The sequence below is a fragment of the Microcebus murinus genome, chromosome 13 (assembly GCF_040939455.1).
Source record: "Microcebus murinus isolate Inina chromosome 13, M.murinus_Inina_mat1.0, whole genome shotgun sequence".
Lineage (NCBI taxonomy): Eukaryota > Metazoa > Chordata > Mammalia > Primates > Cheirogaleidae > Microcebus > Microcebus murinus.
The window spans coordinates 82,844,895-82,916,983 of NC_134116.1; the positions used below are offsets into that span (position 1 = coordinate 82,844,895).

Below are 72,089 nucleotides of genomic sequence, written 5' to 3' on the forward strand. Positions count from 1 at the left end.
TTTACTTTATATTCATTTATTTATTTACTTCTCAAAATATTTTTGAGTGCCCTTATTTGTTAAAGATAGTCTAGGTAAGTATCCAATTACAGGTTGAACAATAATTTCTTTCACCACTTTTTCTTTATTTCTGTTTCTTCTCTCTACACAAGCTGTGCAGATTTTGCTTTTAACCTTCTGGCTTCTCTCTGCCCTGTCTCACAGATTTTTATTCTTGATTCTCTTTGGTGTTATGCAGTTTGACTGTTATGGGAATATTTATCTCTTTTGAGACAGTGCTATTATTCTTTTATGGATACATGTCTGGGTTTCAATTTTAGAGGTTAGTAAATCATTTATTTTTTTCCTGTAATCATTGTTTTTTGTACATTAGTGGTACAATTAAATTATTTTCTCTTCTCATTCTATTTTGATAGATCTATAATTATATTGGCATTTTTGTTAGTTTTCTTTGATGATTTTCATACTTCTACTTATTCTACCTCACTAATCCTTCTGTGAGCTCAATATAATTAAATTTTTAACCCAAACATTTTACATTGAATGTCTTTATTTTGGTTGTTTCATTTCTGCTTCTTTTATTTCCAACTATGCTTTTTCAGTTTATACTTCCTCAATTTTTCAAAACCATTTTGATTTTCTATATTTTCTTGTGACAATATCTCACTGTGTTGCCTGGGCTAGATGCTGTGGCATCAGCCTAGCTCACAGGATCTCAAACTCCTGGGCTCAAGTGATCCTCCTGCCTCAGCCTTCCAAGTAGCTGGGACTACAGGTATGTGCCACAATGCCTAACTATGTGGTTTTTAGTTATCCATCTAATTTTTTTCTCTGTTTTTAGTAGAGATGGGGTCTTGCTCTTGCTCATGCTGGTTTCAAGCTCCTGAGCTCAAACAATCTTCCTGTCTCAGCCCCTGAGAGTGCTAGGTTTCAAAACAAATACAGGTGATGTAAAATGTATGTAAACCATGACAGTAGGCATTTCTTCATGCCTCATTAAGCTATCTGACAGTGTTGTAACATCAATTAGAACATAATTGGATACTATATTAAAAATAATAATAATCACACTTTAGATGTCCTTCGTCAAACTTTTTCAAGGAGTGCTTTTTTAAAAAAATTGTCATTTTCCATTCCGGGAGCAAGATGGCGGACGAGAAACACTACCAGATAGAGTGTCTCTGCAGAAAAGACAGATTCTAGCTGAAATTAGAAAAAAGAAGCAAGAAGACGAGCATACAGCGGACGAGGGCCGGAAAGAGGGGTACCTGAGACCCCAGGAGACTCCACGGGAGGAGGCTGCGGAGGAGAACTGGAGGCTGAGACCACCGGAGCAGCCCAGAGACCAGCGGCAAGGGTAGGTGGATTTGCTGTTTCCCCTCCCCTGCATTTGGGACTGCTGGTGGGCTCCCCAGCGGGTGGAGAGACCTGCGGACACCAGACCAGAGACGGCCGCCGCCAGCCAGTGGTGAGCCTGTAGCGGATGTGGCACCAGGTTCCCAACTTCCTCCGGGCACCTCCGTGTGCACAGACCTGAGCTGCACGGCAGATGCCATATTGCCTCCTCCTCCCCTCCGCCTACCTTACCCGCGGCTGCCCAGAGAGACAATACAGCCACCAGCCAGAGGCACCTCCAGGGAATGGGACCTTCCCTTTTGGGACCCTACAGCTGACTCAGGGGAACTCAGACTGTGAGCTCTCTACCCGCCAGCTCTCCCAGGTGCTGCTGGCACGGTGTTCCCAGGAGAATGGTGCCAACTCAGAGGCTGAGAAACATAGACACAGCTTGGGCTCCCTGTGGGTGAATTGGGACCGGAACTCCTCTCCCTGGTGGGGATACAGTTTGAACTCTGGGACCCAGAGGTCGGACCTGCAGACCAGATCCCCTGCACCAAGGGCTAGCATTGCCCGGGGCACAGAAGGGTTATACATGAACAGCCTACTGAGGTGTGTGTGCCTCCAGGGGCAGATCAGCATCCTAGAGGGCAACCCTCCTCCCAGGAGGAGGCCGTGCTCACAGCCCAGGTGGTGTCCTGTGCAGGGAACCTCCCCGCTGGCATCACAGTCCGGGGAGGCCTGGTGGCTTGTGGTCTGGCCTGCTGGCAGAGGCCCAGGAGTAGCTGCGGAGTTGGGGAGGGTGGAAAGAAGCGAGGCCCGCTCCAGACTGCGGGTCTCAGACAGCCCCACCCCCACACACAGACTTTCTGGCTGAGCGGGACCATTCCAGCCCCGCCCTGACAGCTTTTCCTGGAAGCAGAGAACAGAACTTTGACCCCTGCTAACTGCCTGAGGGCAGGCTTACCCAATCCAGCTCCGCCCAGAACAAGAGCTGATAACAGGACACAAAATCAACAGCATAGCCTGTTACTCCAAGCAAATGCCACCTACTGACAGGGACGGAATTTTGCACAGCCTTTCCACGGCACACACTGACTCGATATACAGGGAGTGGTCCAATCTCACCCACAGACACCACCTAACGCCTCAGAAACTAAACAAGGGGTTTGAATACCCAAACAATAACCTAAAGGAAAGAAACAACAACTGATCGACATGGGAAGAAATCAGCGAAAGAACTCAGGAAATATGAAGAACCAAATGGAAAACACACCCCCAAAGAGGAGCACCAGCCCCCTAGAAACGAACACCAACCAAAATCAGGCAACCAATATGACAGAAGAGGAATTTCGTATGTGGATCATAAGAACACTCACCCAGCTGCAACAACAACTCAATAACCAACACAAAGAAACCACAAAAAGCCTCCAGGATATGGAAAAAGAAATAGACACAATGAAGAAAAGTTTAACCGAACTCCTGGAAATGAAGAATCAATTCAAGGAACTACAAAATACTGTGGAAAGTCTCAAGAACAGGGTAGATCAAACAGAAGAAAGAATCTCAGAGCTTGAAGATAACACCCTCCAATTAAATAAATCAGTCACAGAAATAGAGCAGAGAAACAAGAGAAAAGAGCAAAGCCTACAAGAGCTGTGGGATTATGTGAAGAAACCTAATGTGAGGGTCATAGGGTTACCAGAAGGGGAAGAAGACAACACTCAAGGGTTGGACAAGCTGTTTGAAGATATAATAGAGGAAAATTTCCCAGGCCTTGCTCAAAATCTTGATATACAAGTTCAAGAAGCTCAGAGGACCCCTGGGAGATTCAATGCAAACAGGAAAACGTCATGACATGCAGTCATCAGACTGACCAAAGTATCAACTAAAGAGGCCCTTCTAAGAGCTGTAAGACAAAAGAAGCAAGTGACATACAAGGGAAAGCCAATTCGAATAACACCAGACTTCTCTAATGAGACTTTACAAGCAAGGAGAGACTGGGGCCCCATTCTCACACTTTTGAAATAAAACAATGCCCAGCCTAGAATATTATTCCCTGCAAAACTAAGCTTCGTATATGAAGGAGAAATAAAGACAATCTCAGACAAGCAAAGGCTCAGAGAATTCACCAAGACAAGACCAGCCCTACAAGAAGTACTTAAAACAGCGTTATGCACGGAACATCATAATAATAACCCACAAATATAAAAACAACCAAAACCCAAAGATATTAAAGGCCAGACATTACAATGGCTCAAGACAGAAATCAAAGCAACAACATCCAACCCAACAGAATGAACAGTAATCTACCTTACCTATCAGTTCTCTCAATCAATATGAATGGCTAAACTCTCCACTCACGAGACATAGGCTGGCTGAATGGATAAGAAAATACAGGCTAAGTATATGCTGTCTTCAGGAAACACATCTAACCTGCAAGGATGCATATAGACTAAAAATAAAAGGGTGGAGATCAATATTCCAAGCAAATAGAAGCCAAAAGAAGGCTGGTGTGGCAGTTCTCATTTCAGACGATTTAGTTTTTAAACCAACAAAAGTAGTGAAAGACAAATAGGGTCATTATATAATGGTGAAGGGCATACTTCAACAAGAAGAGATAAAAATTTTAAATATATATGCACCCAACTTAGGTGCACCCAGATTCATAAAGCAAACCTTACTGGAGCTAAGAAAATGGATTAATAGCAACTCCATAATCACCGGAGATTTCAACACCCCACTGACGGCACGAGACAGATCCTCCAAACAGAAAATTAATAAAGAAATAATGGACTTAAACAAAACTCTAGAACAATTGGGTCTGACTGACATTTACAGAACATTCTACCCCAAATCCACTGAATATACGTTCTTCTGATCAGCTCACGGGACATTCTCTAAGATTGACCATATCCTAGGACACAAAGTATGTCTCAAGAAATTTAAAAAAATAGAAATCATACCATGTACCTTCTCAGATCACAGTGGAATAAAAGTAGAAATCAACCCTAACAGAAACTCACATTTCTACACAAAAATGTGGAAATTAAACAACCTCCTACTAAATGATTACTTCATAAATGAAGAAATCAAGATGGAAATAAAAAAATTCTATGAAGAAAATGACAATGGAGAGACAAGTTATCAACTCCTCTGGGACACAGCTAAAGCAGTTATGAGAGGAAAGTTTATCTCCATAAATGCCTATAAGCAAAAGACAAGAAGATCACAAATAGACAATCTAATGAAACGATTCAAAGAGCTGGAAAAAGAAGAACAGACCAACCCCAAACCCAGCAGAAGAAGTGAAATCAACAAGATCAACTCAGAACTAAATGAAATTGAAAACAGGGAAGCTATTCAGGAGATTAATAAAACAAAAAGTTGGTTCTTTGAAAAACTAACCAAGAACCTGGGCAAAGTCAGACCAGTGGAACTGGATACTTCTTTTTTTTTTTTTTTATCTTGAGAGCTTAAACCAGTATGGTATTTTAAAGCTGGATTTCTGCAGTTTTTAGTGCAGAGATAGAGAGTAAATTGAAATGAAATCAGTCTTTACATCAGGAAAAATCCACAGCACATATAAGCAAAACAGGTGAAATAATTTGCATACAGGTACATCATTGAAATACGCTGTTGTGTTTGTTTTTACATTTTCACATAAAACAACCCATAAACGCTAAGGTTAAATTTTGTATTAAGCAAGTTCTAGCATTTTAGTTAATTTCCATGATATTTGATAGTGCGATTTGTCAGGGGAGGGACTATGATAGGATGGTTCTGTATTTACCTTGTAATCTTCATGCATCTGGGTCTAAATTAAATGTTTAAAGGTTATCAGAAATTCATTATAATTTAAGACATGTACATCAAGGATTGGGGAAAATACAGCTGTAATAAGGAAAAAAGGTGACCCCTATGGAAAGCACCATGAGGTGTGTGTTGAGCACCTGTGATGACAGGAGGGCAGGCATGAGTCCGCAGTGGTGGCTGACGGCCACGTGACTGTGCACGTGAGTGTGGAGTGGCTGTTCTAAAATATGTCATAGTGTGCATTTTGCTTTTAATTACTAAGAATGTAAAAACATAAAAGTAAAGCAGAGTGTAAAAATAAAATAAAAGAAACCAACTAAGTATTCCTGCTGTCTTTTATAACTACAAGGCTCTTTCTCCCTGATCTTTGTGTTCTCTGTGCTTTCAATTCACTCTCTGGGGTCACTTGCTTTCAAATGGAGGAACTTTACTAACATTTTTGTTAAACAAAAATCTGAGGCACAATAAAGATTTAAACAGTTTATTTGGGTAAATAACACTTCATGGTTTGGGAAACAGCTAAGCAAAAGAGCTTTAGTCCTCTGAAGACAAAAGGTTGGAGATGCCTATTTACTTATTTATTTTTACTTTTCATAGTAACTTTATTTGTAATACCCCAAAACTGGAAACAAGACAAACATCCTCCAGTATTTGAATCATAATTTGTGGGGCGCCCATTCCATGGAATAATATTTAAGTAAAGGAACTACTGATATTTGCAACATGAGTGCGTCTCAGTAACTATGTTGATTAGAAGAGGGCATTCAAAAAGTACATCCTGTATGATTCCATATAGTGACAAATTTGGAAAATACAAACTAATCTTTTGGGAAAATGTGATTGAGGAATTAATGAGATGTAGCTCACAAGACCATTATTTTATTGTATAACGCTATATTACTATATTAAAGACAGAAACAAGGGTTTTCAGGGTTTTGCCCAGAAGGAATATGTGGATTCAATGTTTCACTTAGTAGAGGCTGCTATCATGGGAGAGCTCTCAAATCTCCGGTGGGCATGTTTTCCAAGACAGCTTCCCAATATTTCAAGACCTGTGAGCCTCCCTATGTCTTGAAAGACAAGGCAAATATGGCCCACAGGATGGGAGCCGGAGACAATGAGTGCCCTTTGCCCAGAAATGCACCCCGGTGGTTATAAACAACCTGTTTTATAGAGATGGGCTTCCTGCTCTCTCCTGTCTGTCTGCCTTTAAGTTCACCATAACTAGTCAAAGAAATATATAGAGTCACTATACCTCCTTTGTTATACCTTTGTTAATTGACAACTACCTCTTAGAAATTAGAAGCTAGCCCCTAAAAGAGTTTCTACCTGTTTGTTCACCTGGTTAGATTAGAAGCCTATTGAGAGGACTTTTGTCGCTAACCAACTACTTCTATCCCCTAGCAACTGCATTCCCTGATATGCAAATATGTTACCCTGACAACTAGTAATTGATGTCTGTGATTATAAAAACCTATATGAATCTAACCATATTGCTGGTGGTTGTGGAGATCCAGCAGTCCCCTAGGAACTTCCTGCTGTGTTGTATCTGAGATATATATATATATATATATATATATATATATATATACACACACACTATACCTTAGCCTCTGTGTATTCTTGTATTTCTCTCTGTTGCCTATCAATTTGCTTATCTTCTATGGCGACCCCTATCTTAGGGACTTGGCTCCGTGGGGAGAAGCAGCTGATCTCCTCACTGGCCTGCTTCAAATAATACACTTCTGCACACTAATCTATGGGATGAAAAGCAGATCGATGGTTCCTTGGGGATGGGGCGGGCAGGGAGAGGCAGGAGGCTGGGATTACCAAGAGGTGTGAGGAAACTTCTGGGGTAACGAATACAATCACCATCTTGATTGTGGAGGTGGATTCATGGATGTACACACACTGCACAGCACATCCGATCGCACACTTTAAATGTGAGACTCTTGGTATGTCCACTTCATTGTGCTTCAATTATGCCATAATGAAGGGTTATTTATAAAATATTATTTTCAAAAAATATTAATATAACACACAACTGAGAAAGAAAATACTTTTTAAAATTGGTAACAGACAAGTATGTCTAAGAGGAACAAGCACGTTTTCCTTCCCTCCAAATCCAGAGTGAAACCTCCCTCCTGGGTAACATCAGCAGCGAGGATCAGTCACCTGAGCTTCTGGATTCAGAGTGAAGACTGTGAGCAAAGGCCGAATTTTACTAAAGACTCTTGTCCTAAAGCCCCTTATTTGGGCTCAATCATCCTCCCTTCCAGGACAGAAGAGCAGTTCCCAATGTTGGTCATGGAGGTCCCGTGCACGGCACCTGTCCTGCACATTCCTGTCCCTGTTGTCTTGTTTAGAAATTCCCAAGTCACATAGCCACATGCTGGTGGCTATTTGGGATTGGTTGCGGTTAACTTTTATATTTGTCCAACATAATTATTTACCAGAAATGAACCAAGTTAAATATTTTCGTTTTTTGTGTTTTTCTGAGACAGAGTCTCCCTCTGTTGCCCGGGCTAGAGTGCTGTGGCATCAGCCTAGCTCACAGGAACCTCAAACTCCTGGGCTCAAGCGTCCTCCTGCCTCAGCCTCCCGAGTAGGTGGGACTACAGGCATGCACCACCAAGCCCGGTTAATTTTTCTATATATAGATAGTTGGCTAATTAATTTCTTTCTATTTTTAGTAGAGATGGGGTCTTCCTCTTGCTCAGGTTGGTTTCGAACTCCTGACCTTGAGTGATCTACATTCCTCGGTTCCCACAGTGCAAGGAATACAGGCATGAGCCACTGCGCCCAGCCTAAAATTTTGCTATATTCATAATTTAAGCAAGATGAAGGCAACTCCAGGCCTAGCTGACGTTGCTCCTGCCTTCTGCCCCCCATGGCAGTGCCCTGTGTCCCTGGAGGACCAGGCCCTTTGGCAGAGGTGGTGTCGTCCTTATACTTTCAAAGGTGTTTGTCATCTAGTGTTGACCCTGACAGCCAGAGGTCACTGAGGGCACGTGTGAAGACCACCGGGAATCCCCTGCCCTGGTGGGGACACACTGAGAACTGGGAGGGGCATCTACTCGTGTTTGCATCAGGGTGAGCTGGAGACTCCCAACCCACCAGGCTGGTGATCAGGACAAGGAGCTCACAGGGGAAGTTTGCAGCCCAGCTGTTCCTCACCTGCTGTTTTCCAGGAATTAGGAGTTCAGTTTCCCTGTGGGCTCCCCTTTCCAGCAGTCCCAAGACGAGGGCCGTCCTGACTCCAAAGGTGACATGACAATCGCGGCCTTGGGGGAGAGGAGCTGGTGGCGCCCCTTCCTCATAACCATGTCTTGGCCCGTCTCAGGCACAGACTCCCGCGGCAGACTCACCTGGGTGAGTGTCTGTCTCTCTGCTTCAGTAGCAGTGAGAGCTCAAGACCTGGGGGAGGACGGGGGGGAGGAGGCAGGATTGTCTCAGTGAAGAGCTGGAAGAGTCTCTCCTTGTAATTTCAGTCACATCTCCATGAATTGTGACTGAATCTAATAGACATTTCCAAATGAAAGATCAGCTTTATAGATCTAACAAGGCCATTAAATTACAGAATTTTTAAAGAACTTTCATAGTTTTGTGATGTACTTGAACTGGAATTGTGTTTGAACCTCTTATTTACTAATTTTTACCAGTTGAACTTGCTGCATTTAATTATGTGAAAATTTACCTTTTGTAATGCAGGAAAACTGAACAGATTCAAAGTGACTTACTCATACTTCTTTTTCTTTTAGGTTTAAAGACACCTTACTATACTTATAATATTGGATAAGTGCTTAAAATTATAATATCATAAAAGTAGATGATTTTGCCATTTTGTATTATTTATATTTTATGAGTGTAACAGAAAGATTTTATTTTGTTTTATTCTGTCACAGTGAAATTTTGGGGAGGTTACCAAGAAGCTGTGTACAAATATCACCTTCTGCTATTTATCAAATCTTGGTAGAGTTAATGAATATTTCACATGAAGTAATCTGATAAATTTATGCATGCTTTAAATACTTTCATAAAATAAACTCAGTGTCAGTATTTTATGTCTTTGAAGTAAATTAAATTCTTATACCATTTTTGTATATGGGTTTAGATAAGATTGTTTAGTAATGAGAGAATAATCATTTTTACGTTGTTTTTTTTTCCTATTATCATTCTCTTTATTCTAAAACAGATTAATTACAGATAATTACAGATACATTTTTACTTTTTAAAGACATGGCATCCAATTATTAAAAATATCCTTTAAATTTTTGTTTCTGTTGTTCCCTCTGAAAATTTCAAATTGTAGTTTCTTAAAACTTATATTTACATATTTTAATTTTGGCATTTAGATTCATAAGCAATTTGAGTTCAGTACAAAGATATGAATAGTATATTTTAGCATATACTTTTATGAAGGTAAGGCAGAGAGAATGGAATAAGAAAAGATGAAACAGAAAAAAAAAATAGGTATTTTTCACTTGTGGCACATGAGGATATCAAACCCTGAAGAAACTTGAATGCCAGAAAACCTGTATGTCTCTAAATATCGTAAACATTTAACTTTGTTTGATCCTAAAGCCTCTAGATTTCATATATTCACGGAGGCAAATGTCAGTGGGGACAGAGCACAAATGATCCTAATCTGGATGTGTGAGAACAGAGAACTCTTTCCTCTAAATTCCAAATCGGATTTTTCTCTCCAAATGCAATGTTTGGCACAGTTGAATGAATCTCCTTGCCACGTTACTGTGATGCACAGGAACATGATGGAAAAAAGAAAAAGAAAACAAAACACACAAAGAAAACAAAACAAAGAAATAGAAAACCCCAAAAAATAAAAAGGGAGTGTTATATTTTGCTGATATCTTGTAGGCTATGGTGGTCAGAAAGAAACACAGTACCTATAGGAGGAATTTTAGGATTTCTCCAAATGTCTACACAGGACTCTTTATCAAGCCCTTCCGGTGTTTCTATGTCCCCATACCTGTGATGACACTGTCCCTGCCTCGGCTTTTCTGCAGGGAGCTGAGGGTTGGAGGCCCTGAGCAGTGTGGAGTCAGCAGGGTTGGGCTTCCGGCCTCACCCAGGCTAAGTTCAGCAGCCGGAGAGTAGAGAATGGATCGCTGCTACCCAGTGGGGTCTGATGCTCATCCTACTTACTATTTTGGTAGTCGTACATTGCACAAAGTTTTTTTACAGAGCTATTTTGGTGAAAAAGCTGATCTCTTTTCTTAGGGTTGTCAGCTGTGTTTCTCATGTTGGCAACCACTGCCACTAAACCAGCAGACTCCCTCGCCTTGTCACCTGCAGTTTTCATAGTCACCTTTTGCAGGGTGTGTCTGGTCATAGGATTGACAGTGCTGTTTACAGAGGGTGATGAAATTGATGGAGAAAAGGGCTCCTTAAATTAAGACAACAAACACAGGATTTGCATTACATGGATTATGTTCCTAAATCTGCATGAAGCAAAGTGCAATGGTCTGTCTTCAAATAAAAACATGTGGATGTCACACAACTCTAAAATTTCTTATTAAAAAGATAAAGACAAAAATTTTTACCAAGCTTCACATTATGCAGAACAGTATGTTCATATGTGAAATAGTACTTATGTTCTTATAAAAGTCTTCATTTCAGTTCAATCTTTGTTTTTACCTCAGCTGTGTGACCTAAATCCAGACTTTATGATCAGTCAGTCTCTTGGTCCTGTTGAATTTAATGCCAGTATTTTCTCCTCCCTTACCTATGACTGTGTCGTTGTGTCTATACCTTGGGCTGTGACAGTGAGGACAGTGTAAGGTGAGAGGCAGTGCAGTGAGGCTGCACTTTCTCTGCACCATCTGGTCACTGGCTTCACCCTCAGCCCCAGCAGATCTCTGGTTGCCACTTCTCACAGCGAGTGCTGAGATGTAAATTCTAATTACTAAACTATTAATGTATCAGTGAGGGCCCACTTCTCTTTGGCACTCTGACCCATCTGTAGGTGACCCCTGTGGATTTGCTTCTATTCTCTTGCTCCCAGGATGGCACCGTACCATTGTCAATCCCAGGATTCTTCCATGGTGGGGATTTCAGATTCATGAAGTAAAAATACAGCGCACAGGGCAAAGATTATAATTTGAATCATCAACAAATGCCTTTTCTTGGAGAAGATGTACCTTAGTACCAAATGTCATTTGTTTTATGCTGGCAGTCGAGACAACTTTTGAAAAGTTTTAGTACAGATGATTATACCTCACCTATCAACACAAATGCATGGCAGAGAGTAAGGCATCACTTGACAGCCCAGAAGATCTGTTCTTTTTCAGTATGTGGTGGCCATTTACAGGGTGAGCGGCATAGACTTGGGGGAGAGAGCCAGATATCCCATGCTGTAAAGGAAGAAAATATTAAAATTATTCTCTCTCACATTGTATAAAATTATTTGTCATTTTGGTTCTGACTTATAAAACATGTCGTCTATGAATAACATTTCTCCGATATACAGTTAATACATAATTCTTTATATACTAGTAGTCCACGCACAAATACTGTTTTACATCCACAGGGCAGTGATGCTGAATTCGCAGGTGTATGTTGGTGGTGACTATCGTTTGTTCAGTTGGTTCTGGAGGTTGAGACACATGTGCCATTTTGCTAGTTTCAGCTTTTGGAGAAAGGGTAGCAACTATTAAATCAAGTGAGCAATCTCTCCTTTATAAACTCCTACATATCATGAGTCTTGGAGCAGTGTTCTGCTTCAGTTACGGACATCGAGTCTGAGCCAATAAAACAAACCATCAGCGTTTCTGCCTTGTCATACACATTCACATTTCCGGGCTGCTATGGTTAGAAGTGTCCTTGGAAACATGATGCAACACTCTTCCATGTCCATCCCAGAGGAATCTGACTGATGCTGGTTGTTTCCCACTTTTTCCTCTCATACACTTGAAGTCTTCTGGGCTGTGTATTCAGCTAATTTTATAAAGTAATGATGCCTGCAACCAGGACAAATATCATGAGATAATACTTGCAAAATTATCTAGTGAAATTTTATGAAGTGTTATGATTTTGGTGATATCCTGATAAAAATTTGAAGGAAAGTATCTAATATTGAAAACCTAAATACTTTTCTGGCATGGGAGGCTGCCTGTACAAGAAGTAAAGTTTCAATGAAAGGATGACTATGTGATTATTCTCATCTGTAATTTCAGAATATTATGGGAGCACAAACACTTTGGTTACATATTATGTGACTATTCTGATGCACCTCTATGGATGTCATATAATGGATAAATGTAGTTCTTGTTCTGATAATTGAGAGCTGGATTTTACCAATCCACTCCTAAGATGAAGTGAGTCTACATGTGATATCTCTGCATTGGAAACTGAATGAAGAGAGGGACATCTTGAGGAAATACCATTAAAAGGACTTGTGGTAAGTGAACTAATGTCTCCCCTCAACAATACATCCTAACTCTCCAGTAACTGGGAATATGTTAGATCTTATGGAAAAGAGAAATGAGATTGCAAATAAAATCCACCTTGGTAATAATCTTCTTATACAAAAGAGGAAGATCTTCTGAATTATCATGGGGGAGGGGACAAGCATAGAGTTCCATAGAAATGAAGGAGAGATGAAAATAGAAGTTGTGAAGGTTATATCCTGTAAGATGCAACTGGAATTATTGCTGAATTTATTGTTTGAGTCTTTTCTCATCAGCATAAAATTTCATTCAGTTAAGCTTTATAAATAATATTGAGTAGTCTTACTTGCTCATCAGTCTTCAGGGTCTAAATGTTAAATGACAGAATACGGAAGAATAAAGAAATATTTTCTATACAGGGACCCAAGTGAGATAGAGGGACACATAGTTGGCACTATATTGAGGCAAAATTGGACATGTTGGTGGGATATGTATATAATATATACATGATATATAAATTATATAAACATACACACATGTGTGTGTTATTTTGTATGGAAAATATTACTAAGGCTACATTATCAATAATTTATATGTGACAACCAGGTCTATTAAAAACTCAGGGTTATTAAAACCCCTGAAATTTTTTCATGACATAGAAACTTACAATAAAATAATAATAATAATAATTAGGTGAAGTAAAAATAATAGTAATGTGTAAATATACTACTGAATAAAAACAAATTAATGATATATGTTACTTTTTTCCAGATATGAAAAATATTTTCATGGTGACATTAAAACAATCACTTTTCACTTATGTTAGCATTAAAAAATGCCCTTTTTTTGGCAAGCTGGTATTGGTCTCACAGCCAATACCTTCCTCCTCTTCTCCCGCATCCTCACCCTCTTTCTGGGTCACAGGCCAAAGCCCCACGACCTGCTCACCGGTAACTTGGCCCTCGTCCACATACTGATGCTGCTCACCATGCTGTTTTTCTCTTCAGGCCCGTTTGAGTCACTGCGTTTGCAGAATGACGTCAAGTGTAAGGCTCTGTTCTACGTGACCAGGGTGATGAGGGGCCTCTCCATCTGCACCACCTGCCTCCTGAGCATGCTCCAGGCCGTCACCATCAGCCCCAGCTCCTCCTGGTTGGGCCGGTTCAAACAGAAATCCAGACGCTACGTCATCCATTCCTTACTCTTTTTATGGATTCTCAACTTGTCCTTCAGTAGTAACCTGCTCTTCATTACCGTGGCTGCTTCTAATGTGACCCAGACCCAAGTGCTGAGCTTTGGTAACTACTGCTCACTTTCCTCTGCAAGGTACCTCAGGTGGAGCCTGGTTTTCATGCTGATACAAGTGAGAGACGTCTCCTTTGTAGGCGGCATGCTGTTCTCGAGTGTGTACATGGTGACTCTCTTGTTCAGGCATCAGAGGCGATCCCAGCACCTGCACAACATGTCCCTCTCCCCGAGCATCTCCCCAGAGAAAAGGGCCACCCAGATCATCCTGCTCCTGGTCAGTTTCTATGTGATCATGTACTGGGTGGACCTGGTCATCTCCTTCTGCACGATTGTGTTGCTAGTTTATGGTCCCATCATGCTGGGTGTCCAGAGGCTGGTGGTCAATGCCTATCCCACAGTGAGTCCTTTGGTGATAATCATTTTTGATAAAAGGATAATCAGTACTCTGCAAAATATGCAACAAAAAATTCATAGATTTTTAACAAAATAATAAATTAATTCTCTGAGAAATGGGTTTTTCTGACATTAATTAAACTATTAAAGTAACAGAGAATTTGTTATTTGAGTTACATAACACGTGTAAAATTGCACTTGTATAGCTAAATACTTTGAAACTGATGCCGGCGAAGACTTTGTGGTTTCTTTAGTGTAGTTTCTACCATGACTTTGTGTTCTATGTTTTACAAGTGTGTTGATTTTCCTTTTGATTCTCTGTTCTTCATATAAGAAAACTTTCTATCTTTTTGAGGTGTATACTTAAGAAACTTTTATTGGTTATAAAATCTATCCATGTTTTACTTTATATTTATTTCTTCTTTACTTCTGAAAGTATTTTTGAGTACCCTTATCTGTTAAAGATATTCTACCTAAGTATCCAGTTACACGTTGAACAATAATTTCTTTCAGCACTTTTTGTTTAGTTCTGTTTTCTGTCTCTACACAAGCTGTGCAGATTTTGCTTTCGCCCTTCTTGCTTCTCTTTGTCCTGCCTCACAGATTTTTATTCTTTATTCTCTTTGGTGTTATGCAGTTTGACTGTTACTGGATTATTTATATTGTTTTGAAACAGTGCTATTATAGTTTTATGGATATATGTCTGGGTTTCAATTTGAGAAGTTAGTAAATCATTTATTTTATTATTGTAATCATTGTTCTTTGTACTTTAGTGGCACAATTAAATTATTTTCTCTTCTCATTCTATTTTTATAGATGTATAATTAAATTCACATTTTCATTAGTGTTATTAGAGGATTTTCATCCTTGTCATTCTATCACACTAATCCTGTTCTGAGCACTTCTAATTTAATTTTTAAACCAAATATAGTACTTTTAATTAATTTATTTTTGTTGTTTAATTCCTACTTCATTTGTTAACAAATATGCTTATTCTCTTTATAATTTCTTATTTTTTAAATATCATTTTGATTTTCTATTTTTTCTTATTGACTTTACTGAAACAGTTTTTGTTTTTGTTTTTTTTGAGACAGAGTGTCACTGTTTTGCGTGGGCTAGAGTGCCATAGCATCAGCCTAGCTCACAGCAACTCCAACTCCTAGGCTCAAGCTATCCTTTTGCCTCAGCCTCCCGAATAGCTGGAACTACAGGCATGCCACACTGTACTCAGCTAATATATGTATATATATATATATGTGTATATATATATATGTGTGTATATATATATATATTTCTGTTGTCCAGATAATTTCTATTTTTTTTTAGTATAGTCAGGGTCTCGCTCTTGCTCAGACTGGTTTCAAACTCCTGAGCTCCAACAATCCTTGTGCCTGGGCCTCCCAGAGTGCTAGGATTACTTGCATGAGCCACCACTCCCTGCCTTTGTGATTTTTTAAAAGATAAAATGTGAGCATTCAAAAAGAATTTGTGTTCATTGGAAAATTTAAAATTATACTTGATGCCTTTTCTTTCTTTTCTCCTATAAGGCGTAATTGTGGTACATTCTTGAGAAAGAGTAAACTGAGCCTAGAAATTGGTCATCTGAAGTTGTCTCCCTCATCCTTTCCGTAGTTCACCCTAATTATTGAGTACATCCTCTTCTACATGTGAAAATGCTTAGACAAAGGTTCCCATGATGCAGTCCCGAACCTTATGAAGGTAATTATCCAGCTTAAATTACTGATTCCTTTAAAAAGCGTATTGTACACGCGGTCCCTTATTATTGGAGAGATACAGTCCTGAGAGCATCATCCGATCCTGGATGAGCAGCCCACAGGCGGCGATAACGGCACTCTAAGGGCTCACAGGTGGTGAGAACAGCACAGTGTGATACTGTAATAACAACACCCCTTGACTGTAATAATACGTTACAAATTTATTGTGCTTTAGCTTTAATGGAAAAAAACAACATAAAAACAAACTCATAAAAAAAGTTTAGACAGGAGATCTGAGAAATTTCAAAGAAGAATATTAAAGGTTGACACTCACCTACTGTGGCCTCAACACTAGGTGGGTAGGAATGTCACACCTGTTTGGATCTTCTGACGGAATCAGTAATGCCCTTTCATTTCAATATGAATCCACCATCCTGCTTAGCAGTGAGTGCTGCTTTCCCTGGACTCCTTCACACGTTCCCTCATCCCACTCACTCTTCCTAACTGTTCCCATAGTTGAGCAACTGGAGCCTGATACGTGGCCAGTGAAGGGTGGAGTCCGGCCTCTCTCCAAGTGCTCGACCGTTTCCACTTTTGTTTCCGTCACACTCACCTTCCCTTCGCCGCCGGCTCTCCCGGACGCGCCGCGCACTTCCGCCTGGGAGGCCTGGCTGTGAGGGGGGCGGGCTCACAGAGCCGGAAGGACGTCATCACGGACGTGACCCCGTGCGTGACCCCGCCCCACCGAGCCCAGGGCGCCAGGCCCGGAGCCCAGAGGCCCAGAGCCCCGCACTGGCCGTGGGCCGCGCCCGCTGGGCGGTGCGGGACGTGCGGTGTCCGCGGGTGGAACCGCTGGCCGCGGTCCCAGGCGGCGCGGGGTCGGCCTGTGTCCCGGCCCTCCGGAGGCCGCGGCAGGAGCAGGGCTGGCTCTGCGGCCGAGACCGCGGGCCTGTGTGAGGCCGCCGCACCCTCCGGGGTGACAGGGTGACTCCGTCATGAAAGAGCAGAACAACGACACGCACCCCACAGCAACTGCGGGAAGTGGCTCTGCGTGTTTCCACGGCGAAGACTAGCTTGCATTTCTATTGTTTTACTTAAAACCCGGTAGGGATTATTTATTGATAGTGTGCGGTGTGCCTATGATTCCGTCAGCAAACTTGAGCATGTGAGTAGATTCCGTCAGTGTCACTAGTCCTTTCGTTTGTTTCTGATTTAAGGCTAATTTTAAAGTCTATTTGAAATGACTAACGTAACTTCAGTAAAATTTCAATAAGAGGAGGTGAATGTTCATTTTTAGGGGGAACTGATACCTGGCTAAATATTTGTACCCTTGTGATGGTTTCTAAGTCAGTTATTATATTCGATTTCAATTTCAGTAATATGAAAATCGATTTAAAAATTCCCTTTATTCCTTGGAATAATAAAGGAGATTAGGCGCGGTGGTGGTATACCAATATTTAGAATTCTTAAATGTTCTAATGTTTTCAGTTGATGCCCATACTTAAAACATTTATGTCATAGCAATTCTGTCATTTTAAAATACCATTCTTTACCCTGGAAAGAAGCAATGCACTTATCTTAACCTTAATTAGCAGGGTGGATAGCCAATAAAACACTCTTTGAAGATTACATTTTCATGAAGTAGACAAAGAATACAAAAATAAAGTCCCTTAATTTTTCCTCCACCTTTACAGATCTTACTGGAGGAGTGTTCAGAAATTAAAATTTGTGTTTGTTAAGACTTCATGACCAGACATGGTGGCCCTCGCTTGTAATCCTAGCACTCTTGGAGGCCGAAGCAGAAGGACTGCTGGAAGTCAGGAGTTCGAGAGGAGCCAGAGCAAGAACGTAACCACGTCTCTATTAAAATTAGTAATAAATTAGCTGGAAAACTAAAAAAATATACAACTAATTAATGGGGCATGGTGGGCCTTGCCTGTTACTCGGCTACTCAGAGGCTGAGGCAGGAGGATCACTTGAGCTCAGCAGTTGGAGGTTTCTGTGAGCTAGGCTGATGCCACAGCACTCTAGCCCAGGCAACACACTGAGACTTTTCCTCAAAAAAAAAAAAAAAAATAGCAGAAAAAAGCCTTGATGCTGTTGTGGGTTTTTTTTTTTTTTTTTTTTCAAGTACAAAGCAGAGGTCTGTTGTGGGTTTTAAGAAGTCATATAGGTGATGTAAAATGTATGGAAACCATGGCAGTTGACATTTCTTCATCTCTCACTAAGCTATCTGACATAATTTGCAGAACATAGTTAGATATTATATTCAAAATAATAATAATCACACTTCAGATGTCCTTTATCAAACTTTATTCGGGTAGTACTTTTTAAAAAAATAGTAATTTTCTCACTATAGTTTACTAAAGCTGTTGATTATGAAAAACAACAACAAAAATGCCTTTTTCTGTTGCTATTATTTAATTTTATTTTCTCTATTTTAGCTTAGAAAATGGCCTTCTGTAAATAGATCATTAACAGGGACACTTAACTAATTGGGCTACTTAAACTGCTATGGAGGGGGAAAATGTGATGTGTTTTCCCAAATTGCTGGTTAAGATGCACTATAGCCAACAAACATGAAAAAATGCTCAACCTCTCTAATCATGAGGGAAATGCAAATCAAAACCACAATGAGATATCACTTAACTCCAGTGAGAATGGCCTTTATCAAAAAGTCTTCAAACAATAAATGCTGGCGTGGATGCGGAGAGAGAGGAACACTCCTACACTGCTGGTGGGACTGCAAACTAGTTCAACCTCTGTGGAAAGCAATTTGGAGATACCTTAAAACGATACAAGTGGATCTACCATTTGATCCAGCAATCCCATTGCTGGGCATCTACCCAAAAGATCCATTGACACTCTACAAAAAAGACACCTGCACTCAAATGTTTATAGCAGCATAATTGATAATTGCAAGGCTGTGGAAACAGCCCAAGTGCCCATCAATCCAAGAATGGATTAATAAAATGTGGTACATGTATACCATGGAGTAATATTCAGCTGTAAGGAACAACAGTGATATAGCACATCTTATATTTTCCTGGTTAGAGCTGGAACCCATACTACTAGGTGAAGTATCCCAAGAATGGAAAAACAAGCACCACATATACTCATCAGCAAACTGCTATTAACTGAGCAGCACATAAGTGGACACATAGGAGCTACAGTAATAGGGTATTGGGCAGGGGGAGAGGGGAGGAGGCGGGTATATACATACATAATGAGGAGGATGTGCACCATCTGGTGGATGGTCATGCTGGAAACTCAGACTTGTGGAGGAAAGAATATTTATTGAAACCTTAAAATTTGCACCCCCATAATATGCAGAAATAAAACAAAAAGTTAAAAAAAAATGTGCTTTCTAAAGCCTCACTCTGGCTGGAGTTGTTTTGTACAAATCATGCACAGCCTGCCTGAGCCACCAGCCTTGCTCAGAGAATCACAACCAAGAATGTGGGCAAAGTCAGAGCAGTGGAAGTGGATACTTTTCTTTTTTATCTTGAGAGCTTAATCCAAATTGGTATTTTATAGGTGGATTTCCAAGATTTCAGTACGGAGAAATAAAGTAAATGGAAACTAAATCAGTTTTTTACATCAGGAATACTCCAGAGCACATATAAGCAAAGCAGGTGACATCATTTGCATAAGAAAGAGTACACCATCGAAACACCCTTTTGTGTTTGATTTTATGTTTTCACATAAAACAACCCATAAACGCTAAGGTTAAATTTTGTATTAAGTTGTAGCTTTTTGATTGAGATACATGATATTTGATAGTGTGATTTGTCAGGGGAGGGACTATGATGTGATGGTTCTGTATGTACCTTTTAATCTTCATGTAGCTGGGTCTAAATAAAATGTTTTAAAGGTTATCAGAAATGCATTATAATTTAAAACATATACACTTAGGATTGGGGAAAATGCAGCTATAATAGGCAAAAAATAGTGACCGCTATAGAAAGCATCCCGATGTAGTCTGTTGGGCACCTGTGATTGACAAGGTGCAGACGAGAGTCCACAGTGATGGCTGACGGCTACGTACCTGTCCTCGTGGTTGCTGAGTGGCTGTTCTATATTTTGTGTATGAGAAATTTTCTAGAAACTATCTCTACTAACAGTAAGGATTCTAAATTAAGTGTCATTTCTAGGTCACATGGTTTCTTCTTTGGAAACTTTACCTTTAGAAATTCACTTAAGCCATGAGGCCTGAGAAAAGGGAAAAAAGGAAATATGTAACATGGTTCTTGTGGCCTCTGACCACCAATACACGTGTTTTCCTCTTGTTGATGACAGAGTGATAATTCACTGTTTCCTGCATTAGTCCTTTAAAGCATGCAAAGACAAGAAAGAAAAAAGTTCTATTTGCAAACCGAAAATACAGTAAGCCTTAATATTTTCCTATGTCAGTAACATTACTGGTGTTCTTCATTTTCCCCACGGACTTTCTGTTACTATCTAGAGTCCTTTCCTTTCAGGCTCAGGAACATCATTTAGCATTTCCTGTAGGACAGATGCACTGTCAAGAAATACCATAAAATCTGTTTATCTGAAAATATCAAAATTGCCTCTTGATTTTTTTCAATATTTTATTTTTATGGCAGTTTATTTTATAGTAAACCTGAAAGGAAAGCAAAGAGTTTCCATACACACCCCAGCTCTGTATACTAGAGCACCCCATCCTCACCACCTTCCTTCTAATAAACTGTCACACCAGGGTAGTACAATTTTTTACAATTGATGAACCTGCACAGACACATCACAATCACACAAAGCCTAGTTGACATTAGGGTTCACACCCAATGCTGTGCATTCTCTGTGAATCGACAGTGTCAAACGGGAGGTTGCTGAATTTACTGAGTTCTAAATAGATTCTAGTTATCAACCCTTCAATGGATGTGTAGCTTTCGAAAATTTTGTTCCATTCTGTGGTTGTCTGTTTCCTCTCGTGACTGTTTCTTTGGCTGTGCAGAAGCTTCTAATTTGATCAGGTCCCATTTATTTATTTTTGTTGATGCAGTGATTGCCTTGGGAGTCTTCTTCATAAATTCTTTGCCTAGACCAATGTCTAGAAGAGTATTTCCAACATTTTCCTCTAGAATTCTAATAGTTTCATACCTTAGGTTTAAGTCTGTTTCCCAGCATGAGTTGATTTTTGTGAGAGGTGAAAGGTGTGGATCCTGTTTCAGTATAATACATGTGGCTATCTAGGTTTTCCAACACCATTTATCGAATAAGAATTTTTTCCCCAGTGTATGTTTTTGTCTGCTTTGTTGAAGATTAGATTGCTATGTGAGGCTGGTTTTATATCTGGGTTGTCCGTTCTGTTCCACAGGTCCCTATTCTTGTGCCAATCACGAGCTGATTTATTACTACAACTTGTAGTATAGTTTGGAATCTGACAAATTGATACCTCCCTTTTTTTTTTTATTGCCTAGAATTGCTTTTGCCATACAGGGTCTTCTCTGGTTCCATACAAAGTGTAAAAGTATTTTTTCTTTATCTGTGCAAAATGATGTTGGCATTCTAATAGGTATAGCATTGAATCTATAAATCACTTTGGGTAGTATAGACCTTTTAATAATGTTGATTCTGCCAACCCACAAGGATGGTATGGTTTTCCATCTATGTACGTCCTCTGCTATCATTCCTCAGTGTTTCATAGTTCTCCCTGTAGAGGTCTTTTACCTCCTTAGTTAAATATAGTTCTAGGTTCTTTGTTTTCTTTGTTGCTATTGTGAAGGGTATTGAGTCTTTGATTTTGCTCCCAATTTGACTGTTACTGGTGTATATGAATGCCACTGATTTGTGTGTATTGATTTTGTATCCTGAGACTTTACTGAATTCATTTCTGAATTCAAGGAGTCTTTTGGTTGAATTCTTGGGGTTTTCTAGGTATAATATCATATCATAAGCAAAGAGTGAGTGTTTGATCTCTTCTGTCCCCATTTGGATGCCTTTAATTTCACTTTCATGTCTGATTGCTATAGCCAGGACTTCCAGCATTATGTTGAATAGAAGTGGAGATAGTGGGCAACCTGGCCTTGTTCCAGTTCTACGTGTGAATGCTTTCAATTTTTCCCTATTCAGTGTGAATTTGCCTGCGGATTTGTCATATATAGTTTGTATCATTTTTAGGTAAGCCCCTTCTACGCCTAATTTGTTAAGTGTTCTTATCATAAAAGGGTGTTGAATTTTGTCAAATGCTTTTTCTGCATCTGTTTAAAGGCTCATATTGCCTTTGTTTTTGCTTCTGTTTATGTGGTGACTTACACTCATAGATTTGCATATGGTGAGCCATCCTTGCATCCCTGGGAAGAAGACGGCTTGGTTGTGATGGGATTATTTTCTTAAAGAGCACCTGGATTTGGTTAGCTAGGATTTTGTTGAGAATTTTTGCATCTATATTCATAAAAGTTATTGGTCTATAGTTTTCTTTCTTTGTTGTGTCCTTTTCTGGTTTTGGTTTCAAAGTGATGTTGGCTTCATAAAATGAATTGGGTAGGCTTCCATCCTTCTCAATGTTGTGGAATAATTTCTTCAGGATAGGCACCAGTTCTTCTTTGTAGGTGTGGTAAAATTCGGGTGTGAAACAATCCGGTCCAGGACTTTTCTTTTCAGGAAGGTTTCTAATTGCTGTTTCTATTTCACTATGTGATATTGGTCTGTTCAGGAGTTCTGTTTCTTACTGGTTGAGCCTAGGGAGGCTGTGTGTTTCTAAAAATGTTTCCGTTTCCTCCACATTTTCCAGTTTGTGTGCATAAAGGTATTTGTAGTATTCCTAGATTATATCGTGTACTTCCATGGCGTCAGTTGTAATGTCTCCTTTTTTGTTCCTGACGGAACTTATTAGAGATTTCTGTTTTTTGCTTTTCGTTAGTCTAGTCAAAGGTGTGTCAATATTGTCTCTTTTTCTGTAGAACCAATTGTTGTGTTATGAATCTTCTTTATAGTTTCCCTGTTGTCAATTTCATTTAGTTCTGATTTTATCTTATTAATTTTACTCCTTTTTCTGGGTTTGGATTTGTTCTGTTCTTCTTTTTCCAGCTCTTTGAGTCGATTCATTAGGTTTTCTATCTGTAATCTTTCTGACTTTTGGATATAGGAATTTATGGAAATAAACTTTCCTCCGAGGACTTCTTTAGCTGTGTCTCACAGAATTTGATAACTTGTGTCTCCATTGTCATTAAGTTCAAAGAATTTTTTGATTGATGCAGAAAATGTCGGGTGCCGGGACGTGGCCAATTGCCGCCTCACCGTAGTTCCGCATCTCCGGGGGCCAGTGCTGTGCGTGGCCAGTTAAAGGCATGCAGCTGGGACCGTGGCACCCAGCCGCCCTGGACCCCCACATCACCCAGCCTCCCCGGGACCCCAAGTGCCACCAGGACCCCGCATGCCGGAATGCCCCAGGCCCTTGTGCAGCGGCCTGTTTCCGGCCAGGCTGCTTGCGTGATCCTGATTGGGTAATTTTTGAATCCCCCTGTTTTCGATTGGATGTTAAAGCTTGTTGCTGATTGGATGTTAAAGCTTGTAGTTGATTGGACGCTTCTTGAGCCCTACCAAGGGTATAAAAGCAGGGGCAGAAGGGCACGAAGCGGGAGACCATCAGGAGAACATCGAGGGAACATCGGAAGACACAAAGAGAGCTGTAACACTAGGTGTGCTGAGTCTGCTGTAGAAGAATAAAGGCTGTTCTCCGACTCTTCGTGTGCTGCTCGGTTCTTTCCCCGGTCAAACGAATAAGAGCTGTAACAAGGGCTGCAACACTAGCTGTACACACTGCCGCAACATTTTGGTTCCCTGACCAGGAAAGCCGACCGAGCTGGCTCCTTGAAGTCACCGAATTGGTGAACGGGGCGGACGGTGGACGGCATCGGTGGAGATGGCTCCTTGAAGCCACCGCAATGGTGAACGGCGTGGACAGTGAGCTGCATCAGTGGAGATGGCTCCTTGAAGCCACCAGAACATCTAATGGTGCAGACGGCGTGGACGAGCGGACTGCACCCGGACAGTGGACAGCACTGAACAGCATCTCTCTCCTTCAGCACCAAGAGCTGTTGGCCAAGGGCAATAAGCTTGCCAAGGCCTTGCTGAGGGAGGGGAAGCAGGGACACTGACGCAGCCCACACTGCGACAGCCTCTCGGCAGGTGCTAGCCTCCATGGTGCTGTTGCCCAAGGGCAATAGCAGGAGGCTGAGCTGGTGGGTGCCGGGCTTAGCCAGCTGGAGCGGCAGACCAAGGCCAGGACGTCGGACAAGGTAGGGTCCCTGCGACCCGCCAGAGATCAGCCTATCAGCGGAAGAGGAGCCACATCGGCTCCTAGGGGGTAGGCCTGTCAGTGAGGCAGAATAGGAGCCCAATTGGCTCCTAGGGTTTGGCCCGTCTGTGGGATGGAAGAGGAGCCCCATCAGCTCCTAAGGACAGGGATCTCCCAGGGGAGAGAATGTGTAACCTCTGAGTGAATGTGAGTGGAGGGAGCAGTGACTGCGGTCATTGTGTCTGTAGCCCCACAGCTTCAGCTACGGGGTTTGAGTGGGTCCTAACCTGGGGTTCTATGGCGACGTTGGCATAACGGTGATTGCCAAGATGTGCCTAAGTTCCCTCAAGGGACACAGCTAGGCAGACACCTGAGAGCAGAAAAGGAGTGTTGTCGGGTGGCGTAGGGAATGGGAACGCTGGTTAGGAGCTAGAGCAGGGATCAGAGTCTGGGCAGGGACAAGGTTCAGAAAAGGAGTGTTGGGCGGTGTAGGGGACAGGAGTGCTGGATGAACATGGGAGGGTTCGAATCCAAGCCAACAGTTGCAAGGTGCATGCTGATAAGTTTCATGAGTTCGTTGTGGAGAGTGGTGACTGGGACTGCATCCGACACCCCACCACCATCGGCTTCTCCACTGCTGGCATCTCCACCACTCGTCTGCCGGTTGCAGTTTGCCCCGGCCTTCCAGATGCCTCTGTGTGAAATGCAAGGTCCACCGCAGGTTTGGGATGCCAGAACCCTCCAGCCGGGGCAACCTGCCCTGTATTATCAGCCTTTCTCCACCACCGATCTATTGAGTTGGAAACTCCATACGCTGTCCTACTTGGAGAAACCACAGGCCCTCATCGACCTCCTGGAGTCCATCTTCCAGATTCATCGTCCCACGTGGGAAGATTGCCGGCATCTCCTGCTGACTCTCTTCAATACCAAAGAACGGCATCGGATTATGACTGGAACTCGGAAGTGGCTGCAGGAACGGGCGCCAATGGGCACCCTGGATGTGGAACAGTGGGCATCGCCAGCGGTGCCTGAGACCAACCCAGAGTGGGATTTCAACGCACCAGGAGGACAAGCAGCACTGGAGCCGTACCGAGAGGCTCTTCTCCAAGGAGTGTGAGAAGGGGCCAAAAAGCCGACCAACATGAGCAAGGCTGCCTTCATTACCCAGAAGCCAGAGGAGTCACCGTATGACTTCCATGAGCGCCTCTGTGAGGCATGCCGGATATACACACCTATCAACCCGGAAGGCAGCCGAAAACCAGAGAATGGTGAATGCAGCATTTGTCGGGCAATTGGCCTCCGACATTCGGAGGAAGCTGCAGAAACTCGAAGGATTTGCAGCATGGGTATCATGCACTTAATGGAGTTGGCCCAGAAGGTGTACGTCAGCCGGGACCGGACTGCTCAGAGGGAGGAAGACCAGAGGATGAAGAAAAAGGCCGCCCTCCTGGCTGCTGCCCTCGGTAGATCCAACCCATCCAGGTGGCCCAGACCCCCACAAAAGGGGGGAACCAGAGGATGGGCACCTTTGGCAAGAGACCAGTGCGCCAATTGCAAAAGGTTTGGCCACTGGAAGAATGAATGCCCCCACAAGGGAAGTGGGATAGTGCGGCCTAGATCCCCACGAAAGGGGGGAACCAGATGGGTGCCCCTGGCAGGAGACCAGTGTGCGAATTGCAAAAGGTTTGGCCACTGGAAGAATGAATGCCCCCACAAGGGAAGTCGGATAGTGCGGCCTGGAACCCCACGAAAGGGGGGAACCAGAGGGCAGGTGCCCCTGGCAAGAGACCAGTGTGCCAATTGCAAAAGGTTTGGCCACTGGAAGAATGAATGTCCCCACAAGAGAAGTCACCTGTTGCAAAGGAGGGCCTTGTTCAGGACAACCCAACAGAAACCGGAAGCCCAAGAGCTAGTGGGGCTCGCTGGCATTGAGTCCGAGTTGGGCCAACCAGGTTCCTTCAGCCCTCGGGAACCCATAGTCAAGATGGAAGTAGGGGGCTAACAGATGACATTTGTGGACACTCAGTTGTGATAAGGCCACTGGAAGAATGAATGTCCCCACAAGAGAAGTCACCTGTTGCAAAGGAGGGCCTTGTTCAGGACAACCCAACAGAAACCGGAAGCCCAAGAGCTAGTGGGGCTCGCTGGCATTGAGTCCGAGTTTGGCCAACCAGGTTCCTTCAGCCCTCGGGAACCCACAGTCAAGATGGAAGTAGGGGGCTAACAGATGACATTTGTGGACACTCAGTTGTGATAAGGCACAAGGTCCTCCACATGCCAGACTGTCCGGTGCCTCTCTTGGGACGGGACTTGCTGAGCCAGTATGAGGCAGACGTCAACCAGAGGACCGAGGAGCTGGAGGAGGCCAAGAAGAAGCTGGCAGAGAAAGACAAGGAGCGCGATGACCTGAGGCGCAACCACCAGGGGGCAGTGGAGTCCCTGCAGGCCTCCCTGGGTGCTGAGACCCGGGCCCACAAGGAAGCACTAAGGCTCAAGAAAAAGATGGAAGGTGACCTCAGGGACCTGGAGCTGCAGCTGGGCCACGCTACCCAGCAGGCCACAGAGGCCCAGGCGGCCACATGGCTGCTGCAGGCCCAGCTGAAGGAGGAGCAGGCAGGGCGGGATGAGGAGCAGTGGCTGGCGGCTGAGCTCCGAGAGCAGGCGCAGGCCCTGGAGCGCTGGGCTGCGCTGTTGGCTTCTGAGCTGGAGGAGCTGCGGGCTGCGCTGAAGCAGGGTGAGCACAGCCGGCGGCTGGCGGAACAGGAACTGTTGGAGGCCACCGAGCGCCTCAACCTCCTGCATTCGCAGAACACAGGCCTCCTGTACCAGAAGAAGCAGCTTGGGGTGGATTTGGCCCACCTGAGTGGGGAGGCAGAGAAGGCCAAAAAGGCCATCACCGATGCCAGCATGATGGCTGAGGAACTGAAGAAAGAGCAGGACACAAGTGCACACCTGGGATGGAAGACACTGGAACAGATGGTGTGGGAGCTCCAGGCCCAACTTAAGGCTGAACAAGCTGCCCTCAGAGGTGAGAGGCAGGTACCTATGGGGGTCCTGGTGCAGACTGTGGGCCCTGGCAGAGGCCAGTGGCCTGGCTGTCCAAGCGGCTGGACTCGGTAGTGTTGGGATGGCTGCCTCGTTTGTTGGTCAAGAAGGCGGACTGGCGTGTTTGGGCAGGGTGTCCATGTGCAGACCTTGAGCCCTGCCACCTACCTACCTACCGGGCCAGGGCCCCCGGACCACGACTGTGCTGAGGCCATGGAGGAGGTCTGTGCAAGCCGGCCAGACTTGAGGATGGTCTGTTGCCAGCGCCTGACCTCGAGCTCTACACAGACAGCAGCAGCTACATCCAGGATGGCAAACGGTTGGCTGGCTACGCAGTCACCACAGGGAGCCAAGTCGACACGTCAGCCCCTCTGCCTCAGGAATGTCAGCCAGAGGGCAGAGTTATGGGCGCTCATCCAAGCCCTCAGGTATGCCCACGGCAAAAGGGCCAATGTATATACAGACTCCAAATATGCCTTCGACAAGGAAAGAGGGCTATTGACCGCAAGGGTAAATATTGGTTACCCCCACTGCGGTCAAAGTTATCATTCCCCAGTGAAGCGACCCAAGAAGATCCGGCTCAGACGCTCGTCTACAAGTTGGCCCTCAATATGGCTGGACTGTATGGGACCACTGGTGTGGACTGTCATGGGAATTGGACTTGGGGCCTTTGCCACAAGAGACTGGACTAACTTGCTTTGGTAATCCTTTTCTGGGTTCACATGGGGTGCCTCTGTGTTCTTGGTTGGGGCTCTCTGGGGAAGAATGTAAACGACTCAGGAATTGTAACTACCAAAGTCAAAGGGCTGTGGTAACCATGGGGCCCAATGTAGTTATCAGATTCATAGAGAGGTTGATGCCTCTGTGTATAAGGGCGTCAGAAGGGGGGAATGATGTGGAAAATGTCGACGCCGGGGATGTGGCCCATTGCCACCTCCCCATAGTTCCACATCTCCGGGGGCCAGTGCTGTGCGTGGCCGGTTAGAGGCACGCTGCTGGGGCCGGGCCCCGCTGCCCACAGCCGCCCCTGACGCCTGCGTGCCGCCGGGTCCCTGCGTGGTGGAATGCCCCAGGCCCACGTGCCGAGGCTTGTTTCCGGCCACGCTGCTTGCGTGATCCTGATTGGGTAATTTTTGAATCCCACTGTGTTTGGTTGGATGTTAAAGCTTGTTGCTGATTGGATGTTAAAGCTTGTAGTTGATTGGACGCTTCTTGAGCCCTACCACGGTTATAAAAGCAGGGGCAGAAGGGCAGGAAGAGGGGGAACATGGGAAGACACGAAGAGAGCTGTACACTAGGTGTGCTGAGTCTGCTGTAGAAGAATAAAGGCTGTTCTCTGATTCTTCGTGTGCCGCTCGGTTCTTTTCCCGGTCGATGGATAAGGGCTGTGCCACTAGCTGTGCGCACTGCCCCAACACCCCAGGTCTCCAGCCACGTCCTGGTGGATGTCGCTGGGACGTGTGAGCTGATTCCGGCCAGCAGCGGGCAGAGACTGGGAGGGCAGGAGGGAATACAGAGCTTGTCATTTTCCTGACAGGGAAGTGACATGCTCATGCCCCTACCTGGTGCAAGGCCTCCTCCCACCCTTGCCCGCTCACCTCACTTTAGGGAGCTGGCACCCCAGTGTGGGGTGGGACACAGCCCTGCAAGGCCAAGAGACGTGTGTTGATTGGGCTTCTTTGGTTTGTCTGGTTTGGAAAGTCCCCAGTCACACAGCCACGTGCTGGTGGCTGTTTGGGATTGGCCGAGGTTAAGCTTTATATTTGTCTAACATAATTATTTACCAGAATTGAATAAAGTTAAGTTTTGCTTATATTTGTAATATAAGCAAGATGAAGGCAATTTTAAGGCCTCGCTGACTTTGCTCCTGCCTTCTGCCCCCCATGGCAGTGCCCTGTGTCCCTGGAGGACGAGGCCCTGTAGCAGAGGTGGTGTCGTCCTTACTCTTTCAAAGCTGTTTGTCATCTAGTGTTGACCCTCACAGCCAGAGGTCACTGAGTGCACGTGTGAAGACCACCGGGAATCCCCTGCCCCGGTGGGGACACACTGAGAACTGGGAGGGGCATCTACTCCTGTTTGCATCAGGGTGAGCTGGAGACTCCCAACCCACCAGGCTGGTGATCAGGACAAGGAGCTCACAGGTGAAGTTTGCAGCCCAGCTGTTCCTCACCTGCTGTTTTCCAGGAATTAGGAGTTCAGTTTCCCCGTGGGCTCCCCTTTCCAGCAATCCCAAGGCGAGGGCCGTCCTGGCTCCACACATGACATGACAATTGCGGGCCTTGGGGGAGAGGAGCTGGTGGCGCCCCTTCCTCATAACCATGTCTTGGCCCGTCTCAGGCACAGACTCCCGCGGCAGACTCAGCTGGGTGAGTGCGTATCTCTCTGCTTCAGCAGCGGTGAGAGCTCAAGACCTGGGGGAGGAGGGAGGGGAGGAGGCAGGATTGTCTCAGTGAAGAGCTGGGAGAGTCTCTCCTCGTCATTTCAGTCACATCTCTATGAATTGTGACTAAATCTAGTAGACTTTTCCAAATGAAAGATCAGCTTTATAGATCTAACGAGGCCATTAAATTACAGAATTTTTAAAGAACTTTCATAGTTTTGTGATGTACTTGAACTGGAATTGTGTTTGAGCCTCTTATTTACTAATTTTTACCAGTTGAACTTGCTGCATTTAATTATGTGAAAATTTACCTTTTGTAATGCAGGAAAACTGAACAGATTCAAAGTGACTTACTTATACTTTTTCTTTTAGGTTTAAAGACACCTTACTATACTTATAATATTGGATAAGTGCTTAAAATTATAATATCATAAAAGTAGATGATTTTGCCATTTTGTATTATTTATATTTTATGAGTGTAACAGAAAGATTTTATTTTCTTTTATTCTGTCACAATGAAATTTTGGGGAGGTTACCAAGAAGCTGTATACAAATATCACCTTCTGCTATTTATCAAATCTTGGTAGAGTTAATGAATATCTCACATGAAGTAATCTGATAAATTTATGCATGCTTTAAATACTTCCATAAAACAAACTCAGTGTCAGTATTTTATGTCTTTGAAGTAAACTAAATTCTTATACCATTTTTGTATATGTGTTTAGATAAGATTGTGTATTAATGAGAGAATAATCATTTTTAAGTTTTAAAGACATGGCATCCAATTATTAAAAATATCCTTTAAATTTTCTATTTCTGTTGTTCCCTCTGAAAATTTCTAATTGTAATTTCTTAAAACTTATAATTACACATTTTAATTTTGGCATTTAGATTCACAAGCAATTTGAGTTCAGTACAAAGATATGAATAGTATATTTTAGCATATACTTTTATGAAGGTAAGGCAGAGAGAATGGAATAAGAAAAGATGAAACAGAAAAAAAATAATAGGTATTTTTCACTTGTGGCATGTGAGGACATCAAACCCTGAAGAAACTTGAATGCTAGAAAACCTGCATGTCTCTAAATATTGTAAACATTTTTTTTTAAGTTTGTTTGATCCTAAAGCCTCTGAATTTCATATATTTAGGGAGGCAAATGTCAGTGGGGACAGAGCACAAATGATCCTAATCTGGATGTGTGAGAACAGAGAACTCTTTCCTCTAAATTCCAAATCGGAATTTTCTCTCCAAATTCAATGTTGGCATAGTTGGTATGACTCTCCTTGCCACGTTACTGTGATGCACAGGAACATGATGGAAAAAAGAAAAAGAAAAGAAAACACACAAAGAAAACAAAACAAAAAAATAGAAAACCTCAAAAAACAAAAAGGGAGCGTTATATTTTGCTGATATCTTGTAGGCTATGGTGGTCAGAAAGAAACACAGTACCTATAGGAGGAATTTTAGGATTTCTCCAAATGTCTACATAGGACTCTTTATCAAGTCCTTCCGGAGTTTCCCTGTCTCCATCACCTGTGGTGACACTGTCCCTGCCTCGGCTTTTCTGCAGGGAGATGAGAGTTAAAGGCCCTGAGCAGTGTGGAGTCAGCAGGGTTGGGCATCCGGCCTCACCCAGGCTAAGTTCAGCAGCCAGAGTGTAGAGGATGGATCGCTGCTACCCAGTGGGGTCTGATGCTCATCCTGCTTAGTGTCTTGGTAGTCGTACATTGCACAAAGGTCTTTTTATGGAGCCATTTTGGTGAAAAAACTGATCTCGTTTCCTTGGGTTGTCAGCTGTGTTTCTCGTGTTGGCAACCACTGCCACTAAACCAGCAGACTCCCTCGCCTTGTCACCTGCAGTTTCCATAGTCACCTTTTGCTGGGTGTGTCTGGTCATAGGACTGGCAGTGCTGTTCACAGAGGGTGATAAAATTGATGGAGAAAATGACACCTTAAATTAAGTTAACAAAGACAGGATTTGAATTGTGTGGATTATATTCCTAAATCTGCATGAAGCAAAGAGCAAAGGTCTGTCTTCAAATAAAAGCGTGTGTATGTCACACAACTCTAAAATTAATTATTAAAAAGATAAAGACAAAAATTTTTACTAAGCTTCACATTATGCAGAACAATATGTTCATAAGTGAAATAGTACTTATGTTCTTATAAAAGTCTTCATTTCATCTTTGTCTTTAACTCAGCTGTGTGAACTAAATCCAGACTTCATGATCAGTCAGTCTCTCGGTCCTGTTGAGTTTAATGCCAGTAGTTTCTCCTCCCTTACCTATGGCTGTATTGTTGTGTCTATACCTTGGGCTGTGACAGTGAGGGCAGTGTAAGGTGAGAGCCAGTGCAGTGAGGCTGTACTTTCTCTGCACCATCTGGTCACTGGCTTCACCCTCGGCCCCAGCAGATCTCTGGCTGTCACTTCTCACAGTGAGTGCTGAGATGTAAATTCAAATTACTAAACTATTAATGAATCAGTGAGGGCCCACTTCTCTTTGGCACTCTGACCCATCTGTAGGTGACCCCTATGGATTTTCTTCTCTTCTCTTGCTCCCAGGATGGCATCGTGCCATTGTCAATCCCAGGATTCTTCCATGGTGGGTATTTCAGATTCATCAAGTAAAAATGCAGGACACAGGACCAAGATTATAATTTGAATCATCAACAAATGCCTTTTCTTGGAGAAGATGTGCGTTAGTACCAAATGTCATTTGTTTTATGCTGGCAGTCGAGACAACTTCTGAAAAGTTTTAGTACAGATAATTATACCTCTCCTATCAACACAAATGCATGGCAGAGAGTAAGGCATCACTTGACAGCCCAGAAGATCTGCTCTTTTCTAGTATGTGGTGGCCATTTACAGGGTGAGCGGCATAGACTTGGGGGAGAGAGCCAGATACCCCATGGTGTAAAAGAAGAAAATATCAAAATTATTCTCTATCACATTTTATAAAATTATTTAGTTATCTTTTTGGTTATGGCTTATGAAACATGTCGTCTATGAATATAATTTCTCCGATATACAGTTAACACATAAATCTTTATATACTAGTAGTCCCCGCACAAATACTGTTTTACATCCACAGGGCAGTGATGCTGAATTTGCAGGTGTATGTTGGTGGTGACTATCGTTTGTTCAGTTGGTTCTGGAGGTTGAGACACATGTGCCATTTTGCTAGTTTCAGCTTTTGGAGAAAGGGTAGCAACTATTAAATCAAGTGAGCGATCTCTCCTTTATAAACTCCTACCTATCACGAGTCTTGGATCAGTGTTCTGCTTCAGTTACGGACTTCGAGTCTGAGCCAATAAAACAAACCATCAGCGTTTCTGCCTTGTCATACACATTCACATTTCCGGGCTGCTATGGTTAGAAGTGTCCTTGCAAACATGATGCAACACTCTTCCATGTCCATCCCAGAGGAATCTGACTGATGCTGGTTGTTTCCCACTTTTTCCTCTTATACACTTGAAGTCTTCTGGGCTGTGTATTCAGCTAATTTCATAAAGTAATGATGCCTGCAACCAGGACAAATATCATGAGATAATACTTGCAAAATTATCTAGTGAAATTTTATGAAGTGTTATGATTTTAGTGATATCCTGATAAAAACTTGAAGGGAAGTATCTAATATTGAAAACCTAAATACTTTTTCTGGCATGGGAGGCTGCCTGTACAAGAAGTAAAGTTTCAATGAAAGGATGACTATGTGATTATTCTCATCTGTAATTTCAGAATATTATGGGAGCACAAACACTTAGGTTGCATATTATGTGACTACTCTGATGCACGTCTATGGATGTCCTGTAATGGATAAATGTAGTTCTTGTTCTGATAATTGAGAGCTGGATTTTAGCAATTCACTCCTAAGATGAAGTGAGTCTGCATGTGATATCTCTGCATTGGAAACTGAATGGAGAGAGGGACATTTTGAGGAAAAACCATTAAAAGTATTTGTGGTAAGTGAACTAATGTCTCCCCTCAACAATACATCCTAAATCTCCAGTAATTGGGAATATGTTACATCTTATGGAAAAGAGAAATGAGATTGCAAATAAAATCCACCTTGGTAATGATCTTCTTATATAAAAGAGGAAGATCTTCTGAATTATCATGGGGGAGGGGAAAAGCATAGATTTCTATAAAAATGAAAGAGAGATGAAAATAGAAGTTGTGAAGGTTATGTGTTGTAAGATGCAACTGGAAAATTTTTGCCAAATTTATTGTTTGCGTCTTTTCAAATCAGCATAAAATTTCATTCAGTTAAGCTTTATAAATAATATTGAGTAATCTTATATGCCCATCAGTCTTCAGGGTCTAAATGTTAAATGGAAGAATACGAAAGAATAAAGGAATATTTTCTATACAGGGATCCAAGTGAGATAGAAGGACACATAGTTGGCACTATATTGAGGCAAAATTGGACATGTTGGTGGGATATGTATAGAATATATACATGATATATAAATTATATATACATACAAACACACGTGTGTGTTTTTTCTAGGGAAAATATTGCTAAGGCTATAATATCACTAATTTATATGTGATAATCAGGTCTATTAAAAAAATCAGGGTTAATAAAACCCCTAAAAATTTTTCAAGACATAAAAACTTAAAATAATAATAATAATTAGGTGAAGTAAAAATAATAGTAATGGGTAATTATACTACTGAACAAAAAGAAAGTGATGATATATGTTACTTTTTTCCAGATATGAAAAATATTTTCATGGTGACATTAAAACAATCACTTTTCACTTATGTTAGCATTAAAAAATGCCTTTTTTTTGCAAGCTGGCATTGGACTCACAGCCAACACCTTCCTCCTCCTCTTCCGCACCCTCACACTCTTTCTGGATCACAGGCCGAAGCCCCACGACCTGCTCACCGGTAACTTGGCCCTCGTCCACATACTGGTGCTGCTCACGACGGTGTTTTTCTCTCCAGGCCCGTTTGAGTCCCTGCGTTTTCAGAATGATGTCAAGTGTAAGGCTCTGTTCTACCTGCACAGGATGATGAGGGGCCTCTCCATCTGCACCACCTGCCTCCTGAGCATGCTCCAGGCCGTCACCATCAGCCCCAGCTCCTCCTGGTTGGGCCGGTTCAAACAGAAATCCAGAGGCTACGTCATCCATTCCTTAGTCTTTTTGTGGTTTCTCAGTTTGTCCTTCAGTAGTAACCTGCTCTTGTTTACCGTGGCTGCTTCTAATGTGACCCAGACCCAAGTGCTGAGCTTTGGTAAATACTGCTCACTTTCCTCTGCAAGGTACCTCAGGTGGAGCCTGTTTTTCATGCTGATACAAGTGAGAGACGTCTCCTTTGTAGGCGGCATGCTGCTCTCGAGTGTGTACATGGTGACTCTCTTGTTCAGGCATCAGAGGCGATCCCAGCACCTGCACAACATGTCCCTCTCCACAAGCATCTCCCCAGAGAAAAGGGCCACCCAGATCATCCTGCTCCTGGTCAGCTTCTTTGTGTTCATGTACTGGGTGGACCTGGTCATCTCCTTCTGCACGATTGTGTTGCTGGTTTATGGTCCCATCATGCTGGGTGTCCAGAGGCTGGTGGTCAATGCCTATCCCACAGTGAGTCCTTTGGTGATAATCCTTTTTGATAAAAGGATAATCAGTACTCTGCAAAATATGCAACAGAAATGTCATAGATTTTTAACAAAATAACAAATTAATTCTCTGAGAAATGGGTGTTTCTGACATCAATTAACCTATTAAAGTAACAGAGAATTTGTTATTTGAGTTACTTAACACGTGTAAAATTGCACTTGTATAGGTAAATACTTTGAAACTGATGCCGTCGAAAACTTTGTGGTTTCTTTAGTGTAGTTTCTACCATGACTTTGTGTTCTATGTTTTACAAGTGTGTTGATTTTCCTTTTGATTCTCTGTTCTTCATATAAGAAAACTTTCTATCTTTTTGAGGTGTATACTTAAGAAACTTTTACTGGTTATATAATCTATCCATGTTTTACTTTATATTTATTTCTTTACTTCTGAAAGTATTTTTGAGTACCCTTATCTGTTAAAGATATTCTACCTAAGTATCCAGTTACACGTTGAACAATAATTTCTTTCAGCACTTTTGTTTAGTTCTGTTTTCTGTCTCTACACAAGCTGTGCAGATTTTGCTTTCACCCTTCTTGTTTATTCTTTATTCTCTTTGGTGTTATGCAGTTTGACTGTTACTGGACTATTTATCTCTTCGTGAAACAGTGCTATTATAGTTTTATGGATATATGTCTGGGTTTCAATTTTAGAAGTCAGTAAATCATTTATTTTATTATTGTAATCATGGTTTTTTGTACTTTAGTGGCACAATTAAATTATTTTCTCTTCTCATTCTATTTTTATAGATGTATAATTAAATTCACATTTTCATTAGTTTTATTAGATTATTTTCATCATTCTCATCATTCTACCACACTAATCCTGTTCTGAGCACTTCTAATTTAATTTTTAAACCAAATATTGTACTTTTATTTTTGTTAATTTCTACTTCATTTGTTACCAAATATGCTTGTTTTCTTTATAATTTCTTAATTTTTAAATATCATTTTGATTTTCTATTTTTTCTTATTGACTTTACTGAAACAGTTTTTTTTTTTTTTTTTTTTTTGAGACAGAGTCTCACTGTTTTTCCTGGGCTAGAGTGCCATAGCATCAGCCTAGCTCACAGCAACCTCCAACTCTCCAACTTCTGGGCTCAAGCGATCCTCCTGCCTCAGCATCCCGAGTAGCTGGAACTACAGGCATGAGCCACTTGCTCAGCTAATTATATATATATATTTATTTATATAAATATTATAATTTATATAATTATATATAATTATATTACTTATATAATTATATATATAAATATATACATATTTCTGTTTTCCAGCTAATTTCTATTTTTTTTAAAGTATAGTCAGGGTCTCACTCTTGCTCAGACTGGTTACAAACTCCTGAGCTCCAACAATCCTCGTGCTTGGGCCTCCCAGAGTGCTACCACCACTCCCTGCCTTTTTGATTTTCTAAAAGATAAAATGAGAGCATTCAAAAAGAATGTGTGTTCATTGGAAAATTTAAAATTATACTTGATGCCTTTTCATTCTTTTCTCCTATAAGGCATAATTATGGTACATTCTTGAGAAAAAGTAAACTGAGCCTAGAAATTGGCCATCTGAAGTTGTCTCCCTCATCCTTTTGGTAGTTCACCCTAATTATTCAGTACATCCTCTGTCTACATGTGAAAATGCTTAGACAAAAGTTCCCATGATGCAGTCCTGAACCTTATGAAGGTAATTATCAAGCTTAAATTACTGATTCCTTTAAAAAGCGTATTGTACACGCGGTCCCTTATTATTGGAGAGATACAGTCCTGAGAGCATCATTGGATTGGAGTCTTATGTGCACCGATCCTGGATGAGCAGCCCACAGGCGGCGATAACAGCACTCTGAGGGCTCACAGGTGGTGAGAACAGCACAGTGTGAAACTGTAATAACAACACCCCTTGACTGTAATAATACGTTACAAACTTATTGTGCTTTAGCTTTAATGGAAAAAAACAACGTAAAAACAAACTCATAAAAAAAGTTTAGACAGGACATCTGAGAAATTTCAAAGAATACTAAAGGTTGACACTCACCTACTGTGGCCTCAACACTAGGTGGATAGGAATGTCACACCTGTTTGGATCTTCTGACGGAATCAGTAATGCCCTTTCATTTCAATATGAATCCACCACCCTGCTTAGCAGTGAGTGCTGCTTTCCCTGGACTCCTTCACACGTTCCCTCATCCCACTCACTCTTCCTAACTGTTCCCACAGTTGAGCAACTGGAGCCTGATACGTGGCCAGTGAAGGGTGGAGTCCGGCCTCTCTCCACGTGCTCGACCGTTTCCACTTTTGTTTCCGTCACACTCACCTTCCCTTCGCCGCCGGCTCTCCCGGACGCGCCGCGCACTTCCGCCTGGGAGGCCTGGCTGTGAGGGGGGCGGGCTCACAGAGCCGGAAGGACGTCATCACGGACGGGACCCCGTGCGTGACCCCGCCCCACCGAGTCCAGGGCGCTGGCCCGGAGCCCAGAGGCCCAGAGCCCCGCACTGGCCGTGGGCCGCGCCCGCTGGGCGGTGCGGGACGTGCGGTGTCCGCGGGTGGAACCGCTGACGGCGGCTCCCAGGCGGCGCGGGGTCGGCCTGTGTCCCGGCCCTCCGGAGGCCGCGGCAGGAGCAGGGCTGGCTCTGCGGCCGAGACCGCGGGCCTGTGTGAGGCCGCCGCACCCTCCGGGGTGACAGGGTGACTCCGTCATGAAAGAGCAGAACAACGACACGCACCCCACAGCAACTGCGGGAAGTGGCTCTGCGTGTTTCCACGGCGAAGACTAGCTTGCATTTCTATTGTTTTACTTAAAACCCGGTAGGGATTATTTATTGATAGTGTGCGGTGTGCCTATGATTCCGTCAGCAAACTGGAGCATGTGAGTAGATTCCGTCAGTGTCACTAGTCCTTTCGTTTGTTTCTGATTTAAGGCTAATGTTAAAGTCTGTTTGAAATGACTAACGTAACTTCAGTAAAATTTCAATAAGAGGAGGTGAATGTTCATTTTTATGAGGAACTGATATCTCTGGCTAAATATTTGTACTCTTCTGACGGTTTCTAAGTCAGTTATTTTATTCGATTTCAATTTCAGTAATATGAAAAGCGATTTAAAAATTCCCTTTAGTCCTTGCAATAATAAACGAGATTAGGTGTAGTGGTGGTATACCAATATTTAGAATTCTTAAATGTTCTAATATTTTAAGTTGATGCCCATACTTAAAAAATTTATGTCATAGCAATTCTGTCATTTTAAAATACCATTCTTTACCCTGGAAAGAAGCAATGCACTTATCTTAACCTTAATTAGCAGGGTGGATAGCCAATAAAACACTCTTTGAAGATTACATTTTCATGAAGTAGACAAAGAATACAAAAAAAAAAGTCCCTTAATTTTTCCTCCACCTTTACAAATCTTAATGGAGGAGTGTTCAGAAATTAAAATTTGTGTTTGTTAAGACTTCATGACCAGACATGGTGGCCCTCACTTGTAATCCTAGCACTCTGGGAGGCCGAGGCAGAAGGACTGCTGGAAGTCAGGAGTTCGAGAGGAGCCAGAGCAAGAAGGTGACCACGACTCTACTAAAATTAGTAATAAATTAGCTGGACAACTAAAAAACTATACAACTAATTAACGGGACATGGTGGCCCTTGCTTGTAGACCCAGCTACTCGGAGGCTGAGGCAGGATGATCACTTGAGCCCAGGAGTTCGAGGTTGCTGTGAGCTAGGCTGATGCCACGGCACTCTAGCCCGGAAACACACTGAGACTTTGCCTCAAAAAAAAAAAAAAAAAAAAATCAGAAAAAAGCCTTCATGCTGTTGTGGGTTTTAAGAAGTCATATAAGTGATGTAAAATGTATGGAAACCATGGAAGTTGGCATTTCTTCATGTCTCACTAAGCTATCTGACGTAACTTGCAGAACGTAGTTGGATATTATATTCAAAATAATAATAATCACACTTCGGATGTCCTTTATCAAACTTTATTCGGCAGTACTTTTTAAAAAAAAATTGTAATTTTCTCACGATAGTTTACTAAAGCTGTTGACTATGGAAAACAACACCAAAAATGCCTTTTTTTGGTGTTATTATTTAATTTTATTTTCTCTATTTTAGCTTAGAAAATGGCCTTCTGTAAATAGATCATTAACAGGGACACTTAACTAATTGGGCTACTTAAACTGCTATGGAGGGGGAAAATGTGATGTGTTTTCCCAAAATTTTGGTTAAGATGTGCTATGGCCAACAAACGTATGAAAAAATGCTCAACATCTCTAATCATCAGGGAAATGCAAATCAAAACCACAATGAGATATCACTTAACCCCAGTGAGAATGGCCTTTATCAAAAAGTCTCCAAACAATAAATGCTGGCGTGGATGTGGAGAGAGAGGAACACTCCGACACTGCTGGTGGGACTGCAAACTAGTCCAACCTCTGTGGAAAGCAATATGGAGATACCTTAAAGCGATACAAGTGGATCTACCATTTGATCCAGCAATCCCATTGCTGGGCATCTACCCAAAAGATCCAATGACACTGTACAAAAAAGACACCTGCACTTGAATGTTTATAGCAACACAATTCATAATTGCAAGGCTGTGGAAACAGCCCAAGTGCCCATCAATCCAAGAATGGATTAATAAAATGTGGTATATGTATACCATGGAGTGCTATTCAACTCTAAGAAACAACGCTGATATAGCACATCTTATATTTTCCTGGTTAGAGCTGGAACCCATACTACTAAGTGAAGTATCCCAAGAATGGACGAAAAAGCACCACATATACTCATCAGCAAACTGGTATTCACTGAGCAGCACCTAAGTGGACATATAGGTACTACAGTAATAGATTATTGGGCAGGGGGAGGGGGAGGAGGCGGGTGTATACATACTTAATGAGTGAGATGTGCACCATCTGTGGGATGGTCATGCTGGAAACTCAGACTTGTGGAGGAAAGGACATTTATTGAAACCTTAAAATTTGTACCCCATAATATGCCAAAATAAAAAAAAAATTTAAAAAAAAAAAGATGTGCTTTCTAAAGCCTCACTCTGGCTGGAGTTGTTTTGTACAAATCATGCAGAGCCTGCCTGAGCCTCCAGCCTTGCTCAGAGAATCACAACCAAGAATGTGGGCAAAGTCAGAGCAGTGGAAATGGATACATTCTTTTTTACCTTGAGAGCGTAATCCAAATTGGTATTTTATAGGTGGATTTCGAAGATTTCAGTATGGAAAAATAAAGTAAATGGAAATTAAATTAGTTTTTTACATCAGGAATACTCCAGAGCACATATAAGCAAAGCAGGTGACATCATTTGCATAAGAGTACACCATCGAAATACACTGTTGTGTTTGATTTTATGTTTTCACATAAAACAACCCATAAATGCTAAGGTTAAATTTTGTATTAATTTCTAGCTTTTTGATTGAGATCCATGATATTTGATAGTGTGATTTGTCAGGGGAGGGACTATGATGTGATGGTTCTGTATGTACATTTTAATCTTCATGTAGCTGGGTCTAAATAAAACATTTTGAAGGTTATCAGAAATGCATTATAATTTAAAACATACACATTTAGGATTGGGGAAAATACAGCTATAATAGGCAAAAAATAGTGTCCACTATAGAAAGCATCCCGATGTAGTCTGTTGGGCACCTGTGATTGACAAGGTGCAGACGAGAGTCCACAGTGATGGCTGACGGCTACGTACCTGTCCTCGTGGTTGCTGAGTGGCTGTTCTATATTTTCTGTATGAGAAAATTTCTAGAAACTATCTCTACTCACAGTAAGGGTTGTAAATTAAGTGTCATTTCTAGGTCACATGGTTTCTTCTTTGGAAACTTTACCTATAGAAATTGACTTAAGCCATGAGGCCTGAAAAAAGGGAAAAAAGGAAATCTGTAATATATGGGTCTTGTGGCCTCTGACCATCAATACAGGTGTTTTCCTCTCTTTGATGATAGAGTGATAATTTACTGTTTCCTGCATTAGTCCTTTAAAGCATGCAAAGACAAGAAAGAAAAAAATTCTATTTGCAAACCGAAAATACAGTAGGCCTTAATATTTTCCTATGTCAGTAACATTACTGGTGTTCTTCATTTTCCCCACGGACATTCTCTTACTATCTAGAGTCCTTTCCTTTCAGGCTCAGGAACATCATTTAGCATTTCCTGTAGGACAGGTGCACTGTCAAGAAATACAGAAAATAAATATAAGAAATGAAATCGGTTTATCTAAAAATATCAAAATTGCCTCTTGATTTTTTTCAATATTTTATTTTTATGGCAGTTTATTTTATAGTAAACCTGAAAGGAAAGCAAAGAGTTTCCATACACACCCCAGCTCTGTATACTAGAGCACCCCATCCTCACCACCTTCCTTGAGTAAACTGACACACCAGGGTGGTACAATTTTTTACAGTTGACGAACCTACACTGACACATCACAATCACAGAAAGCCTAGTTGACATTAGGGTTCACTCCCAGTGCTGTGCATTCTCTGTGAATCGACAGTGTGAAACGAGAGGTTGCTGATTTTACTGAGTTCTAAATAGATTCTAGTTATCAACCCTTCAGTGGATGTGTAGCTTTCGAAAATTTTGTTCCATTCTGTGGTTGTCTGTTTCCTCTCGTGACTGTTTCTTTGGCTGTGCAGAAGCTTCTAATTTGATCAGGTCCCATTTATTTATTTTTGTTGATGCAGTGATTGCCTTGGGAGTCTTCTTCATAAATTCTTTGCCTAGACCAATGTCTAGAAGAGTATTTCCAACATTTTCCTCTAGAATTCTAATAGTTTCATACCTTAGGTTTAAGTCTGTTTCCCAGCATGAGTTGATTTTTGTGAGAGGTGAAAGGTGTGGATCCTGTTTTAGTATAATACATGTGGCTATCCAGGTTTCCCAACACCATTTATCGAATAAGGATTTTTTTCCCCAGTGTATGTTTTTGTCTGCTTTGTTGACGATTAGATTGCTATGTGAGGCTGGTTTTATATCTGGGTTGTCCGTTCTGTTCCACAGGTCAATGTCCCTATTCTTGTGCCAATCACGAGCTGATTTATTACTACAACTTGTAGTATAGTTTGGAATCTGACAAATTGATACCTCCCATTTTTTTTTATTGCCTAGAATTGCTTTTGCCATACAGGGTCTTCTCTGGTTCCATACAAAGCGTAAAAGTATTTTTTCTTTATCTGTGCAAAATGATGTTGGCATTTTAATAGGTATAGCATTGAATCTATAAATCACTTTGGGTAGTATAGACCTTTTAATAATGTTGATTCTGCCAACCCACAAGCATGGTATGGTTTTCCATCTGTGTGTGCCCTCTGCTATTTCCTTCCTCAGTGTTTCATAGTTCTCCCTGTAGAGGTCTTTTACCTCCTTAGTTAACTATAGTCCTAGGCACTTTGTTTTCTTTGTTGCTATTGTGAAGGGTATTGAGTTTTTTATTTTGTTCTCAATTTGACTGTTATTGGCGTATATGAATGCCTCTGATTTGTGTGTATTGATTTTGTATCCTGAGACTTTACTGAATTCATTTCTCAATTCAAGGAATCTTTTGGTTGAATTCTTGGGATTTTCTGGGTATAATATATCATCAGCAAAGAGTGAGTGTTTGATCGCTTCTGTCCCCATTTGGATGCCTTTAATTTCACTTTCATGTCTGATTGCTATAGCCAGGACTTCCAGCATTATGTTGAATAGAAGTGGAGATACTGGGCAAACTTGCCTTGTTCCAGTTCTACGTGTGAATGCTTTCAATTTTTCCCCATTCAGTATGAATTTGGCTGTGGGTTTGTCATATATGGCTTGTATCATTTTTAGGTAAGCCCCTTCTACACCTAATTTGTTAAGTGTTCTTATCATGAAAGGGTGCTGAATTTTGTCAAATGCTTTTTCTGCATCTGTTTAAAGGCTCATATTGCCTTTGTTTTTGCTTCTGTTTATGTGGTGACTTACACTCATAGATTTGCATATGGTGAGCCACTACATCCCTGGGAAGAAGACCGCTTGGTTGTGATGGGATTATTTTCTTAAAGAGCACCTGGATTTGGTTAGCTAGGATTTTGGTGAGAATTTTTGCATCTATATTCATAAGATATTGGTCTATGGTTGTCTTTCTTGTTGTGTCTTTTTCTGGTTTTGATTTTAAAGTGATGTTGGCTTCATAAAATGAATTGGGTAGGCTTCCATCCTTCTCAATGTTGTGGAATAATTTCTTCAGGATAGGCACCAGTTCTTCTTTGTAGATGTGGTAAAATTCGGGTGTGAAACAATCCGGTCCAGGACTTTTCTTTTCAGAAAGGTTTTTAATTACTGTTTCTATTTCACTATGTGACATTGGTCTGTTCAGGAGTTCTATTTCTTACTGGTTGAGCCTAGGGAGGCTGTGTGTTTCTAAAAATGTTTCCGTTTCCTCCACATTTTCCAGTTTGTGTGCATAAAGGTATTTGTAGTATTCACAGATTATATGTTGTACTTCCATGGTATCAGTTGTAATGTCTCCGTTTTTGTTCCTGACGGAACTTATTAGAGATTTCTATTTTCTGCTTTTCATTAGTCTAGTCAAAGGTGTGTCAATATTGTCCCTTTTTCTGAAGAACCAATTTTTGTGTTATGAATCTTCTTTATAGTTTCCCTGTTGTCAATTTCATTTATTTCTGATTTGATCTTATTAATTTCACTTCTTTTGCTGGGTTTGGATTTGGTCTGTTCTTCTTTTTCCAGCTCTTTGAGTCGATTCATTAGGTGTTCTATCTGTAATCTCTCTGACTTTTTGATATAGGCATTTATGGAAATAAACTTTCCTCCAAGGACTGCTTTAGCCATGTCTCACAGAATTTGATAACTTGTGTCTGCATTGTCATTAAGTTCAAAGAATTTTTTGATTTCTATCTTGATTTCCTCATTTATGAAGTTATCGTTCAGCAGAAGATTGTTTAATTTCCACATGTTTGTGTAGAAATGTGAGTATCTGTTAGGGTTGATTTCTACTTTTATTCCACTGTGATCTGAGAAGATGTATGGTATAATTTCCATTTTGGTATATTTTTTGAGTCTTGCTTTGTGTCCTAGGGATATGGTCAATCATAGATAATGCCCCATGAGCTGATGAGAAAAACATATATTTGGTGAATTTTGGATAGAATGTCCTGTAAATATCAGTCATGCCCAATTGTTCTAGAGTTTTGTTTAAGTCCAATATTTCTTTATTAATTTTCCGTTTGGATGATCTGTCCTGTCCAGTGAGTGGGGTATTGAAATCTCCAGCTATTCTGGAGTTGCTGTTTTTCATTTTCCTTAGATCAAGTGGGGTTTGTTTTATGAAACAAAGTGCACCTAACTTGGGTGCATATATATTTAGAGTTGTTATGTCTTCTTGTTGCACTGTACCCTGCACCATTATACAATAACCCTCTTTGTTTGTCATTACTTTTCTTGATTTAAAAACCAAATTATATGAAATTAAAACTGCCACACCAGCCTTCTTTTGGCTTCTGAATGCTTGAAATACTGATCTCTACCCCTTTACATGTAGTCTATATGCATCCTTCCATATTAGGTGTATTTCCTGAAGATAACAGATACTTGGCTTGTATTTTTTTTATCCATTCAGCCAGCCTATGTCTCTTGAGTGGGGAGTTTAAGCCGTTCACACTTATTGAAAGAACCAATAGTTGGGACAGATTTCTATTCATTCAGTTGGGTTGGACTTTTTTCGCTTTCTTTTCCCTCTTGAGCTATTGTGGTATCTGGTCTTTAATCTTTAGCTTTGGAGTGAATTTACATTTGTGAGTGTTTATTGTGCTGATCCGTGGGTAACACTGTTTTGAGTACCTCTTGGAGGGCTAGTATTGTCTTGGTGAATTCCCTCAGTCTTTGCTTATCTGAGAATGTCTTTATTTCTCCCACATACATAAAAAGTTGTTTTCCAGGGTACCAATTTCTAGGCTACATTATTCTGTTTCAGAAGAGTGAGAATAGGGTCCCAGTCTCTCCTTGCTTGTAAAGTTTCAGTTGAGAAGTCTAGCGTTACTCGAATCAGCTGTCCTTTGTATGTTACTTGCTTCTTTTGCATTACACCTTGTAGAAGTGCCTCTTTAGTTGATATTTTGGTCAGTCTGATGACTACATGTCGTGATATCTTCCTGTTTGCATTGAATCTCCCAGGGGTCCTTTGAGCTTCTTGTTCTTGGATATCTAGATTGTTAGCAAGGCCTGGGAAATTTTTTTCAATTATATCTTCAAAGAGCTTATCCAACCCTGTGTATTTTCTTCTTCCCTTTCTGGAATCCATAACAACCTCAAGTTAGGTTTCTTCATATAATCCAATATTTCTTGTAAATTTTGCTCTTTTCTCTTATTTCTCTGCTCTATCTCTGTGACTTTTGTAATTTGAAGCTGTAATCTTCAATCTCTGAGATTCTTTCTTTTGTTTGATCTAACCTGTTCTTGATGCTTTCTACTGTATTTTGTAGTTCCCTGAGTAGATTGTAGGAGATTGGTTTGATTTTTCTATAATATTTCAATGTCTTAGTGAATTTTCCTTCCAAGTCCTGTGTTTGTTTTTGTTTTATTTTGCAGTTTCTTTCTTTTGGTTATCGATTTTTTCTTGCATATCATTGAGCTTTCTTACAATCCATGTTTGAAATTCTTCTGTCATTTTAGTGATCTGGATTTTGTTAATATCCATTGCTTGAGAGCTGGTGTACATTTTGGGGAAAGAGGTACCTCAAATTGAAATCAAATGCTTTCCATTTGATTCTTCATACTTCCAGAATTCTGTCACTGAACCCTCCCCATCTGCATCTGCCACTGTTTTTTCAATTGGAAAGTAACAGACCCTGTGTAGTCTCTGTTTCTGTAGGTGCTATATTAAAGAGGCAGCCTGGATGTGCACACTTCTATGGATTCTTGATCTGCCACTGGGGGGAGCTCTTCCACCACAGTAAGGAGACTACTCTGGGTGGGAGGGGTTATTTGTCCAGTCTATTGTGGCCTCTTGTGGGGATGCTTGTTATTTGACCATGGACTTCACTGTTGACAGCTGACCAGGTAAGGATATCCAGCCCCAGCGTTTTGATCTCCTGGGTCACCTAAACCGGTCTAAAGAGCGAAGTCATTGGGCTAGCAGCTATTGGTCTGTGCCAAGGTCTGGCAGATTCACCCTAGTCCGGAGAGAAAGTCGCTTTTCTTGTCTCACCCTACCTCCAGGGGTGGAGCCTATCATTGTCAGCACAAAAGATGCCAGTTGGGGGAAGGGAGTTCCCCGGTCTGCCCAGCACCCTAGTGCCGCAGCACCTGTAAGTCCTGCTGGCATTAGCTTCCTCATGACTAGGGAAGTGTTCAGAGTTCATCGATCAAGACAGGCCTGGCTAGTTGATCATAGATTGTGTGAGAGTGGAGCTTATCACGAGAGTCCCTGTGCTGGGGGAAGGGATTTGCCTGGCACCCCGTATCACAGCACAGCGCCTGAGCCGTGGACCCCAACAATGGCCACCGCCTGTCCACCCGCAGAGTGCTGCCAGCACTGGGGGCGACTGCTCAGGAGATGGCAGGTGCCAGATTGGGAAGCTAGGTCATCAGGATGCCTCATTGTCTCTTTTATGTCACCCTCCCACAGTCTCACACCTGTCCAGCAGGATCTGTCACTCTTACTGACCCACCATGAATGGACATATTCGCCTGAAGCAGTTCCAGTTTAGAGACCCAGTTTAGAGCTGATGACTTAGTGGACAGCTCCATAGGTCTGTACCTGCTGGGTGCCAGAGGAAAGTTACCTGACTCCTAACTACCTCCCACAGCAGCTCATACTGGATCCCCCTCCCCTCCCGGCTTAGTGCAGTCCTGGCACAGAGCTCCAGGGAGGTCAAGGTGCTTCCCACTATTGTCCCCTGTCCACAGAACTCCATGCCTCCCACTGCAATTTTGCACCAAGTCGGGAAGGTCCCTGTCTGAGTGGGTGTGGAGGTCAGTGGGGAGGCAAGTTCTAATGTGGGTCTGATCCCACTTCACTTGCTGGCCTGGCGAGCTAGAGCCCTCCCACTCTCTATGCTCTATTGTTTGTTTTGCACTCTCCAGAGATCACAATCTTATCTCCTGTTCACCTTGTTTGGTCCTGTTTTGTGTATCACGGCTGAATCTCCGCCAATTCACAATGCTGTTCTTGTGGGGGAGAGATCCACTCACGTGTAGGAGACCGAGATCTATGCCCCTTTCTCTGGGAGCAGTAATCCTGGAGGTAACCTTTTCCACCACTTTTTCTTTCCAAAGGTTATTTTTAAAATACTAGTTTCAAGAAATATTAACATAGTGTTATAACTGGGAAAGAAAATTCTAAATTTCATTGGTAACTGACAACTATCTCTTGGAGGAAGAAGCCCGTTTTCCTTCCCTCCAGGTCCCAGAGTGAAACCTCCCTCCTGGGTAACATCAGCAAGGAGGATCAGTCACCTGAGTTTCTGGATTCTAAGAGTGAAGCCTGTGAGCAAAGGCTGAATTTTCCTATAGACTCTTGTCCTAAAGCCCCTTATTTGGGCTCAATCATCTTCCCTTCCAGGACAGAAGAGAAGTTCCCAATGTTGGTCACGGAGGTCCTGTGCACGGCCCCTTTCCTTCATGTTCCTGTCCCTGTTCTCAGCATCCCACAAGGCAGGCGCAGGCGTGGGGAGGCCGAGGCCCAGGGAGCCAGAGGCGCCTGCAGCTGCCGTAGCCACACTGCGGGAAGTGGGGTGGGCCCTCGTCTCTGGCAGGCGCTGCCTGGGCTCTGTCCAGCCTGGGAAGGACTTCCACCCCCGCTCACCTGGATGGCCACTGCTCCCTTCCCACCTCTCTGCAGATGAGGAAACTGAGGCTGAGCTCGGGGGCCCTCACTGGTCTTGCTCTGGAAAGAGGATGGCCTGAGGACTGTACCCCACAACAGACCCACAGTGGTCCTGCAGCCTCTACGGTGGCCCCTTTGGAAGGCGCTTGCTGGTTGAGGTAAATTGCAGGGCAGACCAGTCCTAGTGCCAGCCATCGGGGTGGCTGCAGGAGAGGCAGGGACATGCAGCGGTTAATGTCACCCAGTCTCCTCTACTTCCAAGCTCTTTGGCCTTGGACAAATCACTTAGGCTCTTCCTGCCTCCATTGACTCACCTAGAAAACAGGTGGTGACAGCCTGGATTGGGTGACACCTGCCTGTGTCAGGAGTGAAGAGAATGAAAGGAGTGGAAGGCCATCAGAACAGCCTGCCCGGAGAGAGGCTATGGAAGTGCTTGTTACATAAATAAATGACTTCAGCCCTGAACTCGTCCACAAGATTTGGCTCCTGCTGTCGCCACCCAGAGAGCCCCGGTGGAGGCTTCCCTGCCTCCGAACAGTGCCTGCCCCACCCCCACACCACCCCAAGCAGCAAGGCAGGCCCTTCCCAAAACCTGCCATCCCTCCAGCAGGATAAGGGCGGCTTGGTGTGCATGGTGCCCAAGAAAAGGGACAGGCCCTTAATGGAGAGCACCACCAGTGAGGGACAGGTCCGGGACCAACCCACCTGCCTCCTCCTCCGTCAGGAGCCCGGCTGCAGCTGTCCCAGTGCCCCCTGCGCCCCCAGAGCACGGGAGGCACAGGAGCCCTGGCCTGGAGTGGAGGGTGCTGTGGGTAGGTGGCTTTGTGGGTGGTTCTGAGGCCTGGATGTTGAGGCTCAGGTGAGGGCTGTGCACCCCTGCATGGCCCTAAGGCCGCCCGTCCCCACGTGTTCCTGGTGGGCATCACCGGGCAGTGCAGGCTGGCTTCGGGCCAACAGTGGGCACAGAGCGGGGAGGGTAGGAGGGACCACAGAGGTGGCATTTCCCTGACAGGAAATGGGACAGCTCATGCTCCTTCCTGGCACAAGGCCGGCTCCCACCCTCACCCGGTCACCTGGTTCTAGGGAGCAGGAGCCCCAGTGCGGGGAGGGGCACAGCCCTGGCAAGGCCCAGAGACACGTGTTGATTGGGCTTCTTTGGTTTGTCTGATTTGGAAATACTCCAGTCGCACAGCCGTTTGGTGGAGGCTGTTTGTAATTAGCCGAGGTTAAGATTTATATTTGTCTAACACAATTATCAGAAAAGAACCAATTAAAGTTTTGCTTATATTGGTAATTTAAGCAAGGTGAAAGCAACTTCAGGCCTAGCTGACGTTGCTCCTGCCTTCTGCCCCCATGGCAGTGCCCTGTGTCCCTGGAGGACGAGGCCCTGTGGCAGAGGTGGCGTCGTCCTTACTCTTTCAAAGCTGTTTGTCATCTAGTGTTGACCCTCACAGCCAGAGGTCACTGAGGGCACGTGTGAAGACACCGGGAATCCCCTGCCTGGTGGGGACACACTGAGAACTGGGAGGGGCATCTACTCGTGTTTGCATCAGGGGGAGCTGGAGACTCCCAACCTACCAGGCTGGTGATCAGGACAAGGAGCTCACAGGGGAGTTTGCAGCCCAGCTGTTCCTCACCTGCTGTTTTCCAGGAATTAGGAGTTCAGTTTCCCTGTGGGCTCCCCTTTCCAGCAGTCCCAAGGCGAGGGCCGTCCTGACTCCACAGATGACACGACAATCGCGGGCCTTGGGGGAGAGGAGCTGGTGGCGCCCCTTCCTCATAACCATGTCTTGGCCCGTCTCAGGCACAGACTCCCGCGGCAGACTCAGCTGGGTGAGTGCGTGTCTCTCTGCTTCAGCAGCGGTGAGAGCTCAAGACCTGGGGGAGGAGGGAGGGGAGGAGGCAGGATTGTCTCAGGGAAGAGCTGGGAGAGTCTCTCCTCGTGATTTCACTCACATCTCTATGAATTGGGACTAAATCTAGTAGACTTTTCTGAATGAAAGATGTGTTTTATAGACTTTATGAGGCCATGAAATTACAGAATTTCTAAAGACATTTCATAATTTGGTGATGTTGTACTTGAACTGGAATACAGTGTGACTTTTTATTTACCAGTTTTTGCCAATTGAACTTGCTCCAATTAAGTGAAAATTTACCATGTATAATGCAGGAAATCTGAACAAATTCAAAATGACTTAGTCATGCTTCTTTGTTCTTTTAGGTTTGAAGACACCTAAGTATATTTATAATACTGGATAAACACTTAAAATTATAATATCGTAAAATTAGATATTTTCACCCTTTTATATTACTTATATTATATACGTTTACCATAAAGGTTATTTTGTTTTATTCTGTTACAATGAAATTTGGGGGAGGTTAGCATAAAACTGTCTAGAAATATCACTTTCTGCTGTTAATCAAATCTTTATAGAGCTAATGAATATCTTACATGAAGTGATCTGATAATTTTAACATGCTTTAAATATTTCCATAAAATAAACTGAGTTTCAGCATTTTGTCTTCTAAGTAAATTATATTTATATACCATTTTTGTACATGTGTTTAGATAAAATTGGTAATGAGAGCATAATCATTTTCAAGTTTGAAAGCCATGACATCCAAATATTAAAAATATCCTCTAAATTTTCTATTTCTGCCATTGCCTCTGAAAGTTTCAATTGTAGTTTCTTAAAATTTATATTTACATATTTAAATTTCATCATTTAAATTCATATGCAATTTGAGTTCAGTATAAAGATATTAATAGTATATATTAGCATATATTTTTATGAAGGTAAGGCATAGAGAATCGAATAAGAAAAGATTTAAATAAAAATATTAATAATAGGTATTTTTCATTTGTGGCATGTGAGGGTGTTAAACCCTGAAGAAACCTGAATGGTAGGAAACCTCTATCTCTCTGAATGTTGTAAACATGTAAGTTTGTTTAATCCTAAAGCACTTGAATTTCATATGTTTAGGGAAGCTAATGTCAGTGGGGACAGAGCACAAATGATCCTAATCAGGATATTTCAGAACAGAGAACGCTTTCCTCTAAATTCCAATTTTGAAATTTCTCTCCAAAATCATATTTGGCACAGCTGGTGTGACTCTCACTGCCATGTTACTGTGATGCACAGGAACATGATGGGGAAACAAAAAGGAAAAGGAAAGAAAGAAACTAAAGAAAAGAACACAAAATCTTAAAAAAGTAAATAAGAGAAGCGTTATATTTTGCTGATATCTTCCAGACTATGGTTGTCATAAAAAAAAACACTACCTGTAGGAATTTTAGGATTTCCCCAAATTTCTACACAGGACTCTTTATCAAGCCTTCTGCTGTTTCCCTGTCCCCATCACCTGTGGTGACACTGTCCCTGCCTTGGCTCTTCTGCAGGGAGCTGAGGGTTGGAGGCCCTGAGCAGTGTGGAGTCAGCAGGGTTGGGATTCCGGCCACACCCACGCTAAGTTCAGCAGCCAGAGAGTAGAGGATGGGTCGCTGCTACCCAGTGGGGTCTGATGCTCGTCCTGCTTAGTATCTTGGTATTCGTACGTTACATAAAAGTCTTTTTACAGAGCTAATTTTGGTGAAAACGGTGATCTCTTCTCCTAGGGTTGTCAGCTGTGCTTGTCAGGTTGCCAACCACTGCCACAAAACCAGCCGACTCCCTGGCCTTGTCACCCACATTTTTCATAGTCACTTTTTCCTGGGGGTGTCTGTCATAGGATTGGCAGTACTGTTCACAGAATATGATAAAATTGATGGAGAAAAGGGCTCCTTAAATTAATATAGCAAAGACAGGATTTTCATGTATGGATGTATTCTTTAATCTAGAGAAAGCAAAGTGCAAAGATCTCTCTTCAAATAAAATCATGCATTCAATACTACTACTCTAAACTACTTATTATTAAAAAGATAAAGGCAAAGGATTTTGCCACGCTTTACTTTCTTCAGAAGAATATATACATATGTAAAATGGTACTTAGGTTCTTGTTAAGTCTTCATTTCATTGCAGTCTTTGGCTTTAACTCAGGAATGTGACCTAAATCTGGACTTTATGATCAGTCTCTAGGGCCTATTCCTTTTAATGCCATTATTTCCCCTCCCTTACCTATGACTGTGTCGTTGTGTCTATACCTTGGGCTGTGACAGTGAGGACAGTGTAAGTTGAGAGCCAGTGCAATGAGGCTGCACTTTTTCTGCATGATCTGCTCACTAGCTTCACCCTCGGCCCCAGCAGATCTCTGGCCGTCACTTCTCACAGTGAGTGCTGAGATGGAAATTCAAATTACTATTTATTCGTGTATCAGTGAGGGCCCACTTCTCTTTGGCACTCTGACCCATCTGTAGGTGACCCCTGTGGATTTTCCTCTCCTCTCTTGCTCCCAGAATGGCACCGTACCATTGTCACTCCCAGGATTCTTTCGTGGTGGGGTTTTCAGATGTATCAAGTGAAAATACAAAACACAGGGATAAGATTATAGTTCAAATCAACAACAAATGACCTTTTTTGGAGAAGATGTATTTTAGTACCAAATATCATTTGTTTTATTCAAGCAGTTGAGACAACTTTCCAAAACTTTTAATAAAGATAATTATACCTTTCCTATCAGCACAAATGCTTACAAACAGGAAGGCATCACTTGACAGCCCAGTAGATCTGCTCTTTTTCGGTATGTGGTGGCCATTTGCAGGGTGAGCAGCACAGACTGGGGAAAGAGAACCGAGATGCCCCATGGTGGAAAAGAAGAAAATATTAAAATTATTCTCTCTCACATTTCATAAAGTGGTTTAATTGTCTTTCTGGTTATGACTTACAAAACATGTCATCTATCAATAAATTTTCTCCAATATATTGTTGATACATAATTCTTTCTATATTAGTAGTCCATGCACAAATGCTGTTTTCCGTCCACTGAGCAGTGACACTGAATTTGCAGGTCAATGTTGTTTGCGAATATCATTTGTTCAGTGGGTTCTGGAAGTCAAGACACATGTGCCATTTTGCTAGTGCCAGCTTTTGGAGAAAGGTTAGCAACTATTAAATCAACTAAGTGATTTCTCTTTTATAAACTCCTATGTATCCGGAGGCTGAGATCAGTGTTGTACTTGAGCCATGGACTGCCGAGTATGAGCCAATAACACAGACCATCAGTATTTCTACATTGTCCTACACATTCACGTTTATGGCTCCTATGATTAGAAGTGTCCTTGGAAACATAATGCAGCATTCTTCCATCTCAGAGGAATCTGAGTGACTGTGGTGGTTTTCCATTTTTTCCTCTCCCACACTTGAAGTCTTCTAAGCTGTGTTTTTAACTAATTGCATAAAGTAATGATGCCTGCATCCAGGACGAATAACATGAGACAATACTTGCAAAATTATCTAGTGACATTTTATAAAGTGTTATGACTTTGTGTTTATAAAGTGTTTATAAAGTGTTATGATTTTGGTGATATTCTGATAAGAACCTGAAGGGAAGTGTCTAATATTAAAGACTGAAATACTTTTTCTGGCATGGGAGGCTCCCTGTACAGTAAGTGAAGTCTCAATGAAAGGACGACTATGTGATTATTCTCGTCTTTTATTTCAGAGCATTATGAAGCACAAACACATTGGTTACGTATTATGTGAGTATTCTGATGGACGTCTATGGATGTCATGTAATGGATAAATGTAGTTCTTGTTCTGATAATTGAGAGCTGGACTTTAGCAATTCACTCCTAAGATGAAGTGAGTCTGCGTGTGATATGTCTAGATTGGAAACTAAACCAAGAGAGAGTCATTTTGAGGAAATACCATTAAAAGTACTTGTGGTAAAAAAAATATATATATATAGAAAAAAAAAAAAAAAAGTACTTGTGGTAAGTGAACTAATGCCTCCAGTAATTGGGAGATGTAAGATCTTATGGAAAAGAGAAATGAGATTGCAAATGAAATCCACCTTGGTAATAGTCTTCTTATATAAAAGATGGAGATCTTCTGGACTATCATGGGGGAGGGGACAAGCGTAGATTTCCATAAACTTGAAAGATGAAAATAGAAGGTGTGAAGGTGATGTGCTGTAAGACGCAAATGGGTTTTTTGCTATGGGTTTTTTTTTATTGTTGAATTTTTTTCTCATCAGCATAAAATTTCATTCAGTTCAATTTTATAAATAATATCGAGTAATCTTTTATGCCCATCAGTCTTCAGGGTCTAATATTAAATGAAAGAATACAGAAAAATAAAGAAATATTTACTAAAGAGGGAGGTTCAGGTAAGATAGAAGCATACATAGTTGGCAGTGTATTGAGGCAAAATTTTGGACATGTTGGAGCGATGTATATATATATATATATATATATATATAATACAAAGAAGGTATACATTATGTACACATACAAACATATATGTGTGTGTTATTTTGTAGAGAAAATATTCCTAAGGCTTTATTTTCAATAATTGATAGTGGATAATAAGGGCTATTAAAAAAAATCAGGGTTATGAAAATCCCTAGATATTCTACATGACATAGAAACTATAAAAAGTAATAATAATAATTATGTGAAGTAAAAATATTGTGGATGGGTAATTACACTACTGAACAAAAAAAATTCATGATTTATCTATTATTCTTTTTCAGATATAAGAATGTTTTCTCCACGCCATTAAAACAATCACTCTTCACTTATGTTACCATTAAAAAATGCCTCTTTTTTGCAAGCTGGCATTGGTCTCACAGCCAACACCTTCCTCCTGCTCTCCCGCATCCTCACGCTCTTTCTGGGCCACAGGCCGAAGCCCCACGACCTGCTCACCGGTAACTTGGCCCTCGTCCACATACTGATGCTGCTCACCATGCTGTTTCTTTCTCCAGGCCCCTTTGAGTCCCTGCGTTTGCAGAATGACGTCAAGTGTAAGGCTCTGTTCTACCTGAGCAGGGTGATGCGGGGCCTCTCCATCTGCACCACCTGCCTCCTGAGCATGCTCCAGGCCGTCACCATCAGCCCCAGCTCCTCCTGGTTGGGGCAGTTCAAACAGAAATCCAGGGGTTACACCATCCATTCCTTACTCTTTCTATGGATTCTCTGTTTGTCCTTCAGTAGTAACCTGCTCTTGTTTACCGTGGCTGCTTCTAATGTGACCCAGACCCAAGAGCTGAGCTTTGGTAAATACTGCTCACTTTCCTCTGCAAGGTACCTCAGGTGGAGCCTGTTTTTCAGGCTGATACAAGTGAGAGACGTGTCCTTTGTAGGCGGCATGCTGTTCTCGAGTGTGTACATGGTGACTCTCTTGTTCAGGCATCAGAGGCGATCCCAGCACCTGCACAACATGTCCCTCTCCCCGAGCATCTCCCCGGAGAAAAGGGCCACCCAGATCATCCTGCTCCTGGTGAGTTTCTTTGTGGTCATGTACTGGGTGGACCTGGTCATCTCCTCCATCTCGATAATGTTGGTGGCATACGGCCCCGTCATACTGGGTGTCCAGACGCTGGTCCTTCATGCCTATGCCACAGTGAGTCCTTTGGTGATAATCATTTTTGATAAAAGAATAATCAGTACTCTGCAGAATATGCAACAGAAAGCTCATAGATTTTTATCAAAATAATAAAAGTATTCTCTGAAAAATGGGTGTTTCTGCCTTCACTTAAACTAGTCAAGTAGCAGAGAACTTGTTATTTGAATTACTTAAATGTGTAAAATTGTGCTTTTATTATAGCTAAACATTTTGAAACGGATGCTGGCAAAGACTTTGTGGTCCCTTTGGTGTAGTTTCCACCACGTCTTAGTGTTCTATGTGTTAGAAGTGTGTTAATTTTCCTTTTGATTCTCTGTTCTTCATAGAAGAAAACTTTCTCTCTTTTTGAGGTGTATACTTAAGAATTTTCAATTGGTTATAAAAATCTATCAATGTTTTAGCATATATTTATTTCTCTTTTACTTCTGAAAATATTTTTGACAATCCTTATATGTTAAAGACATTCTAGCTAAGTATCCAATTACAGGTTGAACAATAATTTCTTTCAGCACTTTTTGTTTATTTCTGTTTTCTGTCTCTACACAAGCTGTGCAGACTTTGCTTTCACCCTTGTCTTTTTGCTTTCACCTCTCTGTCCTGTGTCACAGATTTTTGTTTATGTTTTTCTCTTTGGTGTTATGCAGGGTGACTGTTACTTGAGTATCTCTTTTTGAAATAGTGCTATTATGCTTTCATGGATACATGTCTGGCTTTTCATTTTAAAAGTTAGTAAATCAGGATGTAAAAGACCTCTACAGGGAGAACTGTGAAACACTGAGGAAGGAAATAGCAGAGGACATAAACAGATGGAAGAATATAGCATGCTCATGGGTTGGCAGAATCAACATTGTTAAAATGTCTATACTACTCAAAGTGACCTACAGAGTCAACGCAATCCCTATCAAAATACCATCATCATTTTTCACAGATATAGAAAAAATGATTTTATGTTTCATATGGAACCAGAGAAGACCCCGTATAGCAAAATCAATCCTAGGCAATAAAAACAAAATAGGAGGTATCAATTTACCAGACTGCAAACTATACTATAAGGCTATAGTCATTAAAACAGCTTTTTACTGGCACAAGAACAGGGACATTGACCAGTGGAACAGAACAGAGAACCCGATATAAAACCATCCTCATATAGCCAACTAATCTTCGACAAAGCAGACAAAAACATACACTGGGGGAAAGAACCCTTATTCAATAAATGGTGCTGGGAAAACTGGATAGCCACATGTAGAAGACTGAAACAAGACTCACACCTTTCACGTCTCACAAAAATCAACTCACGCTGGGTAACAGACTTGAACCTTAGGTGTGAAACTATTAGAATTCTAGAGGAAAATGTTGGAAATACTCTTCTAGACATTGGCCTAGGCAAATAATTTATGAAGAAGATTGCCCCAAAGGCAATCACAACAGCAACAAAAATAAACAAATGGGACCTAATGAAATTAAAAAGCTTCTGCACAGCCAAAGAAACTATCAAGAGAGCAAGCAGCCAACCCACAGAATGGGAGAAAATTTTTGCAAGCTACACACCTGATAAAGGGCTGATAATGAGAATCTATTTAGAACTCAGGAAAATCAGCAAGAAAAAATCAAACAACCCTATGAAAAAATGGGCAAAGGACATGAACAGAAACTTCTCAAAAGAAGACAGAATAATGGCCAACAAACATATGAAAAAATGTTCAACATCTCTAATCATCAGGGAAATGCAAATCAAAACCACAATGAGATATCACTTAACTCCAGTGAGAATGGCCTTTATCAAAAAGTCCCCAAACAACAAATGCTGGCATGGATGTGGAGAGAGAGGAACACTCCTACACTGCTGGTGGGACTGCAAACTAGTTCAACCTCTGTGGAAAGCAATATGGAGATACCTCAAAGTGATACGAGTGTGATACTTACCATTTGATCCAGCAATTCCACTACTGGGCATCTACCCAAAAGATCAAAAGTCACTTTATGAAAAAGACACCTGCACTTGAATGTTTATAGCAGCACAATTCACAATTGCTAAGCTATGGAAACAACCCAAGTGCCCATCAATTCATGAGCAGATTAACAAAATGTGGTATATGTATACCATGGAATACTATTCAGCTTTAAGAAGCAATGGTGATCTAGCACCTCTTGTATATTCCTGGAACCATTCTGGAACCAGCTGGAACCCATTCTCCTAAGTGAAGTATCTCAAGTGGAAAAACCAGCACCACATGTACTCACCAGCAAATTGGTATTAACGGATCAACAGCTAAGTGGACATACAGGAGGAACATTTATCGGGTGTCCGGAGGGTAGGAAGGGGGAGGAGGGGAGGGGTATATACAACCACAACGAGTAAGATGTGCAACGTTTGGGGGATGGACATGCTTGAAGCTCTTACCCGAGGGGGGAGGGGGGCATGGGCAATATGAGTAACCTTAACACTTGTACCCCCATAATACGCTAAAATAAAAATAAAAACAAAAGCCAATGGAAAAATAAATAATAGTAAATCATTTATTTGATTATTGTAATCATTTTTTGTGCTTTAGTGGCACAATTAAATTGTTTTCTCATTCTATTTTTATACATCTATAATTACATTGGCATGTATAAGTTTTACTTGATGATTGTCATCCTACTTATTCTATCTCACTAATACTTTTATCAGCTCAGTCTAATATAATTTTAAACCAAACGTTGTACATTGAATTTATTTATTTGTGTTGTTTATTTCTGCTTGATTTATTTCCAAATATGATTGTTCAGTTTATAATTTCTTAATTTTTCAAAATCATTTTGATTTTCCGTTTTCCTATTGGCTTTACTTAAACATTTTTTTTTTTTTTTTTTTTTTTTTGCATGAGACAGATTCCCACTCTGCTGACTGGGCTAGAGAGCCGTGGCATCAGCTTAACTCACAGCAACCTCAAACTCCTGGGCTTGAACAATACTACTGCCTCAGCCTCCCAAATAGCTGGGATTACAGGCATGCATAACCATGCTCAACTAATTTTATATATACTTATAAATGTACATACACATATATAATTATATATATACATACATAATTTTTTATATATATATATATATATATATATATATATATATATATATATATGTTGTCCAGCTAATTCCTTTCTATTTTTTTAGTAGAGATGGGGTCTCACTGTTCTAGGCTGGTTTCAAACTCCTGAGCTCAAACAATCTTCCCACCTCAGCTTCCCAGAATGCTAGTATTACAGGCATGAGCCCCCATGATCATGTGGCCTGTCTGATGTTTTTAAAGAAAAAATGTGAGCATTCAAAAAGAATTTATGTATTCAGTGAGTAATTTAAAACTATACTCCATGACTTTTCATTATTTTCTCCCATAATGCATACAGATGGTACCTTAGTGAAAAAAGGAAATTGAGCCTAGAAATTGGCCATCTGAACTTGTCTTTATGGGAGTTGACCCTGATGCTTCAGTACATCCTCCTCTACATGTGAAAATGCTTAAAGGTTTCCACGATGCAGATTTGAACCTTTTCAAGGTAATTATCAAACTCAAACTACTGATTGTTTTAGAAAGCACATTGGTCTCCAGGTATTTGAAAAGATACTGTTCTGGGAACATCTTTAGGTTGCATTTGCATGAACTCAGATCCTGGGTGAGCAGCACGCAGGCAGGGATGACAGCACTCTAAGGGCTCACGTGCGGTGAGAACAGCACAGTGTGATACTGTCAGGACAATACCCCTGTATGGTAATAATAAGTTACAAAAAAGAGCACAAAATATTGTGCTCTTGCTTTAATGCAAACAAACATAACATACAAAGAAACTCATACAGAAAGTTTAGATAGAAGATCAGAGAAATTTCAAAAAAAGGATATTAAAGGTCGACACTCACCTAGTGTGGCATCAACACTAGGCAAAGAGGAATGTCACGCTTGTTTTCATCTTCTGACCGAATCAGCAATGACCTTTCATTTCAATAATTAATCCACGACCCTGCTTAGCAGTGACTGCTGCTTTCCCTGGACTCCTTCACACGGTCCCTCATCCCACTCACTCTTCCTAACTGTTCCCATAGTTGAGCAACTGGAGCCTGATACTTTGCCAGTGAAGGGTGGAGTCTGACCTTTTTTAATGCTTAACCATTTCTACTTTTATTTCCATCGTTCTCACCTTTCCCTTCGCTGCCGGCTCTCCTGGACTCACAGTGCACTTCTGCTTGGGAGGCCTGGCTGTGAGGGAGGGGTCTCACAGAGTTGGAAAGCAGTCATGACAGAAGGGCCCCTGTATGTGAGCTGCTGTCCCGCTAGGTCCTCATGGTGGGGCCCAAAGGATGAGATGACAGGGAGCCCCTGCACTGTGCCATGGGCGGGACACGCCCCGCTAGGGCTATGGAGGTCCTGCCTGTATTTGGGGGGAGCACCTGGTCGACAGCGGCTCCCAGGCCGGCTCGGTGCTGCCTGTGACCCCAGCACTCTGGAGGCCGAGGCAGGAGGATCGCTCGAGCTCAGGAGTTGGAGGCTGCAATGGCCTATGACGACGCCACTGCTCTCTACCCGGGGTGACACAGGGACTCTTCAAAAAACAAAACAACAAGAAGAAACCACAAAACAAAACAAAAAAGTGGCTCTGTGTTTCTCCAAGGGGAAAAACTGGCCTTGCAATTTTTTATTTGATAAAACCTCTTAGAAGCTATTGATTAATATTGTATGATGTACCTGTGATTCTGTCAGTAAATTTAAGCATATTAGTAGTAGTTTTGGTCAGTGTAACTAGTCCTATTGTTTGTTTCTATTTTAAGGCTAATTCTAAAGTCTATCTGAAATCAGTAACATAACTTCAGAAAAATTTCAATGAGAGGAGGTGAATATTCATTTTTAGGAGGAATTGCTATCTCTGGCTACATATTTGTACCCTTGTTATAGTTTACAAGTCAGCTATTTTATTGGACTTTAATTTGAGTAACATGAAAAACTATTTTAAAATTCCCTATAGTCCTTGAAATGATAAAAACATTCAGGTGCAGTGGTGGTACACCAATCTTCAGAAATCTTAAATGTTCTAACGTTTTCAATTGCAGCCATACTTGAAAAATTTATTTGATAGCAATTCTGTCATTTTAAAATGTCGTTCTTTACCATGGAAAGAAGCGATTCATTGATCCTAACATTACTTAGCAGGCTAGACGGCCACCTAAAATATTCTTTGAACATTGCATTTTAATGAAATAGCCTAAAAATCCAAAAATCAAGTCCCTTAATTTTTCCTCCCCCTTTACAAATCTTACTAGAAGAGTACTCAGAAATTAAAATTTGTGTTTGTTAAGACTTCATACTGTTGTAGGTTTCAAGAAGTGATATAGATGACGTAAAATGTATGGAAACCATGGCAGTTGGCATTTCTTCATGCCTCACTAAGCTCTCTGATAGTGGTAGAACATAACTTGCAGAATGTAATTGAATATTATATTCAAAATAATACTAATCACACTTTGGATGTCCTTGATCAAATTTTTTAGGCAGTAAGTTTTGAAAAATTTTTTATTTTCTGAAGATAGTTTACTAAAGCTTTTGACTATGGACAACAACCAAAAAATAGCTTTTTCTACTGTTATTGTTGAATCTTATCTGTATCGGTTAGCTTTGGAAATGCTCTTTCTGTAAATAGATCTTTAACAGGGTCACTTAAGTAATTTGGCTACTTAAACTGCTATGGAGGGAAAAAAATGTGATGTGTTTTCCCAAATTGCTTGTTAAGATGGACTTTCTAAAGCCTCACTCTGGCAGGAGTTATTTTGTACGAATCATGCAGAGCCTGCCTGAGCCACCAGCCTTGCGCAGAGAATCACAACCAAGAATGTGGGCAAAGTCAGAGCAGTGGAAGTGGATCCTTTCTTAATTTTTATCTTGAGGGCTTAAACCAAATTTGGTATATTAAAGCAGGATTTCTGCAGCTTTCAGTACAGAGAAAGAGAGTAAATGGAAATTAAATCACTTGTTAAATCAGGAAAAATCCACAGAAGGTATAAGCAAAACAGGTGAAATCATTTGCATACAGGTACATCATTGAAATACACTGTTATGTTTGTTTTTTTATATTTTCACATGAAACGACCCATAAATGCTAAGGTTCAATTTTGAATTAAGGAAGTTCTAGCTTTTTAGTTAATTTCCATGATATTTAATAGTGTGATTAGTCAGGGAGGAGCTATGATGTGATGGTTCTATATTTACCTTTTAATCTTCATGTAGCTGGGTCTAAATAAAATATTTTAAAGGTTTTCTGAAATTCATCATAATTTAAAACATATACATTTAGGATTGAGGAAAATACATCTGTATTAAGCAAACAAGGTGACCACTACGGAAAGCTTCATGAGGTGTGTGCTGGGCACCTGTGATGACAGGAGGGCAGGCGTGAGTCCACAGTGGTGGCTGACGGCCACGTGACTGTGCACCTGAGTGTCGAGTGGCTGTTCTCTATTTTGTGTATGAGAAATTTTCTAGAGGTTATCTTAACTGACAGTAAATTTTCTAAATTAAGTATGACTCCTAAGTCGCATAGTTTTACCTTTAGAAAATTACTTAAGTCATGAGGCCAGAGAAAAGGGAAAAAAGGAAATATGTAATATATGGGTCTTGTGGCCTCTTACCATCAATATGGGTGTTTTCCTCTCCTTGATCACAGAGTGATAATTACCGTTTCCTGCATTAGTCCTTTAAAACAAGCAAAGACACGGAAAAAAATTTCTATTTGTAAACTGAAAATACAGTGAGCCTTTATATTTTCCTATGTCAGTAACATTATTGGTGTTCTTCATTCATTCCCCAGAACTTTCTGTTACTACCTAGAGTCCTTTCCTTTCAGGCTCAGGAACATCATTTAGCATTTCTTCGAAGACAGGTGCACTGTCAAGAAATACCTGTTTATCTGAAAATACCAAAATTACTTCTTGATTTTTTTTCAACGTCTTATTTTTATGGCAGTTTATGTTTATAGTAAAACTGAAAGGAAAGTACAGAGTTTCCTTACACCCCCAACAGCTCCGTATATTAGAGCTCCCCATCCTCAACACCTTCGTTCTAGTAAACTGTCACACCAGGGTGGTACAATATTTTACAATTGACGAACCTGCGCTGACACATCACAATCACACAAAGCCTAGTTGACGTTGGCGTTCATTCTCGATGCTATGCATTCTCTGTGAATCGACAGAGTGCAATGACAGGTGTCCACAGCTAAGAGCATCGTACAGAATAGTTTTGCTGCCCCGAAACTTTGTGATGCTCCAGTTAATCTCTCCCTCCCTCCAACATCTCTGCACTGTCTCCATACTTTTGCTTCTTACACCCTGTCACACCGTTGTAATAATACAGGGTGGGTCTCTGTTAGATGAGCTTCTTTCACTTACCAATATGCACTTATGTTGCTTCCACGTCTTTTCGTGGCTTGAGAGCTTATTTCTTTTAGCACTGAAGGATAGCCCATAGTCTCGATGTACCAGTTTATTTATCCATTCACCTACTAAAGGACATCTTGTTTGCTTACAAGTTTTGTAATCTATTTCTAAAAAGCTACTATACACATCACTGTGCAGATTTTGTTTGCATGTGTTTCAAACTGACGTGTGAAAATGCCAAGGAATATGGTTGATTAATTGTATGGGAGGGTTATGTTTGATAGCTTTGTAAGAAACTTCCACACTGTCTTCGAAAGTAGTGGTAACATTTTTCATTCCTAGAATCAATGAATTAGATTTCCTGTTGCTTCACATCCACACCAGCATTTGATGTTGTCAGTGTTTTGTATTTTGCCTGTTCTAATAAAAGTTTAGTGTCATGTCATTGTTTCTTTTTAATTGGAAGGTACTATTTATTTATTCTTATTTTTGAAATGGATGCAGGAAAAGACTTTGTCTTTAGTGTAGTTTCCATCACGACTTAGTGTTCCATGTTTTAGAAGTGTGTTAATTTTCCTTTTGATTCTCTTTTCTTCTCATAAGAAAACTTTCTATGTTTTTGAGGTGTATACTTAAGAAACACCTATTGGTTATAAAATCTTTCAATGTTTTAGTTTACATTTATTTCTTTTTTACTTCTGAACATATTTTTGAGTACCCTTATTTGTTAAAGATATTCTAGCTAAGTATCCAAATACAAGATGAACAATAATCTCTCTAGCCCATGCAACAGAGTGAGATTATGTCTCAAAAAAAAAAAAAAAAAAAAAAAACTTCATGCTGTTGTTGGTTTCAAGAATATAGGTGATGTAAAATGTATGTAAACCATGACAGTTGGCATTGCTTCATGCCCTACTAAGCTATCTGACAGTGATGAAACATAAGTTAGAACATAAATGGATACTGTATTCAAAATAATAATAATAATCACAATTTGAATGTCCTTGATGAAAGTTTTTTCAGGCAGTGCTTTTTTAAAAAAAATTGTAATTTTCTAAAGATAGTTTACTAATGCTGTTGACTATGGAAAACAACCAAAAAAAAAAAAAATGCCCTCTTCTGCTGTTATTATTAAATCTTATTATCTGTATCTGTTAGGTTAGGAAATGGCCTTTCTGTAAAGAGATATTTCACAGGGTCACTTAAGTAATTGGGCTACTTAAACTGATTCGGTGGGGGGAAAATGTGATGTGTTTTCCCAAATTGTTTGTTAAGATGTACTTTCTAAAGCCTCACTCTGCCTAGGGATATTTTGTACAAATCATGCAGAGCCTGCCTGATCCACCAACCTTGCACAGAGAATCACAACCAAGAATGTGAGCAAAGTCAGAGCAGTGGAAGTGCATGCATTTTTTTATATCTTGAGAGCTTAAACCAAATAGTCTTGGTATTTTAAAGCTGGATCTGCAGCTTTCAGTGCAGAGATAGAGAATGAATTAAAAGTAAATCAGTTTTACATCAGGAAAATTCCACAGCAGGTATAAGCAAAACAGATGAAATCATTAGCATAAAGGTGCACATTGAAATAATCTGTAGTGTTTGCTTTTATATTTCCACACAAAACAACCCATAATAACTAAGGTTAAATTTTGTATTAAGGGAAGTTATAGATTTTCAATTGAGTTCCATGATATTTGATAGTGTGATTTTTTCAGGGGAGGGACTAAGTTGTGATGGTTCTGTATTTACCTTTTATTTATATATTTTCCTTTTATTTCATCACATTAGGGGGTGCAAATATTGTTAAGGTTACATATATTGCCCCTGCCACTCCTACCCGTGATGTGCCAGAGCTTCAAGTGTGCCCAATCCCCAGGTGGTGGGCACTGCACACATTACATAAGTATGCACCCTTCCCCTCCTCCCCACTCCTGCCAGCTCAGCACCCTATAAAAGTTTTTTATTTTTGACATATTGGTTACATTGTATATCTTTGCCTCTACCTAAGAAGGGTTAGAGGTATGCCCTTCCCCCCCACAATGCTCTCCACATCCCTAAGATGTGGGTCTCCCCGCCCCCCGAGTCCCTGAGGAATCTTACCACCATTTGAGCACCATAGTTTGAATCAGCCAGTACCAATTTGATTGTGAGTAGATGTGGAGCCAAGTTTCCATGTCTTGTGTCGCCTCACATTTGATAATGGGCTTAAGTTTAATCCAGGATAGTATAAACAGTGCTAGCTCATTGGAATTTCTTAGGATTGAGTAGTATTCCATTGTGAACATATACCACATTTTACATATCCACTCATGAATTGACGGGCACTTGGGTAGTTTCCATGACCGTGCAATAGTGAATTGTGCTGCTATAAACATTTGGTTGCAGATGTTTCTATAATAGAATGTCTTATGCTCTTTTGGATAGATACCCAACAATTCTATTGCAGGGTCGAATGGTATTTCTATTTCTAGCTGTTTGAGGTATCTCCAAATTCTTTTCCACAAAGGTTGCACTAATTTGCAGTCCCATCAGCAGTATAAGAGTGTTCCTGTCTCTCCACATCCTTTCCAGCATTTTTTGTTTTGGGATTTCTTGATATAGGCCATTCTTACTGGGGTTAGGTGGTATCTCATTGTGGTTTTGCTTTGCACTTCTCTGATGATTAGAGATGTTGAGCATTTTTTATATGTTTTCAGGCCATTATTCTGTCTACTTTGGAGAAGTTTCTGTCATTTCCGTTGCCCATTTCTTGATGGGATTGTTTGATTTTTTCTTGTTAAGTCTTTTACGTTCTAGATAGATTCTTGTTATTAGACCTTTATCAGAGGTGTAGAGAGCAAATATTTTCTCCCACTCTGTGGGTTGTCTGTTTGCTGTACTGATGGTTTCCTTGGCTGTGTGGAAACTTTTTAATTTGATCAGATCCCACTTGTTTATTTTTGATGGTGCAGTGATTGCCTTGGGGTTCTTCCTCAAAAATTCTTTGCCTAGACCAATGTCTTATAGGGTTTTCCCAACATCTCCTTCTAGGATTCTTAAGGTTTCATGCCTTAGGTTTCAGTCTGTTATCCATCTTGAGCGAATTTTTATGAGATGTGAGAGGTAGGGATCTTGATTCGCTCTTCTGCATGTAGCTAACTAGTTTTCCCAGCACCATTTATTGAAGACAGATTCTTTTCCCCATTGTATGTTTTGTTGGCTTTATCAAAGATTAAGTTACCGTATACAGATGGTTTCATCTCTGGTATCTGAGATCTATTCCAGATATCGATGCTTCTGTCCTTTGCCAGGGCCAGGCTGATTTAACTATTATCGCTTTATAGTACAGCTTGAAGTCAGGAAGACTGATGCCTCCCAGTTTGTTCTTTTTATAATCCAAGATTGCTTTGGATATATGAGGTTTTTTTCTGGTTTCATACAAAATGAAGAACTATTTTTTCTAGTACTGTAAAGAATGATGGTGGTATTTGGATGGGGATTGCATTGATTCTGTCGATCACTTTAGGTAATATTGACATTTAAAGATATTGATTCTACCAATCCATGAACAAGGTAGATTTTTTCCATCTGTTTAAATCATCTGCAATTTCTTTTTTTAGTGTTTTGTAATTCTCCTTGTATAAATCTTGTGTATCTTTTGTTAAGTATACTCCTAGATATTTAATTTTCTTTGGGGCTATAGTAAAGGGCATTGCATTTTTTATTTGAGTTTCTGCTTAATGGTTCTTGGCATATATGAATGCTTCTGATTTGTGTATATTGATTTTAAAACCTGAAACTTTACCAAATTTATTTGTCAAATCTAGGAGTCTCTTGGAAGAGTCCATGGGGTTTTCTAGGTATAATATCATATCATCGCTGAACAGCGAGAGTTTGATTTCATCTGCCCCCACTTGAATGCCCTTAATAGCCCTCTCTTGCCTGATTGCTATCACTAGGACTTCAAGCACTATGTTAAATAGGAGAGGAGATAGTGGACATCCTTGTCTAGTTCCGGATCGAAGAGGGAAAGATTTCAATTTTTCCCCATCTAGAATGATATTAGCAGTGGGTTTCTCATAGATGGATTTGATAAATTTAAGGTATGAGCAGTCTATGCCTAGTCTGTTAAGAGTTTTTATCATAAAGGTGTGTTGGACTTTGTCAAATGCTTTTTCTGCATCTATTGACAGAATCATATGGTCTTCGTACTTGATTTTATTTATGAAGTGATTGGCATTTATAGACTTGAGTATGTTGAACCATACTTGCATCTCAGGAACAAGGCCCACTTGGTCATGGGGACTCATTTTTTTCATGTCTTGCTGAATTCTATTTGATAAAATTTTATTTAGGATTTTTGCATCTATATTCATGAGAGATATTGGTCTGTAATTTTTTTGTTGTGTCCTTTCCTTGCTTTGATATCAAGGTGATATTGGCTTTGTAGAATGAATGAGGAAGGATACCATCCTTCTCAATGGTGTGGAATAGTTTCTGTAGTACAGATATGACTTCGTGTTTGTATATTTGGTAGAACTCTGTAGTGTAGCCATCTGGCCCAGGACTTTTCCATTAGGGGAGGTTTTTAATTACTGCTCCAATTTCTGATCTTGTGATTGGTTTGTTCAGGAATTCTGTTACCTCCTTGGTGAACTTAGGGAGGTTGTATATATCCAAGAATTTGTCCATTTCATCTTCGTTCAGTAGTTTTGGGGTATATAGATTTTATAATAGTCTAACATAATATTTTGTATTTCTGTGGTGCCTGTTGTAATCTCTCCTTTTTCATTTCTTATTGAGTTTATTAGAGTCCTTTCCCCTTGAGTCCTTGTCAATCTAGCAAGAGGCCCATCAATTTTATTTATCTTTTCCAAAAACCAGCTTCTGGTTTTCTTGATCTTTAGTATAGTTATCTTGTTCTCCATTTCATGCAGTTCTGCTTTGATCTTCATTATTTCTTTTCTTCTACTAGGATTGAAAATTGTTTGCTCTTCTTTTTCCAATTCCTTGAGCCTATTCATTAGGTTGTCTATATCTAAGCTTTCTGGTTTTTGATGTGAGTGTTAATTGCTATTAGTGTTCCTCTCAGGTAATCTTTTGCTGTATCCCACAGGTTTGGGGAAGAAATATCACCGTTATCATTTTGTTCGAAGAAATTCTTCATTTCCCTCTGAATTTCCTCCTTAACCCAATAATTTTTCAGTAATAGATTGCTTATTTTCCATGATTTTGTGAGGCACTGAGTGTTTCTATAGGAATTGAACTGTAATTTTATACCATTATGGTCAGAAAAGATACAAGGTATAATTTCTATTTTCTTCAATTTTTTGAGCTCTGATTTGTGGCATAGGATGTGATCAATTTTGGGAGTAGAATCAATGGCCTGCTGAGAAGTATGTAAATTCAAATTTATTTGGATGGAATGCTCTATAGATATCTGTCAGAACTTTTTGATCGAGGGCTCTGTTCAGGTCCATTATTTCTATGCTTATTTTCTGTTTGGATGATCTATCCAGATCATTCAGTGGAGTGTTGAAGTCCCCTGCTACTATGGCAATGTTGTGTAACATGGTGTTTAGATTAGACAAGGTTTGCTTTAAGTAATTGGGTGCTCCTGTATTGGGTGCATAGATATTAAAAATTATTAAATATTCTTGTTGGATCTTCCCATTCATCATTATATAATGACCATCTTTATCCTTTTTTTACTTTTGCTATATTAAAGCTTATGTTATCTGCAAATGGTATAGTTACCCCAGCTTACTTTTGACTTCCGTTTGACTGGATGATAGTTTTCTATCCCTTGACCTTCAGCCAGAAGGCATCTTTGTGGGTTAAATGTGTTTCCTGTAGACAGCAGATACTAGGCTTATGAATTTTTATCCACTTTGCCAGTCTACGTCTCCTCAGTTTAAGCCATTTACATTTATTGAAAGGATTGAAATTGGAGGAAGATTGCCTTTCATATAGTTGGGTGGAGACTTGTTGCTTTGCTTTACTCCTTGAGCCATCATGTAGTTTGAGATCTAAAGTTTAATTCTTTGAGGATTTGACTTTGAGGAGTGTCTACTGCTCTGTTTGGTTAGAAATGCGGTTCTGAGAACTTCCTATAGGGATGGTCTGGACTTTGCAATTCCTTCAGTGATTGCTTGTCTGAGAAGGACTTTATTTCTCCCTCATAGATGAAACTTAATTGTGCCAGATAAAGGATTCTAGATTGGGTTTGTTCTGTTTTTGAAGATTAAGGATAGGCACCCAATCCCTCCTAGCTTGTAAGGTTTCAAATGAGAAGTCTGCTGTTAGTCCAATAGGCCTACCTTTACAGGTTATTTGCTGCATTCCTCTGGCTGCACGGAGAATTTTTCTTTCATGTTTACTTTGGTCAGCCTAAAAACCACATGTCAAGGTGCTTGCCTTTTCACGTTGAGTCTCCCAGGAGTTCTATGTGCTTCTTGTATTTGGATATCAAGATTTCTGACCAGGCCTGATGTATTTTCCTCCAGTATTCTGCGAAATAAGTTTTCCAGCCATTGTGAATGTCCCTGTTCCCCCTTCTGGAATCCCAATCAATCTGAGATTCGGCTTTTTAACATAATCCCACACTTCCTGTAAACTTTGGTCTTGTCTCTTATTCCTGTGTTCCCTTTCTTCATCTGATTTGTTTAGAGCATAGGCATAATCTTCAAGTTCAGAGATTCTTTCCTCTGCATGGTCCGTCCTGTTCTTTAGGCTTTCCACTGTATTATGGAGATCCTTGATTGTTTCCTTCATTGCCAGAATTTCTGTTTCGTTTTTCTGAATAATCTCAATTTCTTTGGAGACTCTTTCATTCATTTTCTGTATTGTTCTTGTGGTTTCTCTATGTTGTGATTCTATTTTTGTCTCAATTCCATTTAGTTTTGTAGCAATCCATATTCGGAAATCTTCTTCTGTCAGTTTACTCATATCATGTAAGTTGGTGTCAGATAATGGAGAATGAGTATTTTGCTTTGGAGGTGGCTTTTCTCTCTGCTCCTTCATGTTTCCTGTGAACTTTGACTGGTTCTTTCTCATCTGTGTACTTTATCAGGGATCGGAGGTGCAGGGACTGGATTATGAGCTAAAATCTGGAATATTGTAGGGAAGATCCTTGGCAGATCTAGGGATATGTGCTCTGGGTCTGTAATGTCTCAGAGGAGTTTGAGCCTGTTGGATTATCTTTTACCTGTTGTCTTCACCATCTTTTAATAGAGACTAGTGAGATTGGATCTCTTGCTTAGACTCCCCTGCATTCTATTCCTCTTGTGAGAGTGATTACCTATCAACTACTAGTATGAAGAGAGAGGCACTGTGATGAGCTATGAAGTTATTCTCTCTTTTGGTTGCTTTAGGTTGTGTGGGGAGGTCGGTTATTGAGCTATTCCACTACCTCTGTAATGAGCTCTAAACCCTTAAATGTGGTAAACAGGACTCTAAGCATTTGGGGAGTGTCGTGCCTCTCCCAGGGGATCCTTGGGCCCTGTTTCCTATTTAGTCGGAGTGAGGTAAGCAATAGGTATTGGCAAGCTTAAGAGATTATACTTCAGAGGTAGCTTGATCTATGGCTAGAGGGGAGCTCCTAAAAAGTTATTCAGAGGTCATTTGCTGCATACATGTGGCAGCTCCTGGTGGAACGTGTCTTTTGGTACAATTGTTAGGGATTCTCATTAAGATTTTTCTTCAAAGATCACAAGCCTATAATTTGGCAACTTCCTGGATACCAAGGACAAGCCCTTGTATTCTGCTTTTAACAGATAATCCAAAACAACTCACTGTAGTAGGGCATCAACACTTTGTACTCTGCCCCTCCAAGGATCAGCTTTATCTGTATGGTGTGAGGTAAAAGGCTCAGGGCAGTTGAAGAGGCCCTGCCCAGGGGCACTGAGGGACACAGAACAGAGAGCTACCTGACTGGCTACTCTGCTCCTGCCTATGAGGGGTCAGGCCCTTCCCTACGGAATACCAGTGGCCTGGTTGCAGGAAGGACCTTAGCTACCCAGGCGGGCCTTAGCCCTAAAGGCGGACTCCCTCACCACTGTGTGCTTCTAGGGCTGGGGGCTGATCCTTTGGCTGAAGACCCTTTCTACCAAGTCGCCTCCAGGAGATGGGCTCCTGTCTCAGCTTGGGTATCAGTCTAGAGAAGCTCACACTAAACTCTTTCAGGGAAGGGATCTGGGCCTTTAGTGAAAAACAGGATGGAAATGGACAATAAGCAATAGGAGATAGCAGTCTAGCCTCTGGTTTCAGCTTGAATAATGGCTTATTTCACTACTCTTCCCAGGGGTGGAGTCTGTAGATTTGGAGAGAAGCACCTAGCTCAAAACCCCAGAACGTGCAGGGGGTACAGTTGTCCCACGTCAGAGTTGGACAATCCTTCTCTTTCCTACTTCCACCCTGCTAGGTTGGGTTCTGTTCATTAGGTGCAAAACAGAGGTGGCTGGTGGGATGGGGAACTGCCTGATCTCACCGGGGGACAACGCCTGGTGAACAATCTCTCTCCCACTTCCCTCCCCTCCCTGGTGGGACTTGACACTGGGGTCTGCCAGGAGGCCTCACCAAGGAGCGAGCTCCTTCCCTCTTCTGCCCCTCACCGGCAGCACTTGAGCGGCTGGGGACCGCTGACAAGTTCCCCCGAGGGGTGAAAACTTTCCCCCTTCCACGTCCCTGGCTGAACTTGGGCCACTGCAGCTACCTGGGGAGGAACCATGGAGGATCGCGCTCACTACCTCTTCTCCTCTCTCACTGGACATGATTGGGCTGCCCGAGTCCACCGGACAACTCAGTCAAATGAGCGACCTGTCTCACGTTTCTGTCCCTTCACCAGAGAGGCGTAAGCCGCTGGTGTGTACAGATCTCCCAGCCACAGAGACCCTGCACCACGCCCTGAAGGATTCAAATTGTTTTCTGCTCCTGTCTCCTCTCCGAACTGCCTGACCGCCCGTGTTACCTCTTCACGCCGACTTCAGGCACTTCCCTGCTAGTGTGGGCTGGAGGTCGGTGAAGGAGAAGTCGTCTGCCCCTGGGATGGACCACACAGTCCCATTCGGCTGGCCGCTGAGCGTGGCCAGCTAGCACTCCCATCCCTGCTGTACCACTCAGAGTCTCAGACTTCACGACAAATCCACTGAGTTGCTTTCCTCCTTTTCCCC

General features: G+C 41.4%; 1 protein-coding gene across 2 annotated transcripts; it reads left to right on the forward strand.

Annotated features, from left to right (window-relative positions):
* The first annotated feature begins 16,889 nt into the window (after positions 1 to 16,889).
* LOC142874931 (vomeronasal type-1 receptor 51) lies at positions 16,890 to 55,894 on the forward strand. Of its 2 annotated transcripts, XM_076009585.1 has the most exons (3): positions 16,890 to 17,081; positions 53,636 to 53,858; positions 54,668 to 55,894. In XM_076009585.1, exon 3 carries the CDS (start codon positions 54,715 to 54,717, stop codon positions 55,630 to 55,632), a length of 918 nt encoding a protein of 305 aa, XP_075865700.1. In that variant the 5' UTR covers positions 16,890 to 17,081; positions 53,636 to 53,858; positions 54,668 to 54,714; the 3' UTR covers positions 55,633 to 55,894. The 2 variants fall into 2 exon arrangements, with proteins under 2 accessions (XP_075865700.1, XP_075865701.1); XM_076009586.1 differs by lacking the exons at positions 53,636 to 53,858; positions 54,668 to 55,894 and adding an exon at positions 17,611 to 26,802.
* Positions 55,895 to 72,089: the final 16,195 nt, after the last annotated feature.

Excerpts from the sequence above, each read along its gene's own strand:
- LOC142874931 (XM_076009585.1), top strand. The coding sequence starts at position 54,715 with ATGTTACCATTAAAAAATGCCTCTTTTTTGCAAGCTGGCATTGGTCTC.